The following is a 72,089-nucleotide window of genomic DNA, read 5'->3' as shown; positions in this document are numbered from 1 at the left end:
GTGACCTTGGACAACTCACTTCACTGCATCGGTTTCTTTTTTTTTTTTTTTTATAGAGATATCCCATCTCCTAGAACTGGAAGGGACCTTGAAAGGTCATTGAGTCCAGCCCCCTGCCCTCACTAGCAGGACCAAGTACTGATTTTGCCCCAGATCCTTAAGTGGCCCCCTCAAGGATTGAACTCACAACCCTGGGTTTAGCAGGCCAATGCTCAAACCACTGAGCTATCCCTCCCCTTCTAGCTTTTGTCCGTCTTGTCTATGTAGACCGTAGTCTCTTTGGGACAGAGGCCATCTCTTCCTATGAATTTGTTCAGCACCTGACACAATGGGTCTAATCTCGATGAGGCCTATAGATGTTGTTGCAATATAAATAAAAATAACAGTAATAAATAAATTCATTAGACAGAGGGGAGATTCCTAATGCCCAACCTAAACACACCCCTGCAAAGCAGGGACTTTAAAAAAAAAATTGGGGGTCATAATGGATAGTCAGTTGAACATGAGCTCCAAGAACAATGCTTGGGCCAAAAGAGCTAATGCAATCCCGGGATGCATAAATAGGGGAATCTCAAGTAGGAGAAGGGAGATTATTTTACCTCTTTAGCTGGCACTGGTGCAACCACTACTGTAATACTGTGTGCAGTTGTGGTGTCCATACTTCAAGGAAGAGGTTGAAAAATTAGAGAGGGTTTAAAGAAGAGCCATGAGAAAGATTATAGGATTAGAAAACATGCCTCATAGTGAGAAACTCAAGGAGCTCAATCTATTTAGTTTAACAAACAGGAGGTTAAGGGGTGACTTGATCACAGACTATAAGTACCCAGATGGGGAACATATATATCTTTCTCTGTTAGACTAAAGAGCCATTATTATAACACAATTCAACGGCTGGAAGCTGAGGCTAGATACATTCAGACTGGAAATAAGATGGAGAGTTTTAACAGTGAGAGTAATTAAGCATTAGAACAATTTACCAAGGATTGTGGTGGATCCTCCATCACTGATACATTTTAAATCAAGATTGGATGTTTTTCTAAAATATATGCTCAAGGAATTATTTTGGGGAAGTTCTATGGCCTGTGTTTTACAGGAGGTCAGACTAGATGATCACAACGGTCCCTTCTGGTCTTGGAATCTACGAATTGATAAACCATTATTAAAGTAATTAATAAAAACAAGGATGGAGATTTATAAGAAAGAAATCTATGGACTTGTGAGATTAACAATGATGGGAACATTTTTGGAAGCTATTTGAAAGAATATGTTGGGAAGCCACTAGAAAAACACAATTGACCTAGGACACCCATCGGAGATTCAAGCAAGAAAAATGAACTTGCTGGAGTTTCTCTCATTATTGCCATAGAGAGATGGAGCGTGGAATGGAGAGAATTTGTCTAGAATTTTTTAAAACATTGGCAAGTACACTAGGCTCAAGAGTAGAGTCAAAGGTTGAGATTCTCCCCTGGGACACTTGGGCAGCTTCTTGGTGGCAAATGGGATTGCACTCGTAACTCAGAGCAGAAATTGGCCCCCTGGAGTGGAAGGCAAATATAAGGTGCTGCTAAAAACAACCAGACCAAACAACACCTGATGTAAAAACAGAAGACAAAATGCACCATCAATAGAAACTCTTAGAGTTGGAAACTATTTTGAAAGATGAGAGTGGCTCTCCTAGTGTTAATTACTGGAGGAAAGATAGAATTCCCATGGTGTTCTTAACACAGAACACACACTCTGAATTAGAGCTGGGCAAAAATATTTTCATTAAAACTTTTTTTGGGGGGGCAAAAAATACAGATTTGGGTTAACAGAACATTTTTGAAAATTTGTGTTGAGTTCGCCAAATCGTTTAATTTAAAAAAAAAATCAAAAACATCAAAATGTTTCATTTTGACATTTTCAATGTGAAATGTTTCAGTTTTGAATTGAAACAACTTTTCATTTCACTTCTTACTGCAATTTTATTTTTAAAAGGGTTAAACTCAAAAATGAACAATATGTTTTACTTTGGGTCAAACAAAACCTATTGTTCAATCAGAAACAATTTTTATAAAAAACTTTTTGGGTCACTTAAAACTAATAAAAAAATCATTGTAGGTCAACTCCCAACTTTTATTTTGGGGAATGGAGGAGGGCAAGTTTTCATTTCAACCAGCAAAACAAAAATCAGCTACTCTCACCACTCTACACTGAGTAGTGTCCCAACTTCTTCCCTTCCTTGGGTTCTTCTTTATTGTTAACTTGCACAACATGCAAACCTAAGCTTGATTTTCCTCAGACACTCAAAGAATTTAAGGCCAGAAGAGAACATTTATGTTCATCTAATGTGATCTGCACAACACAAGCCACAGAATTCCACCAAGTTGTTCCTGCATTAAGTCCAGAACTTCTAGTAAGGTCACAGCTTGTCTGCTCCTAGGGTTTCTCTCTCTAGGATCTTATCTGTCCCTACCCCAATATTCCCTCTGCATTGGAGCAGCTCTCAACCTTTTTTATATTTCTGACTGGGAGCTAAGAAGACTCTCCTGGTCTGGCTATCAGCTAGCATGAATCAGCAGAATGGCTCTGCAGCTGTAAGAAGTGTTCTGGCACCTGACAACCTTCCACAATTACAAATTAATGTTCTGTAATGAAAGTATTCTTGTAAAATTCAATTCTTTAAAGCAGGGACTCATTATTTTGGTCCCTACTGTTAAATATTTTTAAAAATAATACCAGCATTACCTGTCAAGGTACAATAAGATTAGATTGCCTTGTTCATGTGAATATAAAATGATTGTGCTTTCCCTAACAACACCTGTCCAGCAGCCACAATGCTGAAATACTGTGTAATCATTTGAAATGAAATTTGCAATCCTTTTCTTAGGGGGTATCCTGAGCCTATTCATTGATGTGGCATCATTTTGAATCAGAGAAAGGATACAGTGACAGGTATACCACTATTTTTGTTTTTGAATAGGCTGTTTTAGAAGATGGAATAATTAAACTGGAAAGCAAAGAAAGAGGAATCATGGCACCTATGATATTTGCTGTAGATGGAAGCCGGATTCCTGAAGGTAAAGACAGTCTCAGAGACCATGCAATGAAGTGAGTCTTTATATAGTAGGATTGGATTGATAATGGGGTATGAGACTTCTCCCCTTTTTTGATCCTGGGTTTGACTCTGGCCCTGGAAAATACTACTGAGTAGAAGTATGTGCTGTTGAAATGCAATGACTTTTTTGTTTTAGTTTTAAGGGCACCAAATATATTTACTATTTCCTGTAGTATGGGCAGGTGTACACTTTATAAAAAAAACCCCACTAGACTTATATCTGTCACATGAGAAAAACTGCTTTACAGATTAGTATACCGCATATCTTGATTTATTGATACAGACCAATGTCATCAACCCATCGTGTGTCTCTGACAATGTAATTTAATTTGCTACAGCTTGGCCTTTTAAAACAGCGGGGGGAAAACTGGGCCTGATGGGGCAATCCCATTGAAATTTGGCAAAATGAACCTAATGGTCTACACATTTGTAATCTTTAGGTTTGTATATCGCTGGACACACTGATGAGATTTCATAAGTAATCAGATACTCATGTCCAAAAAGTTACACTGAGCAACTTTCACAATGTAACTCAACAGAATGAGTTATATTGAACACATAGATAATACAGTGATGGTACTATAGAAATACCAAAAACTGATATTAAACAATATTGCTGTAGCTGTATTGGTCCAAGGCTATTAGAGAGATAAGGTGGGTGAGGTAATATCTTTTATTGGACCAACTTTTTCTTGTGTCCCTCACCAACAGAAGTTGGTCCAGTAAAAGATATTACCTCACTCACCTTGTCTCTAAAATTGATAGATTAGATAGACTAGAACTGCTCTATGAGAACACTCCATTATAGACTCAATGGATGAGTCCATAATTCTAGCCAATGGCATAGTTCATTTCTGCACTTGTACTTCCCTGTATACTTTGCTTGAGCAATGATGTTACTAGTAATGATCTAAAATGATAGTAAATGTCTATTTAAATAATAATATCAGGATTTAGTAGCTGGGCTGGGGAAGTTAAATCTATCTCAGCATGATAAAGGCCAACTTGTTAAAATGTCTGGATCTAGGAAAAAAAAGTAATGGAGTGGTAAAAACCATTAAAACTGTCTTCATAATAAAGGCTACACTCATGTAATGAGGGAAGGATAATGAGATGTTAATTCACTCAAGATTTAATAGATTTATTAGTAAAATTAAGAAGGCTTGACAGCTTGGAGGGTTATTAAAAAGAGACTTGTCAATCTCCAGACAGACATGTAAAAGTCTCTCTGTCTCAGCCTTGGTGCATAAATATACAGTATTTATCACTAGCCTAGAGACATCACCTCATTCTGGGATCTTTTTAGGTATCGCAAGCTAAAGAGGGCTGAGCTGAGATGGTGTTTGAGTGCTTGAAGAAACACTAAGTACTGCAGAAAATGTTGTTGATGTCTTATCTGGGTCAGTATGAAGATGCCTAGCATCTTGGATGGGTATCTCCTGGGGGTGTGTGTGGGTGGGTTAGCCACTCATGTCACTGAGGCTATACTTCGTTTTAGTGCATTAGTTCAATCAGAGCTAGTATGTGTATGTCTCTTCATGTGCTACCTACAGAAACACTGAAGATGTGTTCAGAATGATAAGATGAGAACCATTCAGGTAGATTCAAGAAATCCCAGAGAGGAGAGAGACACACAGGCATAACAGATTCTGGTTGACCATGACAAAAATAGGGGGAAAAATAAGGATGCAGAAAAGGCTTAAGACTTGGGTGGGACTTCAGCAAACAAACAACACCAAGCTCAGAGTGGAATGGAGTGGGCGACCAAAAATAAATGGTCATGCGGAGAGTTAGCAGTGAGGAAGTCAAGGCGGTGGGAATATATTATATACACAAAAAATCTTGCACATTAAGAGACAGAGGCTGGTGGAGTGATAGTTAGAGGGGACATGAAGAGGTAAGGGAAGTGGGATTTTTGTAAGGTAGAGGACTCAGTGATATGTTCAAAAGTAACAAAAGGAGCCTGTTCAGAGAGGTTAAGTGAGAGAGAGGGGAGACTTGATGGAGAGTGTATGGAAGATGAGAAGACAGGAGCAGGCAGAACAACTGAGTATCAGAGGATTAGGGTGACAAAGCAGAGGGCTGAAGTATTTGATATGTGAAGGGGAAGTAGATGGGATGTAGAAGAAAGGAAAAGAGGAGAGCTTCTGGTGGATGATGCCAGGATTTCCTTTGAAGAAACGGACAAGATCTTGGCTGACAGGGAGGATGGAGGAGGAGACAGAGTGTGTTTGAGGAAAGAGTTGAAAGTGGAGAAGAGGGAGTGAGAGTTGTATGTGGACAGGTGAACAGGTAATCTGAAAAAAAAATGGATTGGCTCAAAGTCTTTTGTGTTGGTAATTGTGCAATGTTTTGTTTTGATGTTGACCTTTCTTAAACCTTTTATTTTTAGTATAAATTAACTACAATTTCAAATAGAAAAACAAAAATGGGACATTTTGACAATTTCTAACCTTTTTCATTTTTTTAAAAACATTTTGAATTGGAAGATTCACAGAAACGGACTCTTTCTCGCTGCAACCCTTTCAATTGCTTTTATGTTAATTTTTGGCTCAAACACCAAGATTTGTCAGACTCAGAACTGCAACCAGGGCTCTGGACTGAAACACACGACACCTGGGTTCTGTTCCTGCTCTGCCCTGCACCTGTTGTGTGATCTTGGGCCAGTCATATCATCCTTCTGTGCCTCTGTTTCCCCTCCACCTTTTGCTGTCCTGTTATTTACAATGGAAGCTGTTTGAAACAGGGACTGTCTTTTACCCTGTGTTTGTACACAGCCTATCACAGTGGAGCCCTGATCTTGGTTGGGGCATCTAGGTGCTGCTCTAACAGAGATAAAAGAGAAGAAGAAACTGAGAAAATAACACACACAGCAATTTGCTGAAGTAGATTTCTAAATTCCTTTATGGTTACTGTACTAACATCCTCAATATTTATTACTAACCTTTTCCACTAACCTTCAGAATCATTAGTCGGTTTAACTAGTATTTACAATCCTGGGACAGACCTGAGAGTATGCCAAACACATGATAACATTCTGACCCACTTCTAACTGACAGCTAAACGTGAACAGTAAAAACTGACCAAGCCCATTAATGGACTTCTATAATTGCTGTAATTATATATGAGCTTTAGAATAAAATAGTACCCCTTTTAACCATTGAAAATTCATTGCCAAGCAAAATGAAAAGGAATTATGCAGTAGCTGGATCATCCTCTTCAGACGCTGCTCCTTTTGACTGGAAATTAAAGCAATAGCGATTACAAGGTGGCTACAGTACCTAATTATAACGTGGGTATATTGGTAGTATATAATGATAATGTACTCCATTTATATCCCGCCCGCCCACTGTAGTGTTCCAGGAGCCTTGGAAACACAACATAGTTATTACTCTTAAAAAGTTACTGCTAGTGTAAAGCTAGAGCCGATAAAATGTACTGAAATTCAATCACAGCACTGAGCTAAAAGCTTTGGTGGTGTGTAGATATAAGTACCTTATATAAGTGAGTAGCACCGTGGTCCTTTCAGGTCAAGAAGCAAGATGTTTGGAAGACCTGAGGCTGTAGGGTCATTATAACAAGTAGCCCCTGTTCTGCTCCGACATACCCCTACTGGCTCACAGCCTTGCTCCTTCTGGTCCAAGGGGCCACTGAGTGCTTTGAGCTCAGCAAGATACTTAGGACCTAGTCAAAATTAAAGCTTCTAATATTCAAACTCAAGCGGCACACGAGCAAAATGTCACATGATGACATCCCTCTTCCATGTAGATCTCCCTGGTCAGCCTGCCTCCTCAACCCACTATGTTTAAGACCTACTTTGGCCATAGAGGTGAATGAGTGGCAGCATTGGGCTTTGTTGAGCTGTTGAGTAACACATAATGATTCTATGTCTTTCAATTCAGAATCCATTTAGGCATAGGCAGGACAACACAGTCAAGCCTACTATGCAATTCTGAACTTGGACCAATCCTTGTGGTGCGACTGCCGACAAATCTGTCAAAAAGCATGTCCACATCAAATTGAAGAGGAGATTTCAGATCTCCAACTATCATCTTTAGAGTTTGGTGAATGATTCAAAAAATTGCACAGTTAGCAGGAGAGACCTTGCTAGGTTTAGCATCACATTCGTGCAATTCCCCAATGTGACTGCATTCTATGGGGTAACATCCAGTAATTGAAGTTTGACAGGCATCTGGTGTAAAATTATTTGTATTACTGTAGCGAATAAAGACCTTGACCAAGACTGGGGCTTTAGTGGTTGATGGGCACTATATATACACTTAGTAAGACCTTTCAATCTAAATAAACAAAGGGTGGAAGAAACAGAATATTATCCCCATTTTATGGGGAGGCAATGAAACATGGAGGTTAAGTGACTTGTTCAAGGTCACACAAAAAGTCTGTGACAGAGCTGGGACTCAAACCCACATCTCCTGAGGCCCGGTCCACTGCCTAGCACACAGGAGCATGCCACTTTACAAAAATTATGTGCTATTCTGCTCTATTCTATTCCAGTTCTTATGCTGCAACCATCATAAGAACATAAGAACGGCCATACTGGGTCAGACCAAAGGTCCATCCAGCCTAGTATCCTGTCTACCAACAGTGGCCAATGCCAGGTTCCCCAGAGGGAATGAACCTAACAGGTAATGATCAAGTGATTTCTCTCCTGCCATCCATCTCCATCCTCTGACAGACAGAGGCTAGGGGCACCATTCCTTACTCATCCTGGCTAATAGCCATTAATGGACTTAACCTCCATGAATTTATCTAGTTCTCTTTTAAACCCTGTTATAGTCCTAGCCTTCACAACCTCCTCAGGTAAGGAGTTCCACAGGTTGACTGTGCGCTGTGTGAAGAAGAACTTCCTTTTATTTGTTTTAAACCTGCTGCCCATTAATTTCATTTGGTGGTCCCTAGTTCTTATATTATGGGAACAAGTAAATAACTTCTCCTTATTCACTTTCTCCTCACCACTCATGATTTTCTATACCTCTATCATATCCCCCCTTAGTCTCCTCTTTTCCAAGCTGAAAAGTCTTAGCCTCTTTAATCTCTCCTCATATGGGACCCGTTCCAAACCCCTAATCATTTTAGTTGCCCTTTTCTGAACTTTTTCTAATGCCAGTATATCTTTTTTGAGATGAAGAGACCACAGCTGTACACAGTATTCAAGATGTGGGCGTACCATGGATTTATATAAGGGCAATAAGATATTCTCCCATCTTATTCTCTATCCCTTTTTTAATGATTCCTAACATCCTGTTTGCTTTTTTGACTGCCGCTGCACACTGCGTGGACGTCTTCAGAGAACTATCCACGATGACTCCCAGATCTCTTTCCTGATTAGCTGTAGCTAAATTAGCCCCCATCATATTGTATGTATAGTTGGGGTTATTTTTTCCAATGTGCATTACTTTACATTTATCCACATTAAATTTCATTTGCCATTTTGTTGCCCAATCACTTAGTTTTTTTAGGTCTTTTTGCAGTTCTTCACAGTCTGCTTTGGTCTTAACTATCTTGAGCAGTTTAGTATCATCTGCAGACTTTGCCACCTCACTGTTTACTTTTCTCCAGATCATTTATGAATAAGTTGAATAGGATTGGTCCTAGGACTGACCGTTGGGGAACACCACTAGTTACCCCTCTTCATTCTGAAAATTTACCGTTTATTTACCATCACCCCAGCATCAAAGCTCTCATGATTTCCATGACGGATGATATATGCAACACTAGAAGATTTGACTTTTATGCTTCTCCTACCATGCTCTTGTGCATTTTATTGCATCTCTGGATAGTATATTTGTCAACGCTATCTCCTGTAATTATTTAGTGTGAATTATCATCATAGAACAATGCACAACTCACCCAAGTCATTTCAAGTTTGCTGATGGTAACAGGAGAATTATGTTTGTTTCTTTTATTGCATTCACCTGAAAGTGTCTGCTGAACATTAGAGCGGGGATGCCCTTTTGCTGCCCTATAATTACAATGACACACCGGGGCACAGGAGTCTTCCTTCTGTTTTCTCTTCTCTTTACTTTTTTAAAAGTCTTTAATAGAACAGATATTGATTAAAGTTCTTCCAGCTTCCAGTAGAAAACTATTTATTGCCCCTTGAGTTGAAACAGTGACCTCAACTGATCTACTGAGTCAAAAAGCTTTCATGTAGTCGATAAAGCACATCTAGAGTTTTTGGTCTGGGTCCTTTGCTGTTTCCATAATTATTCCAAGGGTTAAAGGTTTTATCCTATATTGCTTCACCCAACATGTTTTTTTCTGGCACCATTTCACTCTCCATGCTTTTCTTCACTCCTAACCAACTGCAGTACGTTGCTTGCAAGAGAACTGAATGTGATCATTCAGATGACAGCAAGCAAATTACTGTTTTTTGCCAGCCTTTTCTCCATTGTTTGGCCTGACATGCAAGCCTCAAGAAAGATGCAGACATGCTTTCAACCAGCAGTTTTACTTAACTAGTTAATCCCTTCCCATTGGCAATTATCCTTCTTGTGAGGCTGTTCATTTCAGAGGAATCTAGCTTGCGCCTAAGGAATGGGGATTCCTGTCCAGCAGTAGCTAAACACTCTTCCCAGATGGTTGATGGCAGGCATCCTATCTTTCTTATTGCATAGTCCTTCAATACTGTATATCCTTTTACCTATTGTGCATATGCAGTATGCATATGTATGCAAAAATTGTCCATCTATAATTACCACGTGATCGGGGCAGCTCTATGGTTTTTGCCGCCCCAAGCACAGCAATCAGGCGGCTTTCGGCAGCATGCCTATGGGAGGTCCGCCGGTGCCGCGACTTCAGCGTCCCCACCACCCAATTACCGCCGAAGCCATGGGTCCGGCAGACCTCCTGCAGGCATGCCGCCCTCACAGCTTGCTGCCCCAGGCACATGCTTGCTGCACTCGTGCCTGGAGCTGCCCCTGCACGTGATGCTCCTAGCCATGTGGTAAATTACATAGCAATACAATCAATTATTTGAGGCAGTATGTTTCAGTGGACAGAGAAATGGACTGGGACTCAAGACACCAGGATTCTATTCCCAGATCTGTGGCTGAACTGCTGTATGTCCTTGGGCAAGTCAATACACTCCTTTGAGCCTCTGTTCCTCCCCACCCCCACCTTTTGACTAGTTAGCTTGTAAATTTTTCAGAGCAGGGACTGCCTCTTGCTATGTTTGTACACAGAGGGGTAGGCCTCAAACTTCAATGGGGCTTCTAGGTCCTACAGCCTGATAATAATAAGCTGAATTTATCATGCACATTTGACTGCTTCCCATACACTGTGATCACTAGTCCACCAACTCAGTTTAGAAAACTCAGTCTATTTAGCTTATCAAAGAAAAAGTTAAGAAGTGACTTGATCATAGTCTTTAAGTAGCTATAGAGGGAGAAGATTGGTGATAGTATAGGGATCTTTAAACGTAGCTGGCAAAGGCGTAACAAGATCCAATGGCTGGAAGCTAAAGCTAGAATAAATTCAGCGTAGAAATAAAATGCACATTTTTAACAGTTAAAAATGGTCAATTAACCATTAGAACAACCTACTATAGGATGTGATGGATCCCCCATCATCTGAAGTCTTTAAATCTAGCTTGGATGTCTTTCTAAAAGATATGTGATAAGCTGAAACAGGAGGTAAGGGTTTGAAGCAGGAATTACTGGGAATTCTATGTTATGCAGAAGGTCAAACTGGATGTTCAGAGTGGTCCAGTTGGCCTTTAAATGTAGGAATCTCAATGTAAGGGGGTGTACCAGGACTTGACAGCCCCTACTGGAGGCCCTGCTGCATCCCACCCTAGGAAACAGTTCTCTGTGAGGAAAAGAGCAGCCGTGTTGAGAACCAATGAGATCTGGTCCTCAAGGACCCCGAAGGGCTGGGGACCAGCAACAGGCAATCAAGGCCCAGCAGGCCCAAATAAAAGGAACTGCCTGCTATCACCAGATCAGTTCTTGACTGGAGCAAGAGGAATGAGGAAGGATGATCTCAAGGCTACAGCTAAAGGGGACAGGCTGAGCTTGGGCCAGGGCTCACTGTTGGCCACGATCAGTAGCAGAATTCCAGAAGGATCCCTGCTGGTTCAATTCCAGAGAGGGAATTTTGCCCAGAAGGGTAAGAAAGTATTTTGTTTATAATTGGCCCTGAAGGACAAAGAACGGCTTCTATTTTTGGAGTGCCGAACCACAGAATATCTGCAGAGGCAGGGGGGCACTGGGAACCGAAGACAATGGCAGCATGACATCTGCATGGCAAGGGGGTGCTCAAGAGATGAGGGCAACCCACAACACTCCTACATTAATCATTCTAAACCTCTATGGAGTCCCACGCAGCAACCATTTAAAAAAAAAATCCACCCAGAATTCTCCTCGCTCTGCACCAGTTTGGACTGCCCTCCTCTCTCCAAATTACACCATTCCAAGAATCAGGCTGGGCAATATCCCGGTCTGCACCAGTGACAGATTTAAGGTCTGCTTTCTTATGACCCCAGTGAGCTAGAAATTTAAGTGCTATGTGATTATAAAGGGGAGAATGCTAACTGTCCAACAGGCCACACAGCACTTGCTTCTATTCTTGGAAGGTCCCAAGGTATCAGACTTTAAAAAAACTGTGACTTTTTATGTCTAAAAACGCTATTCTTTGTTATTTAAGCATTTTTCTTTCCCTCTTTGGCCTGTAGAGTTGAACTTTTGGAACTAAGACAGTCTCTCTTTTCCGTGGAGGGATAAAAAAAGATTTAAAATGTTAACGTTGTTCAATGTTCCCCAAACCTCTAAAAAGGTATCCTGTATATTACAATAAAACTCTGTAGCATGGTGAGATGCAAAGGCTTAATTTGCATTCATTTGAATTGACCTCCAAACTAAATTACATACGTCATCCCAAACTCATGCTGATAAAACCTTTATTTCATACCACATCTATAAGTACTATGCATAATGAATCATCAGGACAGATTATAGAAATACCTAGCTCCAGTATCTGAGAATCTTGTAGATTTTTCTTTCACTGAATGCTGTCATTTTACTGAGGCATCCCAGCTGAATGTCCTGTCTGGATCAGTACCTGAAGAGAGCTCTGGGTAAGTTTGAAAGCTTGTCTCTTTCATCAACAGAAGTTGGTCCAATAAAAGATATTACCTCACCTCACCTTGTCTCAGTACGATAAGACAGAGGGAGTGCCAATCATAGTACCATTGCTGAAATCAATGGGAGCTTTGGCCTACATTTTGAAAAATGACTAGTGATTTTCCAAAAAGCAGGCCCATGTAAGGTGTCTCACTTTGAGCAAAAAGGATTTGAGGGATCCAGAATCACTTGTCACCTTTGAAAAATGTAGACTTTGACATCAATGAGAGCAGAATTGGGTTGTACATGAAAAAAAACAAACAAACCAAGAGGCAGGCATGGTAAGCTCTACTAGCTTTTAAAAATGTTGTTTTTAAAGCCAATTTTAACTTAAAAGCGATAGAAGTTTTACAAAACTAGTATTAACCTTACAATAGTTTGAATGTCTCCTGCTTTCTTCAATGTTCAAATTATGGACTACTTTTCCTTTGTCCTTATGTACATAATCTGTCAAGATAGCAGCTTTCAATTTGATTGTTAATTATTCTTCATTATATTTAAGCCATTTAGACCATTTTAGCGCTTTATTCTTCTTTGCAATTAGATAGGCTGATTAGAATATCTTTTATATTCTGTTACAATATTTCTTTAACAATGCTCAACTTAATGTACCCGTTCTTGGCTTAAAGCATTTTGTGAGTCTCTAACTCTGTACGGAACATCTCAGGGATATGTCCCTGTTGCTCTTTCTATTCAAGTGTCTCAAACTCATCATTGATGTCTCTTTATCATGTCTCAGCAGACTTTGCATGTGTCTGTGTGCTGCTTAATATTCCTTTCTAATTGCCTCATTTTGGTGTTTTCTCTTTCAGTTTCTGAGCTTTCCCATATGCTCTAATGCGTCATCTGAAATTCAAGTTTTCCATTTTCACTGTTCTAATTATTTTTAATCAGAAAAATGCGAATTGTATTTTTCTTCCATAGCTCTTTGTCTTTTTTTCCTACTCACAGTCCAGCATGTTACTCCATCAATTTTCAACGTCAAAATACTACCCCTTGGAACTGGGAGGATTCTATGATGTTCTTCAGTCGATAATACCTAACATATATACAGTGGAGTACATTGGTTTTCTTCTCAGTAAAACTACAATCAATTTTATTCCTACAATGAGATCATTCTTGTTGCTATTCTAACAAGATTGCAAGTCTAGCTATTACATGGCCTCCATCACTGTAGTCCTTGATTACAGTATTCATCTATAGCCAAATACAACATATCTGGTGTATTGTATTCTAGGCTCAATCCCTAGATCTAAACACCATAAATTTAGAGATGGAGGAGATTCACCATCCAGCCCTGATATGAATTTTTCAGTTGACCTCTTCTTCTATACCAAACCAAATTCCTAGATCAGAACATTCTTGAACTTTAGCGTGCTTGAAAACCAAAATTAGGATCTGGAATCTCAAATTTGTTTCCTGGGCTAAGCCCTGGTACCATGTCTACATGCCCTATTCCCTTGAATACAATTTTGTTTGTTTTTCTGAAAGTGGAACTGAAGTCTAGGGAAAACATTTATTTTAGACGGGGAAGGGTTAGAAAATATTGTGAGGTGTCTGGCTTGATCACACACTAACATGATGATCAGGTTTTCTTCAATCTCAATATTACTACAGAACTTTGTCAAGTATCAGGGGGTAGCCGTGTTAGTCTGTATCTTCAAAAACAACAAGGAGTCTGGTGGCACCTTAAAGACTAACAGATTTATTTGGGCATAAGCTTTCATGAGTAAAAACCTCACTTCTTCTTCAGAGCACTTCTTCAGAGCATCCGAAGAAGTGAGGTTTTTACTCACGAAAGCTTATGCCCAAATAAATCTGTTAGTCTTTAAGGTGCCACCAGACTCCTTGTTGTTTTTTTCTGCAAAGATTGTGACTCATGCAAAAATCAGGTGAATCATTACCAAGAGCAAATATTTCCAGTGCGTTTCCCCAGTTCCCTGAATATTTCATAGGCTTCAACTCCTTCATTCTATTAAATATTGCTCATTTCATCAGAAAAGCCCTTGTCTTGTGGTTCTGTGAGCATCATAGTTGCAGAAGAACCAGACAGAACATAACAAATATATTTAAAACCCACCCACAATGTTCATCTTGTCTTTGCCCTTCTTTTGCTTTACTACAGTATTTGATGCATCATTGGGCCCATCCATAGGCTGGGACCATCGGGCTGAAGAGCTACAGAATACCAGCAATGGGGTGGTGTTAGTCCATTACCAAAAAAGGACAACAGCTGGTGATAATCTGCTTTAGAGAAAACCTAGAATGTGAGATCTGAACTTTTTACCCTCTGGTGAAGCGGTTGGGGGATTTCCTTTCGGATGCTGACCTTGCCACTGTGGTCCATGCTATTGTCACCTCAAGAATAGAGTATTACAATGTGCTGTACACGAGACTGCACCGTATAACCATTCAGAGACTGAAGCTGATGCAGAATTCAGGACGCACTAATTGAGTGGGGCGTCTTGCTGGGTAGCACACGACCCTAGTGCTCCAGGATCTGCGCTGCTGCTTACTGTATGACCTACAAATGCTCTAAAATGGCTTGGGAGTACCCTGCCCAACAGGCTGATGTGCTTCCCGTGCCAGATTGCCACACCTGTGGTCAGAAGGGGGCTGGGTGTGATAAGCTAGATTTCGCTTATTGTAAGAGAGAAGGCAGCTGGCAGGATGTTTTCTGTGAGGACTCAGAGGTTGTGGAGTTCCCTCCCCAACCCTTGGTCCAAAATTTGGTGACCTCCCGGGCATGCTGCAAAAGGCACCTGCTTGAGACGGTTTTTGGAGAGGACTGAAGGTATGCTTCCCATTGCCATAAAGGGTTGGAGAGGAATCTCTACAGGTGTTTGGCTGGCTTGCTGTGTTCCTGTGGAAATTACGGTACTACTTAAATGCAGCTAGGATTGGATTGTGATATTAATCGTGTTAGGGTGGCCAGAGCATTGAATGGGCATCAGTTTTATATTTTTAAATAAAAAAAAATACATAGAGGATATAGAATCATAGGGTTAGAAGGGACAGCAAGGGTCATCTAGTCTAACCCTCTGCCAATTTGTTGAGTCTAAACCATCCAAGACAGATGGCTATCCAGCCTCCTTTTGAAAACCTCCAGTGAAGGTATTTCCACAACCTCCTTAAGAAGTCTGTTCCATGGTCCTAGGGCTAGTCTACACTACTGTGCTACATCGGCTGCTGTAACGCATCTGGTGAAGATGTGCTATGCCAATGGGAGAGCACTCTCCCGTTGGCATAATTACTCCACCTCAACGAGAGGCAGAAGCCATATCAGCGGGAGAGCGTCAGTGTGGACACCCCTTTTAGGTCAATGTAACTTACGTCGCCCAGGGGGGTGGCTTTTTCACACCCCTGAGTGACGTACGTTATATCGACTTACGTGATAGTGTAGAGAAGCCCCTACTGTTCTTACAGTTAGGAAGTTTTTCCTGAGATTCTATTTAAATCTGCTATGCTGTAGTTCGAACCCATTGCCTCTTGTCCTGCCCTCTGTGGCAAGACAGAACAACTTTTCTCCATCTTTTTTATGGCAGTTTTTCAAGTATTTGAAGACTGCTATCATGACCCCTCTTAATCTTCTTTTTTCCAAACTAAACATACCCAGTTCCTTCAGCCTTTGCCCCTATGGCTTGCATTCCATCCCTGTGATCATCTTTGTTGCTCACCTCTGGATCCTTTCTATATATTGGTGACCACAATTGGACAAAGTACTCCAACTGAGGTCTAACCAATGCTGAGTAGAGTGGTACTATCACCTCCTATGACTTGCATGCAATGCCTTTGTTAATACAACCCAAAATTGCATTTGCTTTTTTTTTTTGCAACAGCATCACATTGCTGACTCATGTTGAGGTTGTGATCCACCACAACTCCCAGATCCTTCTCAGCAGTGTTGCTGCCAAGCCAATTATCCCCCATTCTGTATTTCTGCATTTGGGTTTTCCTTATATTTGTCTTTGTTGAATTTCATTTTGTGGTCTATAGCCCAGTTCTCCAATTTATCGAGTTCCCTCTGAATTTTAGCTCTATCGTCTAAAGTGTTGACAACTCTTCTTAGCTTTATATCATCTGCAAATTTGATGAGTAAGCTCGCTATTCCTACATCCAGGTAATTAATAAAGATGTTAAACAACACCGGACCCAGAACAGCTCCCTGTGGAATCCCACTTAAGACCAGCCTACAAGCTGACATCAGTCCATTAATAGTTACTCTTTGTTCATGGTTGCTTAACCAATTATGTACCCATTTAAGGGTAGTTCCACCAAGCCCAATTTCTCCAGCATACTTATCAGAATGTCATGTGGGACTGTCAAACACCTTGCTGAAGTCCAGGTGTATTGTGTCCACTGCATTTCACCCTATCCACCAAACCAGTTACCCTGTCAAAGAAGGAAATCAAGCTGGTTGGCATGATTTGTTCCTGGTAAATCCATGCTGGCTGCTAGTGATTACCTCTTCATCCTCCAGGTATTCGCAAATTCAATGTTTTATACATTTCTCTAGTAACTTCTAGGTATTGAAGTCAGGCTGACAGGCCTATAGCTCCCTGGCTCCTCCTTTCCCCCCTTTTTAAAGGTGGGCACTACATTAACCCTTCTCCAGTCTTCCGGGACCTCTCCTGTCATCCATGAGTTTGCAAATATTATTGCCATTGGCTCCGAGATTTCTTCAGCTAATTCCTTCAGTACTCTTGGGTGAACAATATCAGGCCCTGCTGATTTGAATTCATTCCAGAAGATCTCTGACATGTTCTTTACTTAATCCAATCTGCATCCCTTCCCTTTTATTGTCTATGGTAACTTCACTAGTCATCTGGTCACATGTTATTTTTTGTTTGAAGACTGAAGCAAAGTAGGCATTGAGCAGCTCTGACTTCCTATCATCTTCCTTTACCAGCTCACCTTCTCCACTGAGCAGCATACCATCCAGGATCTCTCTTTTTTGCCTGACATATTTGTAGAACCCTGTCTTGTTGTTTCTAGCATTTCTTGCCAGCTGTAACTCATTCTTTGCCTTGGCTTTCCTGATTTTGTCCCTACATGATCACACTATTCCCATGTATATTTCCTTGGTGACATGCCCCTCCTTCCATTTCCTGTATGTATCCCTTTCATTTTTTAGATAGCTAAAAAGCTCCTGGTTTGGCCACATTAGTCTCCTGTGGCTCTTCTTGACTTTCCTTTGCCTCAGAATAGCTTGATGTTGAGATTCTAGTATTACAAATTAGGAAGAAAAGGAGTTGAAGGGGAGGGCTTCCTAAAAAGATGTCTTTCTATGGGACCTTGCCTACTATTTCTCTGAGTTAGCTGAAATCCACTTTTCTGAAGCCCAGCTGTTCTCATGTCTTCTTTTCCATAGGATCTTGAACTCTGTCAGATCATGATCACTTCTTCCCAAGTTCCTGACTACCTTCACAACTTATTCATCCCTATTGGTCAAAATCAGATCCAAAATGGATGAACCCCTATGAGCAAGATGTCTGAAAGTGACTAATGATCATGGGTGCTCCTGATTTTCAGAAAGAGCTGAGCATTCATCCTCTGAAAATCAGGCCTTTTAAAGAGGTTTTCAAGTTGGGCACAGAGCAGCACCCAAAATCACTAAGCCCTTTTGAAAATCTAGGCCAACCTCTTTTCAATCTGTATTTCCCCAGGCACAGACAGCTTCTGTGTTGTCTTTTCATGTTTGCATGTTTTGTTAATGGGAAGAAATAGGGGAATTCACCAGGGTGTTTATAACTATCTGACCAGACATAAAGAAGTGCTTACTGCTCAGAGGAAGACACCAACAACATTACAGTTTCCTTCACTTTCACCCTAATAAACGGTGAAATCTGTCTCTGTGCAGAACACGTTTTAAGTAAAGGCCATAGTCATTGCTCCACATAAATAACTGAAGATGATTAGGGAAAAGGACTACTAACCTGTATCAATATAAACCAGTTGGTTTATCATTCACTACAAAAGAGAACTACATTGGATCTTTATCTCTGCCTCTACCTAATCTCATTTTTAATATCCAATCCTGCTCATCTTTATCCTCTATATTTCTAAGGAGGCTTTTTCTATAGCATCTAAATACTGACAATAGCTTTTCATGCAGCATGAAAAAGTAGAGCTAGTCAGACTTTATTTTTTTTTTTGTCAAAAATTTCCACATGGGCAGTGGGAAATTAATCACAAAAATTTAGAGGACAGTAGATACTTTCTATGAAAATGTCTGTTTGGTTGAAAAGGCAGTTTTCTTCCAAAAGAGTTATGATAGAAATTTTTCAACCAGTTTCAATTTTAACATCTCCAAAGTGATCATATCTCTCTCCATAGTTCCACATTTCTCTTCCTTTTCCTTCCTTCCATCCTTTCCATGCCCATTGCTATGGTATATCAGAACCTTACAAATTTAATTTATTTTTAAACATCTGATATGTCTTAAAGTATACAGTAAAAATGGCTCTGCCATGGACTTTCCTGTGTGTCTTTGGTGAAGCCACTCAATTCTCACTGTGCCGGGGTTCCCCATCCAGACATTTGTAAAATGTAAATGTCGCTATGGACAAAAGTTTAGCAAGATTCCAAAATGGATTGGAATTTATATGGATAACAATATCCAGAATTTTTAATAGCTAAAGCTAACAAATTTTGAGAGATATTAAATATCAGCTTTTAGGGTTTAAACCAATCTCTAACTATAAAGTATTAGTTGGAGATCTAATGGTAGAGTTGGGGGAAGATTATCACACATCTTCCCTGCTGCAGCGTTCTTGCACTTTCCTCCAAAGTATCTGGTGCTGGCCACTATCAGAGACAGAATACTGGGCTAGATGGACCTGGCGTTTGATCCAGTCTGGCCAGTCCTATGTTCCTATGATAACAGTTCTTTTCTCTCACCATTTCGTCTGTCCTGTCGATTTACCCTGTCAGATCTTTGGGATAAGAACTGGCTCTCTCTGTATGTACAGCACAAAGCACAATGGGGCCATACCGTAATTCAAATATTTATTTATTTAGATTTAAATAATAAAATAAAATCACAAATTAAAAGCAAAGTAAAAAAGTAATAATCTCTTCCTTCACAGGGTTTGAAATCTAAATCAAATCAATGGGTTCCATGTCTTGTTTTGGAGGTAGTGGGACATATGTTCAACACAGTGTGTTCCAGGAGTAAGCACCGCGGTCATGGCCCAGCTGCCATGAAAGCTTGCGTTCTCTCTCATGCTGATCAGTCGCACGCTTGTCATTGATAGTTCTATTTTTCCAGTAGAATGTAGCTGCCACTTATTCCTTCTCTCTCTGATTCTTTGCCTTTCCCTTCTCATCACTGGTCCACAGGAAAGATGCCTTCAAGGGAGGAAAGTCCTTCTCATTCTTCTTTGTTGAATGCAATCAGTTCGGAAGAAGTGAGTCTTCTATTCATTGTGACCTGTTCCCATCATCCCTGAGTTGGCGATAATATACATTAATTCTTTGGATAATTATTTGGAGAACTTCCCTACTCTGCACACTGCAGTGTATTTTTATCTGCAATGAATGCCATTAGCACTCCTGACACCACTAGCTGTCCCCATCACAATCTCGCTTTCTGTGCAAATCTTCATGCTAGTTCTGTATTGCTAGGTGTCCTTTTTGAACTTTTCCTTCCTCTGGCTTTTTTGCATAACTTATTCTGTTCAACCAGTTCTCCCCGCATTTTCTGTTTCAGCTGCTGGGTTTCTTAACTATCAAACATTTTGCTTCATTTCTAGCCAGTGTCCATGCCTGTTATTTCCTTTGTGTTTTACAGACTAACTAGGTATTACTTTAATGAGAGAACATGTCTATAAGATACATCACACAGCATGTCCCATTTTGCCTTTTTGTTGTTCCTGTGACTTTCTAGTATCTCTTCAAACTTTACAAGGCCCTTTCAACAGAACCATTTATCATTTTTTTTGAACAGCGATTCTTTGAAATAACCAACCATAGGGCTACCATTGTCTTTAAATCACCAGGGATCAACATTTCCAGTCTTATGTACTGTTGGAAGAATACGATAAAAACACTGTTGGGATGAAACCAGAGAGGAAATGTATCCAACTACATTCAATTGCTACAATAAATCTTCAATGCCAAATAAATAACAAAATAAAGAAAGGGGATTTATAGGTAGAACCCAATTAACGTTGGCTCAATTGTACCGTGTTAAATAATTATTTCAAAAAATATTTATTTGGCAAGCGAATGATTTAATAACAAACTAACATTCAACCTCTTAATATTTCACATGGAGAGTTATTACAGATATTTCAAATACTATAACTATAATGGTATGCTATTCTTTAGTGCCAAGTTTCTTCTCTATAAATAATCCACTGCTGAAAGGCTCGAATCTCTCAGAGCCAAGTGATTTGATTTAATGGGAAGATAATTATCTGTTGATACTTACTAACTTAAACAGGGAGTTTTGAACAGAAGATAGAAACAGGGGGGTAGGTGGCGGAGTGCATGAAGGTTTCTATATAAATGGCTACATAATAAGAATTAACTACTTAGGTCAGTCACTGAGGAGAGGGTTTTAAATGAATATTTAGAGACAGATTTTGAAAACTGAACCTTCAATTTTAAACTGGCACATTGAAGATACAGACCATTTGCGTTGCAGTTCTGTATCTGCAATGAGTTGTACCTACCACAGGTCACATCAGATCCTGATCCTGCAAAGACATGAACTTGAGTAACTTCATACGAGTAGTCTCATTATGACCAATGGGATTACTCGTAAGTACAGAGTGACTCCAGAAGGAAGTGTTTGCAGGATTGGGAGCTTGGACTTCTAACTACTTGATCTGAAAATGAAATGAAATATTGAGTCTGTTTGGAAGCTAAATCTAATCCAGTAGGAAGATGGCCATTTGACAAGTGGAACATCTTACTGGGAGCACATTAATAGATTCCAAGGCCAGGAGGGAACATTCTAATCATCTAGTCTGACCTCCTGTATAACAGGCCACAGAACTGCCCCCAAATAATTCCTTTTTAATTAGAACATATCTTTAAAAAACAAAAAATCTTGATTTAAAATTTGTCAGTGATAGAGAATCCATCATGACCCTTAATAAATTGTTCCAATAGTTAATTACTCTTACTGTTTAAAACGTATGCCTTATTTCCAGTCTGAACATGTCTAGCTTTAATTTCCAGCCATTGGATCATGTTGTTTCTTTCTTTCTTTTTTTTTTTTGCTAAACTGAAGAGCCCATTATCAAATATTTGTTTGCCATGTAGATATTTATAGGCTGTAATCAAGTCACCCCTTAACCTTCTCTTTGTAAAGCTAAATAGATTTATCTCCTTGAGTCTATCCTATAAGCCTGGTTTCTAATCCTTTAATCATCCTTGGGGCTTTTCTTTGAACCCTCTCCAATTTATCAACATCCTTCTTGAATTGTGGGCACAATATTCCAGCTGTGTTTACACCGGTGTCAAATACAGAGGTAAAATAACTTCTCTACTCTTACTTGAGATTCCCCTCTTTATGCATCCCATGGCATTAACCCTTTGGGCTAGAGCATCATACTGGGAGTTCATATTCAGCTGATTATCCACCATGACCCCCAAATCTTTTTCAGAGTTACTGCTTCACAGGATAGAGTCTTGCATCCTGTAAGTATGGCTTACCTTCTTTTTTCCTAGGAGTATGCATTTACATTTAGCAGTATTAAGACATATTGTTTGCTTGTGCCCAGCTTATGAAGTGATCCAGATCGCTCTGTCCTCTTCATTATTTACAGTTTGGCATCATCTGCAAACTTTATGAGTGATGCTTTTGTTTTCTTCTTGGTCATTGATAAAAGACATTAAATAGTGTAGGGCCATGAACCAATCCCAGTGGGACCGCCCATTGGAGACCCACTTGCCCATTTACATTCACATTTTGAGACCTATCAGTTAGCCAGTTTTTAATCCATTCCTGTTTGCCATGTTAATTTTGTATCACTCTAGTTTTTAAATCATTAATGCCATTTAAATCACAGCATCAACTGAAGCAACTTTTAGAAACATTTGAGATGGGATAGGTAACATGACATAAGAACAGCCATACTGGGTCAAACCAAAGGTCCATCTAGCTCAGTATCCTGTCTTTTGATAGTGGCCAATGCCAGGTGCTTCAGATGGAATGAACAGAACAGGGGTAATCATCAAGTGATCCATCCCACATGAAGTTTCCCCTTTCTTTTCTCATTAAGGATATATCCTCACTGCCTCTGGCACGCGCGCACGCGCGTGTGTGTTTTCATTCTTAACTCAGGTTATTTAACTTTTAACCTGCATTAGAAACTGCATGTGGGGGAGCCTTGTGTTGTACTCGAGCTGCTAACCCAAGTTAAAATCCAAGTTGCATGGCTTCACTGCTATGCCAACTTGGTTTAACTAACCTGTGTGACATAACTTGTTTTTACCCCCAGCAAAGGCCTACTTTTGGATGGGAAACTTGTAACTGTCCATGGTGCTGGATTTCAGGTCTCTGTGGGTATGGCCCACTGCAATATAAGCCCAGGGTTAGTAGAACTTGAGTTAGCAGACCCTGGGTTTGTTAACCTAGGGCTTGAGTGTCTACACTCATTTGTAACCCTAGATTAGGAATTGTTGAACTCTGGGTCTCGACCTGGGGCTCTAGCCTCTACACTGCATTCTGTGGGCCTGACTCCAACCACCCATATCCCAGACTTCCTAGCACACTTTCAAAATGTGGCTGCTCTAGCCCTTTGCTCATGGAAAAACCTGACTGTTCATCAAACTTGACTCTCCAGAGGACAACGAAAATTGGCCTGTGGATTGTGGAATACTTTTGGCAGACTCCCAGAGTACAGGTCCAGTGGGGCTGGTTTACAATGCAAAGCAATAGGGTTTGAACTCTGGGTCTTGGCTTGACTCAGACTCGTATCCTCCACCACTGAGGGGTTGTGGGACCCTGGGTATGAGCCCTGGTTTAGCATGATTTGTGTGTCGCTGGAAGGGGAGTTAGGCCTGAACCTGAGTTTGAACCTTGGGCTTACACTGCAGTGTAGACATAATTGTACAGCCTATCAGTTTTTCTATTAATATACCATTTGCTCATTTTCCTGATGGCACCTCCTGCCTTTCTCTTTTACAGATAATTACCTGTGGTCCTGAAAAATAAACCCAACTTGATATTCAGACAGTCCAGCAGACATGGATAATGTTCTTTCCGCACCACTAGGTAAATGCTGGGTATTTCATTGTAGAACATAATATTCACACTCCTGTTGAAACTGTATACATAACATTTTGATAAATAATCTACTTTATGGATATTTACTTAATACAGCGTTGGCAAGTTAATGCTGTTCCCATAAGAGCTCTTTGCAGTTTATCATGGTTGAGGTTTTCAAAGCAATAGTGGGGAATTTAGCTTTAAAAATGTATGGAAAAGTGGGGACTAAATCCCCAGCCCTGCTGAAAATTTCACCTGTGAGGACTTTTAATCAGGAGATCTGGGCCCTATTCCTGGCTCTGCTACAGACTTCCTAAGTCACCTTGGGTGAATCACTTTGCCTTTCTGACCTTTTCTTTTGCCATCTCTCAAGGGGTAGAATACTTACTCCAATGGGTATTGCAAGGGTATATTCATTAGGATTGGCAAAGTGCTTTGAACTGAGCAAATCCAGTGAGTTTCTTTTGACATCATTGGTGCAAAATATTAGTGACAGAAAAGAGCATTCTCTAAAACTATGTGTAACTCACACCCACTCAGTGAGATGCGTTGTCCCCCTCTGAATAGCCTGCTTTGGGATTTGATCTTTCACCTCAGGCAATAGAGGCTCATGGTTTAACATCCAAAGATCCCAAGTTCAATCCCTGATGATGACGACTGACCAAGGGGAGCCATATTACATACATCACAACCGAGTTCATGACCTCCTTTTCCCAGTCAGCATGAAAATGGGGAGAAAAGACATCTGTACAATATAGACACCAGCAATGTCTGACGAGCAACTAGTGACACAGACTCTATGTACTCTACAATGAACATTGGCCCTTTGCCTGGATGCTGGAGAGTGCAGCATTATGGGTGTGGATTTCTCCATTTGGCTGCAACCAGAGGCCTGACATTTTGTTTTTCTTCTCCCTGCCCTGTTCTGCACTCTGTAGCTGTCCCTTTGCTTTAGCTGTCCCTTCAGGGGTGGGTTGGCTTATCAGTGTATGCTTCCTAGAGCCTGACCACAAAAAGGGACACAGGGAGTGAGAGAGAGGAAGATTTCTTCCCAGACTCTTCAGCATCGCCCCCCTGGGCAGAACAGTGGACCCAGCTTACCTGTCTCATTGTCTGCATAGAGCTGGGTATCAGGCCCACAGCTAGACTTTTGATGAGTCTTTGTTCTCTATGCAGCTTTAAGCATATGACAAAACCGAACAGCCATAACTGAGTTCCAGATGAGTGTGTCTATTAACTATGTACCATGACATCCCCAGGTCTTGAACCCAAGCGTGGGAGTCCCCAGACAGCCACCACATCCTGGCCTCCACCCAACGTTTGCTGAAATCTAGTGGGCGGAGAAGCTACTAGGACTGTTGCCTCAGCCAAGGCACCATCCATGGGGTCCCTGACTGGAGGATGGCCCAGTGCCACTGATTGGTCCAGCCATGCTATTTAAGCCAGAAGGAGGCATAGGAAGCTTGTCTGAGCCACAAGGTGACTGTCTGCTGTGGTTGCATTGGACCCTGCTTGTGCCTGCTTCCTGCACCCAATCCTGGCTCCTGCCTTAACTCTGCCTTCAGTCCTGCTCCCACTGTGCTCCTGCTCCATGCTGGATTCTTGCCTCTACTCCAGTTCCTCCCCTTATACCTGGCTTCCAATCATCAGTTACCTAGCCTGGCTCGGACTCTGACTTCTGATGCTAGCTCGACCCCTGGCTCTGGTAACTGACAATTGACTCTGGTGCTGACCCCTGGCTTTGGTCCCCACCCTGGATGTCTGCTCCACCTACTAGAGCTGACTCTGGCTACTAGACAAGACTGCCTACCACCCAGTCCTTAACATATACATCCATAGGAGGCCAAGCTACGTACGTACCGTTGTTCTGCTGGCTTCTGCAATAGAATGCGACAACATTCCAGCAGATAGGGCTGGGGACCCAGAGATTGCCATGCTGGCCTGGGGGGTGAGGGAGCAGCCCTGTCGAAGAATAGTTCTGGTCTGGTTTTGCAGCCCGTGATCAGGGAGAACAATAGGAGCCAAGGAGAGCAGGGGAAACCTCTGTCAGTATCTCACCGGGCAAGGCTGCTGTTCCCTGGCTACTGCTACATCCTGCCACTTGTCTCCCACTCGGGAAAATGAAACGTGCTGAAATGGAGGCCCAAAGTCAAGGGATATCACAGAGGCTTTACCCTCCCCCCGCCCATGTTCCTTAGGAACATGCTGAGGACTTTGCACATCTCAGTAACAAAAAGGGCACCTTCTGACATGACAACACTTCTAGTGTTCTTGCCCTCAGCTCCAAGTGCCTTGGCTGCCATGAAGTTACACGGGCAGCAGTGGCCTATCCCTCAAGCTATTGCATGATACCACGACACATTAATATAATTAACATTGCTGCTGAATTTGGGGGGTTTCTCCCCCCCCCCCCCCCCGACTCTGTGTCCATTCTGCTACAGAATCCGCAAGGCTTTGGCAATAAGATGCTTCCTGATTTGTTCTTGACCCCAGGAGATATCTGGATAGAGTAATAAATATTATTTTATTTCTTCACTTAGTATTGGTCAGGCTTGTATTGATCTAGGATACTTCCCTACAAGGGTTTCATGAAGAGGCGCTTTAACGGTACAATAGATATTAAAGGCAGTTTGGGCTGCCTGCAATGAACGAGGCCTAGAAACTGGTTTTCTACTACAGGTTTGAGAGCAGATAATCAAAGTGGTCTAATTTGCAAACTGAACATGCAATGGCATCTCCATGGGTGGACTCTGGCCTCTAGGCAAACGTTCCTCTACATCCTCTTCACAGGTCTGGATCCTGGCCCTTGAGAGGACAAAGCTGGCTGGGAGGACAAAGTTTAATACAAACTTTGGCAAGGTTGAATCCAAAGAACTCTACATCCTCAAGTTCTGGTGATGAGATCCGGGAGGAAATATTTTTCTGGAATCTCCACAAAGAATGTAGCGATTCCGATTAATTATTTATGCCCTGCCAACGTATCCCAGAATATCACTGTTGTAAGCAAGACACAAGAAGTAATTCTTCCGCTCTCCTCCACACTAAGGTCTCAGCTGGAGTATTGTGTTCAGTTCTGGGTGCCACATTTCAGGAAACATGTGGACAAATTGGAGAAAGTCCAGAGGCAAGCAACAGCAATGATTAAAGGTCTAGAAAGCATGACCTATGAGGAAAGATTGAAAAAAAAAAAATCTCTTTAGGTCCCTTCCAGTCCTACACTGCTATGATTTGTATTACAGTAGCCATGGCCCTGTTGCCCTAGCCACCGTATACACACACACATAGCAGAGACATTCCCTGCTCCAAAGAGTTTACAATTGAAAGTAGGAGTGTCTTCCTCCTCATTTTCCAGAGCTGGGCTCTCAGAACTCTGGGTTTGTCCTGACTAGCAGCGAGGTCCCTCCTATTCCTTGTGTACCACCGAAACACCAGGGATTGGCTCCGGTAAGCCACAGGCATAGCTACATTGCAATGCAACATTACTACACAAATCCCTAAAGAGTGGTAACCCTCAGTCTACAGACCAAATGGTGATATGCTTATCCACACATTCCTTATGGCAGGCTTGAGCAAGGATGGCTTAAAGTCAGACTCCGATTTCCATCTGAATCATTCATCCAGCCTTACTCCTAACAGATTAACTCCTATTGATGAATGGGCCTTTATTCTCTTTTGGGGGCAGCAACCATGTTGATTGCTCTGAGAGAGGAGACTCCTCAAAACCTTTCTGGTTCATATTTCCAAACTAAGAACTCTCCAAAAACTCAAAAGAAGAGCCATATGGCTGGATTCGCTATTGAACTTCTCTATTGAAACAAGTGTCCCTTGGCATAGGGGGAACTCCTGGATGATGCAAATGTACCAGCTACAGACTCTTGCCTTCTTGCCCCCAGCAGCGTGTTGGGAGTGGGCATGTCTAACCTCCACCGGGACAGCATCCATTAAGATGCTGCAAGCCAATGCCAGATCTTAGAGCTGGGTAAGTGATGTCAGGGCCAAAAGAATTAGGCAGCTAGTTCCACCTCTCTGACGCGCCCTCTCTTCCCCACCCAGATCAAAGCAGAAGAGAGCACCTAGCCCATAGTGTTTGGCAGAAAGACACAAGGTCTTTATTAGATAAAATTAATATAATTCACTTCTAATGACTGTAAACCCCAGCCATTAGTGAAACATTTAATCCTGCAAATAAGAGCGGTGAAGTATGGTGGAGTTTATGATATTAGACCGCATTTCTGTTTTCATGGTTGCACTATTCAGCCTCTGTGTATGTTCACTCTTTCTTTCTGGAGTCCGTTACCCTCAGACCTCCCTGGCTTAAAGCTATTTCCCTTAAATCAAAACAAGTACCATATAATTGACAAGGTTCTGGAGTGTCTTGTTAATCACTCTCTCCAGCAAAGAATAAATGTTGAAAACATATTGATCTTCTCGTCTGGGACCTCGGTTGATCTTGGCTCTAACTCTGAAGTATGATCGAATTGTTTTTAAAGGGACTTCCTTGGATAGCTCAGCAAAGCCATGTTTGATGCAGAGTCGTATTCAGTAAGGACGACTCAGCAAGTCATGTTGCACATCAGTCCACAGGTTCTGCAGGGCATGTTTTCCATTTGACTTGGCCTCATGGGCTTTGCTGTTTTAACTTTTCAACTTCTGGGGGAGAGTTTCTACATTAATATTAATGCCTGTGAAATAAGGATGGGTAAAGATATAAGAACACTTTCTACACATTTATACATACTTGCCAGGGAATCATTCTTAGCATTACCTCTGCCACAGAAGAACAGCGGCGGATTTCAGTGCTTTTCCGCAATGTGAAGACAGTCTCATTTCTTTTTATATATAAATAAAAATCACAGTACTATGTGCCATGTGCCACATGTTGATGGTCATCTTAAGTTATTTATGGTAATTTCCTCAATTTTATTTTGCTTTAGGGTTAAATTATAGATCAGGTAGTTATAGAAATCTTCAGAAGGCAACACAGTCTTTGCTCTATCACTTATTTCATTGTGTAATTTGGCTAGCGTGTATCTCCCTGCTCCCCATCCCGTAGGGAGACCTCTATTGCGGGTTTAACACCTGTGTGATGTAGGCAAGTCACGCTGTATGTCTCCCCCATCTGTAAAATGGGGGATGGGAAGTAACACTCTATTTCACACCTATTTCAAGGAGCTGGTGTGAGAATGAATTGATACTTGTGAAGTGTTCAGATATAATTGTGATGGGGGCTATAAAAAAAGTAGATGCACACAATGGTGAAAAATTAACTAAATGGTGAAGGAAAAAATCTCTCTCGGCTGTAAGGTATCAAAATCCTTAGAAACAGATATTTGGGGAATTACCTGGCTATTTAATATAAATCCCTATAGATTAGTAAATAGATCTACTGCCATGAATGATAAGTGCAAGTTATTTTAAACGACAAATTAAATAATGGGAAATACATCCACTGCATTTACATTAACACAAGTCTGTATAAGTGGTTTTCTAATTATGAAAAATAGGCTTGCCCTTTAAATTCTCAATTCCTATAATTCCCATTGTTTCCTTTTATTAAATAAAATAGGCTGCATAGCACTCTTGAATATTAAAAATAACCCCCTTTGCCAGAAATATAATTCAGTGGCCTCTCTTTTCACATTCAATAACAATCTGTACCAGTGAACGCACTAGGCTTGTAACCTCGTGGTACTGCAGCAGCAGTATTATACTGAAGAATGCTCATTTAATGGAGGCTGGAGTAGGAGCCTATCAGAAAGTGTAATTACTCAGAGCTGACCTTGCAGAATTCTTACAAGGAATGAAATAAATACCTGAATATCAGATTAATAATTGGATTCTGACAAGTTTGCAATTCATAACGGTATATTATCAAAGAGGTGTTTACTCAGCATTGGTGTGAAAAATAGGAAAATTCTTTTGTGCTAGGCATTTTCCAAGTCAGAAAATTGGCTGCGGCCCTGCATCGGGGCTTGTTGGGCTATCTGTAATAAGAGAAATTGTGAGGGGACATCAATATAATTTAAAATTAAGATTACTCGAGAGTGAATGTGCTGCAAGCTAATATATCTTCGATGGGCCGAGGGGCAGGTCATGTTTTATGCTCATTTTCATTGCAAAAAGGGAATTAAATGAATACATTGGAATGAAGAGAGAGATATGGAAGTTCTAGAATCCTGACTCAAGAATGCATCAAATGGTTTAATTTTAAGCATACATTTAAGATTCACTAAATGGGACTTTAGCTTGTGGTAAATCCTTTCTAGATCAGGGCCTAGATACATAACCATTATGGGCTCAGTCCTGCAAGGCCCTTAGCACTTATAGAGAGCAGTGCATACCCTCCACTCCCATTAACATCTGTGGGAATCAGGTGTGCTTAACAACTCACTGGAACTCTCAGCACCTTGCAGGATTGTGGCCTATGCCAGTAATAAGTTCATCTTTGTGTCTCTGGGACTTCCACATCTCCACCTATATCCTAATATAGTCACACACAAAAACAAAGGAAGAATTACATTGGTGCTGTGAGGAACTGTTGGTGGATGATTTATTCTGAATAAGAGCTAACACAAATGTTCTGGTGAATGAGTCATGAGAACATAAGAATAGCCAAACTGGGCCAGAACAATACTCCATCTAGCCCAGTATCCTGTCTTCCAACATTAGCCAATGCCAGATGCTTCAAAGGCAATGAACAGAACAGGGCAATTATCAAGTGATCCATCGTCTGTCATCCAGTCCCAGCATCTGGCAGGCAAAGGCTTAGGGATGCCCGGAGCATAGGGTTGCATCCCTGACAATCTTGGCTAATGGCCACTGATTGACCTATCCTCTATAAATGTATCCCATTCTTTGTCGAACCGAGTTATATTTTTTGGCCTTCACAACATCCCCCGGCAATGAGTTCCAGAGGCTGACTGTGTGTTAGGTGAAGAAATATTTCCTTTAGTTTGTTTTAAACCCGCTACCTATTAATTTCATGGCGTGACCCCTGGTTCTAGTGTTATGTGAAGAGGCAAATAACATTTCCTTATTCACTTTGTCCACACCATCCATGATTTTATCCCCCCGTAGTCATCTCCTTTCAAAGCTGAACAGTCCCAATCTTTTCTCTTCTCATGCAGAAGCTGTTCTATACCCTTAATCATTTTTGTTGCCCTTCTCTGTACCTTTTCCATTTGTAAGAGAGCTATTTTGAGATGAGGTGACCAGAAATGCATGCAGTTTTTAAGGTGGCATACCGTGGATTTGTATGGTGGCATTATGATATTTACTGTCTTATTATCTTTCACTTTCCGAATGGTTCCTAACATTGTTAGCATTTTTGACTGCTGCTGCACATTAAGCGTATGTTTTCAGAAAACTAACCATAATGACCTCAAGATCTTTCTTGAGCTGTAGCAGCTAATTTAGACCCTATCATTTCGTATACATAGTTGGGATTACGTTTTCCCATTTGCATTACTTCGCATTTTATCAACACTGAATATAATCTGCCATTTCGTGGCCCAGTCACCCAGTTTTGGGAGCTCCCTTTGCAGTCTGCTCACGAACCCATCTCTACTTCATTCAAAGGTAATCATCATTCGTAAGTATTTTCCAAGAGTTTGAAAAACATAATTGTCAGGCAACAGGTTTTGTTCTCAGACTGTTCACAGCTAATAAGCAGTGCATGGACAGAGAAGTGGGTCTCTAGAATCAGATGGTAGTATTTCTGCATCCTACTCCGCTCTCTGAAACTTTTTTTAAAAAAAGTATATCAAATAGTGCATAGTGATTAGCGAATACCATGCTTCACGTACTAATTTTGGAGCAAATAAACACTGGTGAAATTGCATTGATTTACAGAGGTGTTCATGGGGACCCGAACTGGACTCTTGTTCACAAAAATATTAATGAATTATTTCTAATTCTAATTGAGGAGTTCTGCCATAAACCTTGGGTTTCTGGGTATACAGCATTTTTACTAAAAACAACAGATGAAGCAAGGAACCAAGCAACCATACAAGCTTATTTCACTATCACCCCCAATGTCCATTACAATCCCTCAAGTCCTGCTTTAACTGAGCACTAAATACTGAAAGCCACTGAGCACTTCCAGTTCTAACTCAATTCAGGTGCTCAGTACACCTTTGCTCAGGATTTATCCCTCAGTACACTCTTCAGAGCATGGATTGTGCCCTGAGCCCCCCTTCCCTGGCTGTGGATGAAGATCTGTCAGAGTAACGCAGGAGGGAGTGATACAAAGGAGGGTATAAGCCATGTGCAACTTACTGGCTTTCCACCAAACTGGTTCCTTTGTACCAGTCCCCAAGGGGTCATCATAGTATCCCAGGATCACAGAGCACAGGGAAGTTACAGGGAAACAGCGTGGCATAAGCGCTACTATGCTAGAATTAAGTCATTGGACAACCCCCCAGCACTGGGGTGATCCTGTTGTAGCCAGCTACAGTGGCATCAGGGCTGGTCCTACAGTGCAATGCTGCTAAATTGCAGCCCAGGTGCACGGCCCATATCTCAGAGGGGTAGCCGTGTTAGTCTGAATCTGTAAAAAGCAACAGAGGGTCCTGTGGCACCTTTAAGCCTAACAGAAGTCTCTTCTGTTAGTCTTAAAGGTGCCACAGGACCCTCTGTTGCTCTTGGCCCATATCTCGTTTGTCTGCAGAATTCCCCCATGCACATTTCTAATAATGTGTAAATAAAAGATAACACTGAGTAATGACAGTAGGCAAGGCTCCCGCAGTTGTGCTGGCTTGGCTATGAAGGTTTGATAGTGCCAATAAAATGATAAAGTCATAATTAGGTTAAAGGCTCTCATGTTATTCATTTTCTAAGCTCCTATGTGATAGTCTGTTAGGCTACATCTTCTGTGATTCCTTCTGGAAAGCAACGTTGCCCTGGTGTTTTTGTAAGCACTCTGTTTTTATGAGGAATAAATACTGTTCTCAGCCCTGAATTTTACAGCAAAGGATCATCACAAAAATCAAGCTATACAATACAATTTCAAATAAAAGCCAAGCCAGGAGCAACAGGATCTTGTACTGTAGGGTAAACATGCTATTTACATGAGGCATAAATAGATGGGAATTGCAGCCACAGAAGGGTTTTTCCTTACTCCATCTATGTATGTAGAGTAAGGGGTCTCTCCATGCACCATTTTCCCCACACGCTTGGTTTGCAAGTGGCAGGGAGGTGGAAGAGGGTTGCACGAGTGATCCCTCTCACATACAGTTGCACATTCCCCCAAAAGGGAGATTCCTCCATGGCTTATAGGAAGAACATAATAACTAGCTGACCTAGTTAATGAGGTGGACCATGGCCCCTAAGATCTCCAAAGGTTATGGGCTGTAAGCTACAAGGAATATCCAACTGCCCTAGCATATTTGCCATAGCCACAATACTAGGTGGTCAGTGAATACCCCACAGCATTCCTTTAGCTGGATCCATATTGCAAGGGACTCATTGGTCTACACCACTGTTCCCTATTACCATACTGGCAGGAAAGGATTTGATCCTTTGCTTCCTAAACCCTGTTGAAGCAATTCTGGTAGAGCACACAGACAAGTGAGTCCAGAAAATATTTCCAAGCTGCAGTTAGTTCCTCTATATGCTACCAGATGAACCTACCTAGCCCAGGGATTGGCAACCTTTGGCACGTGGCCTATCAGGGTAAGCCCCTGGCAGGCCGGGACGGTTTGTTTACCTGCAGAGTTTACAGGTTCGGCCGATCGCGACTCCCACTGGCCTGGAACGGCAAACCGCGGCCAGTGGGAGCCACGATCGACCGAACCTGCGGACACTGCAGGTAAACAAACCATCCTGGACCGCCAGGGGCTTACCCTGATGGGGCCTCATGTCAAAGGTTGCTGATCCCAGACCTAGTCCCTACTGCACCTGGGAATACCTCCTGGGTGCTTAAGGGAAGAGCTAAAAGGACAGCTCTGCTGGAAAGATTGAGCAATGTCTTTGGAAGGTCATTCTCCATGCCTAGGGTGATAGGACTGGGTTGAAACCTATTCTTGGGAGTTCTCTGGTTATACTTTGATTTCTTGCTACATCAGCAATAAAGTAAACTAAAGATTTACACCTTTAGGAAAACAGCTTTCTGACTGCTATTTCATTTATAGTGGTGTTTTTGCCAAGTCATTGGCAACTTACAGTTCTGCTTGGACTAGTCTGCACAACCACATTTTACTGTGTTTAACGTGACTATGAAGTATCAGATCAGCTGACATGGAGCATTGTAATCATTGTAGACCAAGACAAATCATGTTCAGCATTGTGTCTGCCAACTATGATTAAGCTCTCAGGGTTTAATCAATAGCTGACAATTATGGACACCATTTGATCTGGTCTCCAGTGGTCATAAAAATATGGTCAGTATCATGTCAAGTGGTGTGAGAAATGTGCTGGTTGTGCTTTAGAGGATTTTGTGTGAAGATTGTCTTTGGTTTTCATCCAGGCTTTCCTTTGCACAAACCCAAAATCTAAAGTGAATCTTTATTTTTCAACTGAGCTTCACCAGTCCCCAGACCGAGAGTCTAGCATTATGGACCAATTTCTGTGTATGTTGGCCAAACTTATTCAAATCTAGGCTCCCAGCTTCCCAGAAAGATTTTCAAGCATTAGTTGAACTTTTCAGCCATCCATTCCTGAACTTGAACATTTAAGTTCTCCCACATCAGCTGAACTTTCCACCTTTGCAATTTCCCTTATAAGCTTTTCAAAAAGCTCCACTGAAGATGTAGTGCTGGAAGGAACAATGAGTGTTTGCCTTGTAGCTGAAGTTACAGGTGCTGCAACCAGGAGTTGAACTAAATAAAATGGAAACAAATAGAAAATTCGTTCCAATGAAGCATACTTCCCAGTGAACCCACTTCTGCTGTATGCCCTGCAAAATGTCTCTCTAGGGGCCCTCTCCAAGTTGCAATGAACTGCCGGACTCCCATACGGAGCCCAATCAAGAATGTAACAATGATACAGTTAAAAGAATGTTTGAAAGACCTTCTGCTTTCACCCTTCTTTTCAACTCAGTATGGTTGTGTAAAAACAGCAGTAGAAAACAAGATTCAAGTAAGTTCTTCATAGAGTAAGGGCTTATTTAGAGTTATGAGGAAGATCACCTCAGTGAGGGCAAGACTGCTACAAAGGAGAAACAACTTCATTTTTAGTGGCACAGTTTAGGGGACTGGATTGAGAACATCTGCTCTAGCCTGGCCTAGGTTAGCAAAAGATGTTGCCATGTAATGGTTAGTAGTATAATGAATGACCCTACTACCCAGTGTAGTCAGAGAGAGCGAGCGACTGCGCACGAACACGCGCGCCTGGACTTTCACCTCCAAAGGACAGCTTTCCATCACTTAAATTAAGGGAAAAATTATTTTAAGCTAGTAGCCATAGTGGGCTCTTAATTTCTACATGAACCAGCCAGTAGAGGCTGAATAAAACACACTTAGTGTGTTACATTAGCTACAGCAAAGTCAGTAGCAGTGTAAACATCCCCATATTGCCAGTCCTGCTTGCCTCAGTGGTGGCTTAGGAAAAACGTCTTTAGAAGAAAGAGGACACATTTTCACATTAAGGCTCATTCAGTCTGTGGAATCTGTACTGAGACAAAGGTGCCAGTTACAGGTTTATTATAGGGACAAGTCTTCATTAGAACCTCAAGTCAGCAAAGCACATAAGAATATGCTTATTTAGAGGCTGGGAACAGCCCTGAACTGAACCCTGTAGCTCTCTCTGCATAGAATTGAGCTGGTTTTAAAGCAGTGGTTTAGAAATGCAATGTTCCATATCATATTACTAGCAAGTTATACCTCCAGCAACTCACTCCAGTTGATTTGATGTGACAATTTTTGAATTAACACTCTGCTTTTAATGATTCAAACAATGTTCACCCAAATCCCTTAAGAGAACCAACCAAAGAAAACAAGTTGTGTGTGGCAATTCCTATAAGCAATTATTTCATTAGATTGTCTGTTTTCTATAGTGTAGAAAATTAGACTTTACTAACATTTCATAGAGCAGTTTCATAGAGTACATTGATTTTAATAAAATACACATTGATCAAGATAAAATGTCAGTCTTTCTGCTCTGAACATATCTGGCAGTCATTAAGCAATGTTATAATTTTACCAAATCAATTTTACACGCTCCCTTTAATTAAGAAGTGGTTTCATTTAACCTTGTTGGTATTGCTTGAAAGAAGCTTTCCCATGAGTCAGCAAAAAATGAAATTTTTCCAAAAAGCACAAAGTAGTACTATTATGGTATGTCTGATTTCATAAGCAATGTAGTACATAGATCAGTGGAGATTTCCATTCAATAGGAAGAGCTATATTTAAAATTAATAATCTCTGATTCTGCTTGTGCTCTTCAGCATTCTGCAATTTCAGGTCTGTGAAGATATACCACTCCCCTGAGAAATTAGAAAGGGAAAATATAAGTGGAAGTTAGAATACTTACCATGTGGGAGAGCAGAAGGCAGATGCAAAATGGCCACCGTAGAGCTCCAGTGCTGTCGCTCTGATGGTTTGAAAGGACGAGCACCCAGAAAAAGCATTCTGGGGAAAAAAGTTCCTATTGGATGACAAAGTTAACAGGGGAGAATTGTGGCCCAGAAAGTCATCAAGAAAGGCAATCTTAGGGGAATAAAAGGTTGGTTTCTGCATTGTTCCTATTGACAAGTGTGATCTGGGCCTCTAGGGTACAAAAATCCACATTTTAGTTTTGTGGAATTTAGCATGACATTGCATCCCTCCAAAATGCCCCACAAAATTAGTTGTTCATGTTTGCATGGGTATTTATGGCCCTTTTCTCTTCCTGAAGAGACTCGAACCAAAATTTGCTCACATGAATGTCTGCAGAAGGACAATATTCATCATGATGGTTTTTGTTCTAAGTCAATTCCAGATTTTATTCTGGAGTAACTTTTTAAACTCATGCATCTGACGAAGTGGGTATTCACCCACTAAAGCTTATGCTCCAATACATCTGTTAGTCTTAAAGATGCCACAGGACTCTGTTGCTTTTTAAACTCTGTTTGACACCGTATCATTCCACAGCAGCCCAGTGGCTAATCTGGGGATAGAATTAGAGGCACTCTCCAGAGTAACATAATACATGCTGTTGACATTGCCACTACCTTGGCCAACACACCAAGGATTGACCCCAAGATCTCCAGACCTAAACGCTGGCATTGCTATAACTTGAACTAGAAAAGGATTGGTCTGTCATTGGGGGAGGTAGCTACTCATATCCTCCGCAGACAGGCCTAGAGCAAGACCTGTAACCCACTCACCAGTGGATTACATGGTCCCTTAGGACAGCGTTTCTCAAACTTGGGTCTGCGGACCCTACTCCAGGGGGTCATCCCGTTGACCAAATCCTCCCCCTCCCTCCCAGCGCCTACTGCATGCCAGGGAACAGTTGTTCAGAGGCATGCAGGAGGCGGGGACGGGAGGAGGAGGACGGGGCGTGCATGGGGAAGGGGGTGGAAAGAGGAGTGGCAGGGTAGAGCAGGGGTGGGGCCTTGGGAAAAGGGGTGGAGTGGGGGGCAGGGCCTGGGGCTGAACAGCAGGCTTGGGGGGGGGGGGAGGGGGAAGAGGGAGGGGTCTGCAAATTTTTTTTTAATCAAAATGGTGGTCCTCGGGTTGCTAATGTTTGAAAACCACTGCCTTAGGAATCCTATGCATCTGTAGGTAGTATGGCTGCTGTCTGCAAAGAACTAAGCAGTTTGGGTAGTTACTAATCTCTGACTAATTCATGTCTTTTTCCTTTGTTGTCCAGCCCTGGAAATTGCACGCCACACACCCCCACAGTCTTTTCAAGCTTGTGTATTCTGATAGAAGCCATGTGACACCTTCCTTCTCTGACAAAATACCCACTTTGCATTCTTCTATATTATCTAATAATTCAACCATAACATTAGGCTCTTTATTACAGCCTCAGTTATAACGTTCTCAGCTCAATCAGAACTCTGTCCGAAATGCATTTCCTTTCAAGTCTGAATGAGAAAAAGGGAGTATTTTAGCTGAATGACCATGTGAGAGAAGAATTGTATCTTCAGTTTAAGTTAGTTTTGCCTCCCATCAGGAGGCATTTACTTAATCACAAAGAATGAAATTGATCGAGGGACTGGGAGTTGAAATAGGACTTAGGGTAGGACTATTAAAACCCTGTGACTGGCCTGTGCCAGCTCATTTGGGCTCACGGGGCTTGGGCTGCCAGGCTGTTTAATTGCCGTATAGACATTCAGGCTTGGGCTGCAGCCGGGGCTCTGGAACCATCTCAGGGTCCTAAAGCCAGAGCCTGAAGCTCTACACTGAAATTAAATAGCCTCGCAGCCCAGGCCCCACGAGCCCGAATCGGCTAGCACAGGTCAGCCGTAGGTTTTTAATTGCAATGTAGACATACCCAAAGCGACTCAAAACAAGGTTAGCAGGTTTCATTGAGCTGCTCGAGTCCTGGGACAGAAGATGTTGGGCAGAGGTGGGTGGCAGAAAAAGTTAGGGGAATATTACAAGAGTGCCAAGCACATTCCAAACATATCACAAAACCTGTGAATAACTCTGCTTTACAGACTGGCTATATCGATTAATACAGGGGCCTAAATGGCACACTGAGAATCACGTATTGCTTGCTTTAAAAAAAACCACATACTGGTGAGCTCCCCACAGGCCTGGCCCTAGATTTTGCACTGACTTATCCAAAGTCATATTGTCAGCGTTCCATCCCACATGGTATGGACCCTCCCCCTGCCTCAGCACTTCCCCTCCAATTCCTTTTCTTCCCTGCCTGAAACTTCCTCACGCATTTGTGAAGTACTCCAGCCCCCGTGACCGCCAATATGGCCCATTATTAAAAGATTATGTAGCACTCTGACCTTACAGGGCACTTTATACACTGCAAATAGAGTTCTTTCCCTCAAAGACCTTGCAATCTATGACCAACAAGACACAGCTCAAGACTTGGTGGTACAGAAATATCTAAGCTAGAGGGATAGACAGAACCATTCCGGTAAGGGTCAGAAGGATGTGGAGAAATCACTGGGAGAAATTAAGGAAGAGGTCACTAGAAAAATGGATTTGAAAAGGGAGTGCTAGAGGCCAAGAAGTGGGAGACTTCCAAACGCGAGGAGAGGCACGGACTTGAGAGGTGAAGCGGAGAATTGAAGAAAGAATGAGCAGAGAGGATTGGGAGATACTTAGGAAGCAAAAGCCGGTGATTTCTGAAATTTCATCTCTCAGATACAGGGTATTAACATGCATTGAGGAAGACATTGGGGTAAAATAGCTTATTTTTCTGATTTAAAATAGCAAGGATGTGCTGAGTTCAGAAAACTATTGGATTTGTACCCAACTACTCAGCTGAAGAGTATCAGTAATTATAGCTAGGTTAGAAGGGACATAATGACATCTATTACCCTTGATAATCCCCAACTTCATGTTTTTCATTTTCTCAGGACAGACCACTTCGGCTTTGCATCAAGTTCCTTGAAAGTTCTCACCAACCTCACTCAAGAGTTGCCTTATTGTCAAACCTTTTTCTTCCTACCCACAATGGTTTTCATTGAGAAGCCTTCAATTTCACTGGGGGCTAGAAGTGGCTTTATGGAACCAGTCACACCTACACAGAGGCTCTGTTTAGGCAGTGGTGAAGCAGCGAGGTAAGTAGCAACAATTCAGCATCCTGGGTTTATATGACAGCGTTGAATGGCTGTGCTTGAATGAGCTGACTGCTATTGCAGTGTTCAGTAGAATATTTGATGGAGTTACCTTTTGTGTTAAAGCTCCAGAAGAATGACTTTGAGAAAGAGTGAAGCACTTGCATAAGTGGAACTGCGCTGATGAGGTCTGAGTTATCCAACTTCTTTGTGATCAATTTAAATGTAGACTTTTCCCCACAGTTCAAAGTCTGGTTTGCTGCTTTACATACTTAAAAAAAAAAAAAAATCTCACACACCTCCACATGAGACAGCTTGGTGAAAGATTTGCAGGTGCTGAATCTTTTGGTGCTTTGCTGTCCAAGGGACACAAATTCAGCTTTAGAGAATTTTCTTGCCATTTTAAGCAGCTTGCTCCAGAGGTGTGATTGACCTCAGCACATCAGGCAAGTCTCATGCTCTGGACTGGAGGAATGAACAAGGGATGAAAAAAATACATAAAAAAAACCAAAACCTCGCACTGTTTTCCCCATTAGGCAGAAAAAGGAGCAAGAGAAGCACAGGTGACGCATGGCATGGTAATGAGGGTCCATGAATCAGAAGAGAACAGGGAAAGCAGCAGGTCCTGAGCTCCATTGTTAATATTGATATTATAGTAGCACCTAGATAACAGAGACTGTGGCCCCATGGTGCTATGTGCTGTACAAACAGAGTGAGACATTCCCTGCCCCAAAGAATATACCATCTAAATAAACACGCCAGATGGGGATAACAAATTGCTTTCCCCATTTCACAGATAGGGAACCGGGGCATGCCCAAGATCACACATGAAATCTGACAGCTGGGAACTGAACCCTGAATGCCCAGGTCCCAGTCTAATGCCTTATCAAGAGCATCCAATCTGTCTTCTCACTTAGGAAGTCACTCACCTGTCTACCTCAGTTCTCCATCTGGAATACTATTCATTCACCACTCAGCAATTAATTAGTTAATGTTGAGTATGCAATGCAAGTGCTAGATATTACTATGAAGCAGTGACAAAAGAGATCATGTCCATATACATTTCACAATTACGTCTTACCATATGATCTCTTGCACAGTTCCTGTAGAGTGTAATTCCCCTTACATTTATGAGATTGGAACGAGGTTGATCTGAGGGCTCTGCAATTATAGAATTTTTATAAATTTCTATTCAGGGTGCACCTACACTACAGCAACAAGGCTGCAGATGTGCTGCTGTAGTGCCATAGCGCAGATGGAAAAGGCTGTTCAGTGGATGTAGCCAAGCCATGTTGCCAAGAGGTAGTAGCTAGGTCCATGGAATAATTATTCTGCTAACCTAGCTGCATCTACAGTGGGGGTGAAGCTGACCTAACCATGTTGTACAGGGCACAGTTTTTTTCCCCACAGCCCTGAATGATGTAGCTAGGTCAACCTAATTTTTAGATGTAGACTCATGCAAAGTCCTGCTAGCCATTTCCAACTATAGGGGGAAAAAAAATCAATAGAAGTAATCTGCAGTGTAAAATAAACTATTTCTTGGTTTAGTGCAATCCCAAACAAACAACTTAAATCAATGCTGAAAAGTGATTTTTGCATGAAATCAAATTAACACTAAAGATTGAAGATGACAAATGGGACGCTACTTGAATCTCAGTATATTTCAAAATTTGAAGGATGTTTGGTTTGTTTCATATAAAATCATGACTGGTGTGGAGAAAATAAGGAAGTGTTATTTACCCCCCTCTCATAACACAAGAACTGGGGATCACCAAATGAAAGTAATAGGCAGCAGGTTTAAAAACAAACAAAAAGAAGTATTTCTTCACACAACGCACAGTCAACCGGTGGAACTCTTTTCTAGAGGATGTTGTGAAGGCCAAGACTATAACAAGGTTCAAAAAAGAACTAGATAAGTTCATGGATAGGTCCATCAATGGCTATTAGCCAGGATGGTCTGGGATCGTGTCCCTAGGCTCTGTTTGCCAGAAGCTGGGAATGGGTGACAGGGGATGGATCACTTGACGATTACCTGTTCATTCCCTCTGGGGCACCTGGCATTGGCCACTGTCAGAAGACAGGACACTGGGCTAGATGGACCTTTGGTCTGACTTAGAATGGCCGTTCTTATGTTCTATGTAAGTAGTGAGGATTTAGAAGGTGGAATAAAGAGACTGATGAGCTAGGAAGTCCTGAGAGTCCAGGTTCTGAAGCTCCCAGTTCCTTGGCAGCCTAGGCTTCCAGAATCTGGTTCTATGGCATCCCATTTGGTGGACTGTTGTGGGGACAGGAGTACTCCAGCTCCTAGGGTCCTCAGCAGCCTGGCTTCTAGGTCTTCCAGTATCAGGGGGTAGCCGTTTTAGTCTGTATCTACAAAAACAGCAAGGAGTCTGGTGGCACCTTAAAGACCAACAGATTTATTTGGGCATAAGCTTTCGTGGGTAAAAACCTCACTTCTTCAGATGCATGCTTATGCCCAAATAAATCTGTTAGTCTTTAAGGTGCCACCAGACTCCTTGTTGTTTTTGTAGGTCTTCCAGGGTCCACAGGTTGGGGGCAGCCTGCCAGGTGAACCATGCCAGACCAAGGGCTCCCCTCCCCATTCCTCACAGAACTTTGAAATGTTGGGGGTTTCTTCCAAACAAGAACAAAACCAAATATTAAAAAAGTGTCAAAATTCTCAGTGAAACAGAATGACCATCCTCCGCATAGTTTGATCTTCTCTTTCACATAACTGCTGCCTTACTCCATGGTTCCCATCACTGCAGTGTCTGAGCAAACTGCAGATGGAGTTTAGAGTTCCCAATTTACTAAAAAAAAAAAGCCTCCAGAATCTGGGTGAGAGTGACATCAGCATTTTCTGTGGGCCAGCGTAGGGCATCGTATCTTCTCCTAGGTCTTCTGCTAGACAACAGGGTAATGATATCAGCATGGACTTCAACAGACTAGCAACTGGATTATGTACCCAGGCTCCCTAGTGGACCTGTATTCGGGCTGCTACTCAAGTGCAGTCACACTACATCAGTGGTCTCCAAACATTTTAGCATCACATCACCCCTTACTGCTGTCTCTGCCTCCTCCCTCCTGGGCCAGGACCAGGGACACAGCTCATGGGGATGGACAGGGGGTAAGAAGGCCAAGCGTGGGGCTGCAACTAGGGGTGGGGCTGGGAATGGAACCACGGCCAGGGGACAAGCCTGGGGGCGGGGTCGTGGCCAGGCCACAGCTGGGGGCAGGGCTGGAGCAGAGCTGGGAGCTGAGTGGGAGTGGGTGGCACTCCCTGTGCCCCATGGGGACTGGCCGGGGCCCACTGCGCCCCCCCGAATGTTCCTCTATGCTCCTGGGGCAGGGTGCGCCCCACAGTTAGGCTATCACAGGTATGCCTACTCCGCTGCTGTCGTACCCTCAATTGCAAGGTCGACAAACTCTGATCGACTAACACACCCTTCTAGAAAAAGAGGTCAGTTCTCATTCCCGAGCACCCTCACATCCCACACAGATGAGGCAAATGGATCAGCACAGTCGGACACCCATCAATGCCCTTGTGCTCGGTCTGCATACATAGATACACATACCTCTGAGGAGAGCAGGAAGTCGCCACATACTCACTCACATGTAGAGACAGGCCCAAAAATCAGTGACTACAAACCATTAAGGCTGAATGGGTCTAACGACACGAACAATGGAGCCACCTTCATGGGGGCATGCTCCTAGGTGGCCTGGGAAAAGCCAGTCTGAGGCAGCAGAGATTTCATATCTTGGCCCTCTAACAAAAGGCCATTGGGCACCATGGTAAATGGCCCAGCCTCACACCAAGGAGGTAGTGGGGGGCGGGGGGGGCGGAATTCAGAAGGAAAAAAAAACAAAAAAAAACAAAACACCACACTAAACAACTAGCTTCCCTGACAAAGGGAGGAGCAGACACTTTCTAGGGGGTATATTTTGACTGCACAGTTAACAGGTGATCGGCGGGCAGGTTTGCCTAGCCCAGGTGTAAGCATTCCCCCCGCAAAGCCATACTGTGTTATGGAGTCCTCACTGTTTCTACACTCAGCCTTGTGTGTCTGGGGGTATAACCTAGGGCTAGGGCAGATGTTTTTCAGGGTTTAACAACTTCATTTGGGGGGGTTATTTTTTTAGCAATTTGAGTTTTATGCAGTTGACCAAAAATCAGGGTGTGTGTGTGTGTGTGAGGGGGGGGCTCTTTGTATATACACCACCACCCCAATATAATGCTGCCCTCGGGAGCCCCCCCCCCAAAAAAATCATCTTACCGCGTTATAGGTGAAACTACATTATAATCAAACTTGCTTTGAGCTGCCGGAGTGCACAACCCCGCCCCCCTGGAGCACTGCTTTCTATCTGAATTCGTGTGATATCAGGTCGCGTTATATCGGGGTAGAGGTGTACTGTAATAAATAACATACTGCACTGAGTAATCTTTGTCATGTTCCCTAATGTGCTATAACATACTACTATTAAAGTGTACTAGGACAACTAAGTAATCCTTAGTGCTCACCAGCAGGGTCTATATGGACAAATTAATTTCTAAAGCACATTAATGTGCTTTAGAAATCAAACATCCATAGTCGGTATTACTGCGCTGTGTAGGCAAACCTTTAGATCCAAGTTACCATTTTAGTGTTTTTTCCAGTGTTGATTGGATTCAACCCCCCATTTTGTTTTTTAATTGGGGGTGTTTGAGCAGTTGAAACCCAGACCCAGGGTTCTTTGTGCGGACACTCTAGGATTCTTTCCTAGTCAAGTATGGGCAAGCAGGTCTGTGCTTCAGGGGGCACTGTGGGAAGGACATTGGAGAAACGGTCAGCGCTTGAGTGATTTTTGCCTGTGTCCTCAGTGCAAAGTGGGAAGGTCCCAGCCCGAGTTAAAGCAGAACCTGGGCTCTAGTCTGTACCCCCAAGTGGGTAAACTAACCTGCACTTAACATACCTGTGTGGAGGACCGGAGGGTTTAGGCTAAAACCTGATCAAGAGCCCGGGTTAACTTTGCAGTGGAGACATACTAATGGAGTTAAACCACGACCAAGCTCGCTGGTTTCTTAAAAGATTGTAAGCCTGTTCTGCTTCTGTAACTGAAGAGGAAGGTCTGTCTAACTTAGTGTGTAGGGAAATGTAAAATGAGATTAGACTAAACATGCATACCAGATAAAAAAAAAAAACACCTAAACTCCCCCCCCCCCCCAACGCTTTGTTCCAACTGCTAAATAAAATACCTTGTTTTAAGAAGGCTCTTGGTCACTGTCACTGGGCACAGGTTCTTGAAGGGAGTAAATGCAGGCAGGAGCTGGAGGGTTGATAAGATGCGTAGCCTGACCCACATCCTAATCTAAGAATGGAAGGATCATGAGATTATGCCCAGAGATAGGTTAGGGCAACAGGTCCATCCCATGAGCTGGGTGCACTCAGGGGACTGAGGTGAAGCTAGCCCTGTAACTATGGCATCACCACCTGCTAGCTTGGAAATCTCACAGATCAGTGCTGCACCTGTTGCCTATTAACACAGATTAGTGATGATCTACTGTACAGAGAATCAGTGCCATATTTGGGTGTGGGTGTAAATTAGTTTATTTGCATGTTTGCTAATTTACAAAACCTGTTAATCTGATGTTCCTGTCATTAGCTATAGATTAAAATGCATCTGCTGAACGACGAAGATTCTTGGCTCAGTTTTGTTTGCACTCGGGCTGTGGAATACGTAAAAGGCACCCCAGTTTTCTTTACAACATTCATGATTGCAGAGTTAAATTGCAGTGGAAGTTGGCGGTGGCTCTGTTATTACCGCCCTCTGTAAGATGTATGTTATGATATGGTTTATGGAACTGAGCTGGGGGGAGGGGAGGGAACCTTACCCAAGCTAAAAAAAAGTGTCACAAGGATAAATCAATCAGTGAAAGGTTTAGTTTACTTATGAGACAGTAATTTTATAAACAATTTCAGATGAACTGAAGACCTCTGTCAACTACTGACTAAGAAAGACTTATCTAACTTGTTACTGTGTACTGTATTTCTGGAGTGTGAAAGGACCTTAAATTGCCTGTAAGGAACTGATGCTGCCTAAAAGGACATTAGAATAAATGAACCACAACATTCTAAGTGTTATCCTTTCAGAGAGAAAACAAAAACACTTCACAAAATGCATAAGAGCTTAGCTGTTGGAATAGGTCAGTGTTATTGCATGACTCACTTCAAATGTTCAGTGATAATGAATTGTTAACAATGGGCTACATCCTGGAATCCTGCACAGGTAGATGTGCCAGTTAAATCAATGGGGTCCCAATCTGAGAGTCCAGACTAGCTGGGCTTGGTTCAGGAATTGGGGGTGGGGAGAAAGATTTGGAGCATGCCACTTTTGCATTCCCCAGATTCCTGAGGTGGTAAGGGACTTGTCTGGCTCTCAACCTAAGCCAGAATAGCCTCAGGGTTACTCTTATTTATGGACACACTGAAATGGTCCCTAATGGATTTAAAATTTGTATTAAGATGATGTTAAAAAAGTGAACAGAGTCTGAGCATAGAAGTTTCTGGTTATCAGGGAATAACGTACAGATTATCGAGGGTGCAAAGTTTGGTTTAAGATAAGGTGGCATGAGGAATACATAATCTGCAATATCCCCGGATGGGGGTAAAAGGTTGATGGGTCAAAGTACAGGCATTGAGATATGAGGGTATGAAGTTCATAGAGTGGCTATGTTCGGGGGTGGAGTATAATGAGTGGATATGATGATGAGAATGGATTGACCCTCATTTGGTGTAGGGTGACCAGATGTCCCGATTTTATAGGGACAGTCCCGATTTTTGGGTCTTTTTCTTATATAGGTTTCTATTACCCCCCCCCCCACACACACACCACCTGTCCCGATTTTTCACACTTGCTGTCTGGTCACCCTAATTTGGTGAGATTTAATGTTCAGGGAGTTTATGGTTCCAGTTCATATGAGCCAACGGAGAAGGTCACTTGGTCCCTTTCTCATAGTGGGAGAACGATGTCACTCTGGCTCATGGCTCCTGGTACTGTCGGTGGCCGGTGATGTGCTCGATGTAGATGTCCCTGGACCATCGGATGGCGTCTGAGAACATGAGGCGCCGCATGAGCCGTGCGTAGCGTCGACCGATACTACTGCATAGTCCAATCACACCCCTGAACGTTCTCTGGGGGCCACGTGGCTGGAAAGAGCCAGCTGTGACTCCATGTCATATTTTAATTATAAAATATTTAATTACAAAGTAAGAATGCTGAAATGAAAATATTTCATTTCAGTTCATTTCCCCCCCTGAAATTTAATTGCAGGGAAGTCTCAAAAATTTTACTTTTTGGAGCAAATTCTCAACATGTTAGAATTGTCTCTAGAATGGAAATCCTGAATTTGAGAGCTCTATGTACAAATAACTCAAAATAATTTGGTCTTTTTCTACTCAAGCTGATGCATAACATCTCAATTTTAACATGGTTGGGGTGAAGAGAGACAGGATTTAAAAAGTAAAAAGGAAGATAATTGTCAGACAGTGGAACATGTAAATCAATTATTTCTGAAGGCTAGTGACTGCAGTAATCTTTTTGGATAAGTCCCCTTTGGGACACTGAACATGATCCAGATAAAGCTCTGGGGAGAGGGTTAGGGAGAATAACCTATTTCTGCAGCCCAGAAGAAAAGATGAGTGGCTCGGTAAAGCACAATTGGACAGAGATGTGGAAGCACAGGTGTCCTGGAATTCTGCAGCAAGGTCTAGAGAGACTTCTGCAGTCAGCTTGTGCGTGATCGTCAATCATGTCTCCAGCATTTTTCCCCTACAGCCAGTTACTCTTTTGCAACCACAGAATTATTGCTGGCTGCTACCAGAATGATGACAACCTAACGTCAACTATGGTTCCCTGGGATGCTTGGGAACATTTACCAACCAGGGGATTTCAGTCCATCATTAAATTTGAAGAATCCTTGGCATGAAGCAAGCAAAAAACAACAAGCACGCTCCAAACAGCAGATCCTATGTATTGTTTAAAACAAATAAAAATAAAAACACCAAACCAGCCAACACTGTCAGAAATGGAAACGGAATGACAGTGTATCTGTCATGTTTGTGCTCACCTACTGAAGAACTTGAATATACTGCCGTGATCTAAGCCCAAGCTGAAATCAGGGTTTTAAACCATGACCACCAATTCCTTTCTCAGCAAGTCTTTTTAAGGCAGCATCTGAAAGTGACATTGCCTCGTCTGTCACCTGCTGCTCTGATGAGTAATCATTCAGATGGTGGCACAATTCCACCTTCGCCCCCTCTCTTTCCAAGGGAAAAGAAAAAGCTATCAAAAAGAACAGTGCTGGCTTTGTCTTTTTAGTAGAGTGGGTGGATACTGAAATACCAGCTTCACCATGATACTTGAAAAAATTACTCAGGGGTAGTTGTGGGTTACCTGACCCACTTATACATGAAATGGGTATTTGGTACCCAGATACCCACAAAAATGACACACAAATACAGCAACTGAATTTACATGGACAGCCCATAGCCAGATTTCTTCTTTCTCAGAGGGTGTGGGGAGGTATAGACGAAAGGAGAATTGAAATCACAGGCAGCTATGAACAGAGGATGGATTAGCCGTACCCATCCAGTACCACTAATAATAAACCTATTTCATAACTGGCTGGTGATTCATTATCTTTGTTATTACAATAAGCCTTGGAGCCTAAGACCAGGGCCCAACTGTTCTAGGTGCTGTACAGACACACGGTAGCAGACAGTCCTTGCACTGAGAGAGTTACAATTTGCAGACAAAACAGACTGCAGCAATGGAATCCTCATTGTAAAGATGGGCACAGACAGATCAAGTAACTTGCCCAGTATCACATTGTAATTGGTTTGATTATTGTAGCATTTAGAGGACTCTGTCATGGACCATTGTGCTCAGTGCCGTACAAACAGAACGATTTAGGAGAAGATCCATGAACTAAAGGCAGATTTCCTGAGTCCTAGTCCAGTGCCTTAATTAAACCATCCTCTCTCATGAGTTAAATTTTTATTTACAACCTTCACCCCCACCCATGAACTACGTAGCTCTGACAATTTCACAAGAATGCTTGAAACCTGTTCCTATAGGATTTCTAGCCTAGCATTTCTGACTCTAGAGGTCTTAATAAGCATCCCAACACTTAGTAATGTTGCCCCTTTTTGACCCAAGCTAGTCAAGGTTCAGGGCCCTGAGGACATTCTGGCTGGGAGTAGAAATTGATGGAATCGGGTATTTCTTTGATGCAGTTTTGTTTATTTATACAGAATGTACAAAGTCCTGTGTCTCAAAATGCAGGAGCCAAATAGCAGGAAACCGCTTCTTTAGCTTGCAGCAGCAACAGACACTTTTCAGCCTGCACCACAGACCCCAAAACCTCTTCCCATGTTTCTTTTAGGGTCAGCCACCATACTTTCAGCAGCTGCTGACTGTCCATCTCTTTTAGTTTCTAGCCACCTCCCGATCACCACATCCACCAATAGCTCTTGGATTTCTCAATCCAAAACTCCAACCCCCTTTTGTCTTAGGTGAGGGACTTGTGATGAACACATCCTGTTAACTGAAAGGAGAGTTCACAACCAATCTCAAAGAGGCTTGTTATTCAGGCACTCACCAGAACCTCTCAGCATAACTGTATGCTGTTGGTAGGCGAGACATCACACACCATAGGGCCTGATTCTACCACGGTGCGTACTAGTTCCTCCCAGTGCTCTCAGCGTCTTGCAGGATTATTCTATCCTGTAAAGAACCTAGTTTGTTTGGGCATCATCATCAATTGCAAGCACTCTCTGTATGAATGGGGTTCTCTCTCCCCCGCCTTTATAGTGCCCCAGAACATACACAAGAAATTGGCAGCTTGTATCTGCAACTTGTTAATAAATACAGTAGCTGGGCATATCTTGTAGTGGAAAATTAGTACCTAAATAGGCCTAGATGCCAAAAAATGTTCACATAAATGTCTCCTCTTTTACTTACCCCACATTAACCTCAAGATAAGTGGATTTACTGTCAGTGAAGTGAAAAGAAAATTAAGCTTGTAGCAAAAGTTTGATTACTGCACCCAACTGCTTGGTGTACTCAGACCTGGGACACTGAAGAAACCCTCCCCCCCCCCCCCCAACTCTCATTAACCTTTAAAAGCTTCCTGACATGGTGGAATTACAGCAGGGAATTGTAAATGATGTATGAAATGAAGTGTCCCTCTCCACACAAACACGGAGAAAGTGCTTCACAATTACTATTATTGTATGCCATTTGCAGTAAATTCAGATAAACTAAAAAAATAGGCAGAAAGTTTGTTTAGTTAAAAGCTTTTTTGTTCACTTTGTCTCTTCCCGCCTTTTTTGGCTTGCTGTTGGCAGCTGGCTGCCATTTTGGGGCATACAGATGCTGGCTCAGAGATCAAACTTTGCCTACCCCAGCTGCCAACTGCAAACCAAGATGTTTTCCAACATAATGCCATGGGCTAAATCTAATCAAATCGGTGTTCTATACTCGAAACTTCGGGAAAGTTCAGATTTGGCTCTGGAGTTTGAACCTGCAAACTCAAATCTTCAGATCTGGGGGTGTGATTTTTTCCTAGAGAGAGCTGAAGTTTAAAGCCAGATTCAAGGTTCAAATCTGATCCTGGCCTGCTTGCTACATTTCCTTCCACAATTTAAGCTGTTAAACTTAGAACAGCATTTTAATAGCCTTTAAAATAGAGCTGTTCTCAAGTACTACTATCTTGGCTCTTTCCTCTCAGGGAAACTGTTCATTATACAAATTTGCAATAATATGATGAAGATACAGTAGTGTTATTAAAATCCAGATTATTAGCTCAGAGACTTCTACAAGGCTAAGGGCTGCTGTTTAAACTAATTTTCCTGTAAATAATGCTGCTGAGAAATATAGCAGCAATACTGCATCTTTTAAAGAGTCACCTTCGTGAAGAGGGAAGCCACCACCCAAGGTGCATTAATTTCCATTTTGTCACTCTATCTTTAATGAATTAAAAAAAACAAAACAACAAATTAGCCCCCAAGCCCCAACAGCAGCGTGAGATTTTAGTCTTTTCCTAATCCACCCATTTCTATGTATTCTACATACGTTCTTACCACACTTAGCCATAGTATCAGAGGACCTTCCAATGGTGCATTAGTCATGTGACCACGTCTATCACATGTTGTTGGTTCTCTCGTTCTTTCCCCTGGGGAGAATAAGTGTGTGCACAAGTGTTTTGTTTTGGATTTTTAAAAAAAATTCTACATACATGTACACGTGTGCACACTGATGTGTCCATGTTAGACCAGACAAGGCTAAAGAAATGTGTCTTGCACTTGGAGTGGAAGATGGCAAGGTTTCTGATGGTCCTTAATCCCTGAGGGAGTTCATTCCAGTCTTGGGTCGGCCTCCCAGCAATCTTGGTCTTCTGCATATTCTCTCTCTCTCTCTCTCTCTCTCATATCCAAATTCCCCAACGCATTAAGGAGGTATAGTTGGGCAGAGAAAGGTAATTCCGGTTCATAGAGAATTTTGAACCTGGATTTTGTTCTGATTTGGAAGGAAAACCAAAAATGTCAAAATTCTCTATGGAAGGGAATGGAGTCCTTGGTCTGGAGCAGTCCACCTGGGGTCTCCAACTCAGAGGCCATTCAGCAGGTGGGCTACCGAGAAGCAGGGCAGGGAAGCTGGCAGGAAGCCAGGCAGATTTAGGAAACCTGACCATAGGAAGAGGCAGGTTTCAAAGGGGTTCCATCAGAAGTTCATTGAAATCAAGCCATCTTGGTGAAATGTTTCAATTTTGATGACTCACGCAAACTCCAAAACCAAAATGTTGCATTGGAATTTTTCCCAATAGCGCTAACTCAGAGCCAGACACTCAGCTTGATCTGCAGATTTAGGGTTTACCAGCTTTAGCAGGTGGGGGCAGGAAGCCCAGACTGCACGTAGAGAAGCAGCTCCAGACCCTGGTTCCTTCAGAGTCCAGGCTGTAGGAGTAGGGGCTTTTTTGAAATAAAGGTTTCCTTTGTGCCACTTTTCTGGCTCAAGGAAGTAGGTGGAGAACTAATACCATGGCTATGGTTCTGTGTTTGCCTCAGTTTCCCTTTCTTCAGAACTAGTGTGGTAATAGTCACCAGATTCTGGGGTGCTATGAGGCTTCATGATATTTTTTCAAGATCCTTGCAAGAATGGTGCTGCATAAGGGCAATCTGCTATTACTAAACTCTCCCAAGTTCACGTGTCACAGAGATTGGTTCAGGATGGGAGGGGGACTCAAAGATTTGAACAGCTTGGTTAAATTTCCTATGCACGTTGAAACTTTGCCAAGATTATGCAACCACAAATCTGGGTGCCCCGTAGGCCTGCTTTAAGATTTGATTAATTTATTCCAAGAAATATTGTGTGTATGTACTTCCCACTTTTTCCTTCCATTGGTTTATGTAATTTACACACATTGTGTAATGGTTCAGATACCATTGGTGTTTTATGCACAAGGCAGCTGATCTATAAAACATACAGCATTTTGAAATATTGATCTCTTCTGTGCCAGCCAGTAATAGATAGTGTAGCATGGGATTCCATTTGTAACACTGGGATTAAAGGCAGGGAAGTGGAAAATTGGAATAGACCAGAATTCATGTGAAGTGAAAAGTACAGTTGGCAGTACTTCTAAAGCAGAAGAACAACTAATAAGTATTTTTTTTTAAATCTCCTAACAGCCACAAAGGCAGCAGTGGTAAATGTATCCAAATGAATGGTTTATCTTTTAAATTTATCTGGTGATCTATTAGGAATTCAGTGAAATACTAAAATAAGACTAAACTCGGAAGGATCTAGAAGGAACAGGACTCTAACAAGCTCTCTGTTGAGCTGGTACTGTAAGTAGCAATGTACGTGATAAATTAAGAACTGCCCCAAACCTTCACCCAAATCCATGACATGTATGTTTTGGGAGATACCTACTCAATAAAAACAAACAATTGTGAACTGGTCTAATGGCAGCTAGGGTGATTTGACTTCACTAGAGTGAGCCTGATTTACACCAGTGAAGGATTCAATCCTGTATATTCTCCTTTTTGTGTTTTCTGTGTAGAGGGTGCAACACAAAAACCTGTGTGGGAGAAGAGGAGTGACAATGCCTGGTTCCTGCAGTTCATAGATCGAAAGAATGTATGGCCAGGAGAGAGCATTAGATCACATAGTCGGACCTCCTGCATAGCACAGGCCATAGAATTTCATCCAGTTATTCCTGTATTGAGCTCAGCAACTTGTGTTTGGCTAAAGCCCATCCTCCAAAAAGGCATGAAGTCTTCAGATGAAGACTTCAAGAGATGGGGAATCCTGCACTTCGCTGAGTAGTTTGTTCCTCATTACTCATCCTCATCCTCACTGTTAAACTTGTGCCTTATTTCTAATTTGAATGTGTCTGGCTTCAACTTCCAGCCAATGTTTCTTGTTATGCCTTTCTCTGTATAATAAGAGAGTCCAGTATTTTCTCCCTGTGAAGGTACTTAGACTATTATCAAATCACCTTTTGATAAGCTAAACAGCCATGCTCAGTAACAGAACATAAAATATCAACACTGGCCAACACAGTTGATGGGGTTTTCAAGATCATTCAGCATTTGCCTAATTCTGCTCCCATTTAAGTCAATGGAATTTTTACCCTTGACTTCAAAAGGCACAGAGCTAGGCCAATGCTGAACACTTTTGAAAATCCCAACCCTGATTTATTTCTATGCTAAGTACTGTAGGGAACTGTGACAGCTCAGAGACAATTTTGTAGAAGCTGTCAGTCACCATACTGGAAATCTCAAGAGAGATTTTGAAAAGCTCAAAAGCTCTCATGAAATGTCTAACACAAGGGCCTGGTTAAGTTCAATAGAAAGGTTCCCAGTGACTTCAGCAGGCTTTGAATCAGGGCTCAGTTTTGCAGACTTAAGAGTTTTAGATAGTTCAAATTGCTTAACTCAAAAACTAGGTTGCCTAAGTGAACCAAGTCCTCCATCATGACTTTACATCTCACTCAGCCCCTGACATGCTATATCGTCATGCTATAATATGCATCTGCAGCAAGGGGCTCAATGCGTTAGCTCAGGGGTTCCCAAACTTTTTGATAGCATGACCTCATTTTAATTATTTTCTTCCAGGACCCCAGACAGCATGATCTTCCAAACAGCATGACCTCATAGTATGGTGTGAGAGACGTAGGGTTGCCAGTTTTGGTTGGATGTATTCCTGGAAGTTTCATCACATGATAATCTTTAAATTCCTGAAGAGTCCAGAACAATCTTGGAGGGTTGGCAACCCTAGTGCCAGGTGTCACAGTGTGGAGAATGCCATCCTTCATGCATCATGACCTCGCACATACTGTACATGCGAGGTCACACAGGGTGGAGCAAAATAGTGTTTTCCACACAGTAGGGATTGCTGCAACCCCAGCTCCTGAGCATGTAACCCCATTTGGGGTCGTGACCCAGAGTTTGTGAACTACTGCATTAACTATTAGGACCAGAATGCTAATAAATGGCCTCATGACTTATTTGTATTTCTTTTTAGTTCTCTCTCTCTCTGTGCCTCATCCAGGCCACATTTAAGTCAGTGGGGGCACTTCTATTAATTTAAAATGGAGGCATGACTGAGTCCTATAGTACAAATCAATCCTATTTTTTTTTAAATAGAGATGTAGTGAAGGACTTTAAAGGGAGGAGTCAAACTAACATAATGCCTAAGTTTCCACTTAGGAAATCTATGCTAGTTCCATGATATTTGGAATAATTTTCTCAAATTTTGTAATTTAAGTGCACATCATTCACAGTTTGGAGAACAGAGCTTGAATGGTTGGCTAACTACCATGTATGAACAAATGCATCATAACTTGACTAAAAATAGGTCAGATCAAATAAATGACTTATTTCATTGCCTTTAAGGTTAGAGGGCCAGGGTATTTCGTGACCATATCCTACATTTTGAGTTTATTATTAATCAGGTTTATTACGGGTAGTGCTTACGGAGATCATGGCCCCATTGGGCTAGGCACTGCACCAAGAGTATAGACAATCCTTGCCCTGAAGAGCTTACATATCAAAAAGGTAGATTTTATCTGCTTATCTGTTTCTCTCCCTTAATGGAAAAGATTAATCACTACATGTAAAGAAGTGGAAAAAAATTGCACAAACAAGTCACAATATAGACTAACAACCACATATTAAGCAACCCATGTGAGTAATTATCTCTGCAGTGGAAAACAACTTGGAAAAATGCTACTTCCATCTGAATGAATTGTAAAGCCAGGACTTTGCAAGTTGTTGTAGGGGGAGTTCTACTACTTCGTAACGATTGTTAAATTATCCAAAAGCATGTATTAAATAATAATAAGACGACTCATCTTTTAACAACTTGGTTTAGACTTCGAGTGGCAGAGGGTTTAAGTGGAAACTGGGTGTCTTTCTAAAAGATGTGCTCTAGATCAACAGAAATTATTGGCTTGATATAGGAATTACTGAGTGAAATTCTATGGCCTGTATCATGCAGGAGGTCAGACTAGATGGTCATAATGGTTCTGTCTCCTATTGAAATCTGATAGCCTAGGAAACGTTGAAAGTCCCTACTGTGCCATGCAGTCATATGGGATCTGCATTTGGGGCTGATTTTACACTCCATTACATGGCAGCCTCCTCCTGCTGAGAAACATCAGTAGAATAGCAGCTTTCAAATACTAATCACACTATTACTGTAACAGGAGATAATGAAACAATGACAAGTCTATAGGAAGCTATATTTTTTTGGTACTGAATCAGTCCAGTGCTTCAGTATATGCCAACCTTTAAGCATGTACGCAGTTCCACTGAAATCAGAACCTCCAAGCCTCTTGTTTTTACCACATCACTGGTGCAGAACTATAGCTGGGGGTGGGAGGGGAGGGGGGAGAGTCTATATATTTGACTAAAGTCAACAGTGGAACAGAGCGGTTGGGAGGTGGGAATACGGAAGAAGGCCACAGATCTATTCCATTGTACATAGGTCCTTAAGCTACCCTCATCACAGTATATTTGAGCACCTTCCACTCATGCATTAAACAACAAGAAGCTCTTGTATAGCACTTTCCATTAGCAGATCCCAAAGCAGTTTACAAAAGGAGGTCAGTATCGTTATACCCATTTACAGATGGGAAAACTGAGGATAGAGCAGGGACATGGTCACCCAATAGGAGAGCCAGGAATAGAACGCAGGTTTTCCAAGTCCCAGTTCTCTGCCCTAACTACTAGGCAACACAGCTTCCTTTAAGCACAATGCCTCAACATTAAATAAAGTGACTAACATTGTCACACACGGTTTGTTCTCGCCCACCTTTGCCCCGGGGGGGGAATTATGAGGGCAGCAGAGTTTTGTTTTCGTAAGCTTTTGGTTTGGGTGTTTTATTTTTTAAACATTCACGCTGCTCTATGTGGGCGTTAGAGAAATGCATCTGGAACTTGGAGCAGCAGGTTTGCTATGGTCCTTTCCTCCTGTGGGAGTTTGTTCCACAGTCTGAGACTGGCCCTTGAGATAGCCCTGTCGTTTGCACGTAGTCAGAGGTTACATGTTCTTGAATGGAAGGACAAGAGGTCTGAATTTGATGGATGGCACATTCACTTCTCTAGCTCACCAGTCAATGAGTGTGCATGGAGTGACCTGGCTGAAGTGAGGGGTGAGAAAAAATGAGCCACTCAAACGGTGGTGGGGCTGATTCTGGGGAAATGACAAAGCTGAGAAAGATAATTTTGGCAGCAGCAGTTTGAATTCGCTGGTATTAAGGGGCAGGTTAACATGAAAAGGGCCCTTAGAGCAGTAGGCTGCAGTAGTCAAATCAGAGGGTAATTAGGATGTGCATGAATGATTTGGTTGTCAGGACAGGTCTAATCTTAGAGATACTGTGAAAGGAAAAGTGAAAGATTTAGCCATAGTTTAGATCTATGGGGAGAAATCAAAGATGGACCACAGGTTATGGGTCTGATTGACATGGAAGACAGTGAAGATCTCAAACACAGTAGAGAGCAGAGATAGTGGAGTCCAAAAGAGGACCTAATGGATCTATGACTGCATACAACCTGTGCACAGAATGCCACGTAAGGGCATCACACCATTTTCCACATATGTATTATTTTCTATCCCTTTTTAATGGGCCCAAGCCTCTCACACAGCACTGAAATTGCAGATATTAAAAAGCTCTCCGACTATATGCTTAGGGGTAGGATTTTTCTTGTCAGTTTATAAGCCACAACAACCTTTGCCCAGGGCATTTCCTGGGGGATTAATGACCATCTAGGGTTAATAGCCTGCTGTCACATCTGTGGCTGTGAACTCCTTCTAGATGGTCATTAGTTTGCAGTGAAACATCCTGTGTGTTGCGGTTATCGCTTAAGTATACTGAATCTCTTCCATTTTGGAATGTGAAATGAGCTCAACAGTTAATCCCTACTAACAGAGGTAATGCAACAACCTCTCTGCCAGCATAACGCCACTGAAGTTAGTGGATTTACCCCAGCCAGAAGTGACTTTATCCCAATAACTCTGGCACTGAGAAACAAAACAGACAAACAAAGAGAGCCTGCTTTCTTCCAAGAGTTTCCTGACTACTGTAGAGGTGCCTGTTACCCCAGCCCAGGACAGCTTAATGCCACGCCCGGTCTGTTCAGGCTCTTCCTTCAGGGCACATTTTATTTTTCAAAACACACAAGTAACATAAAAAAACCCAACCATCTCCCTGACCAAAGCAAGCCACAGGGGCCTTGGGTATCACTTACCCACTGCTCCAGGAAGCAACCACTTTCCTGCAGTCCCACTTCAATTGATCTCTTTCAGGCATGCACAGGAATCACCTGACCCCTTCCCAGCTGGGGTTGATAATCCTTTCTCCCATAGCCAAACACCTGTTCTTAAAGGAACTCTGTCTCCAATCAGGGCCTGCCCCCTGGCCCTTAAAGGGGCAGACCACGGTGTTACAGGTACCTTTCTAAAGCAATGAGTAAGGAAGACTTGGAAAAGGGCTTTAAATTGGACTTGCCCACTTAAATGTGGTTCTGGGTTGTGGGAAGTGCCCTATACATCAGCAATAGTTGGGGGTTATGATTTTGGTCTCTTTAGAGCTCATTGGACATTTTCTGGCTTCTTTTCCCCTGAGGGAAAATTGGGCTTTTGACCATATGGATTTTTTTTACAAAAAGTATCTGCTTTCTGTGAAAAATGCTGAGTTTTTGTCAAAAACCCCCCCACAAAAATCTGACTGCTAAAAACCATTTGGCTGAAACTTTTGGTTTTTGACAAAAGTCAGAAATTTTCAGTGTGGGGAAAATAAAATCCAGCTAGCCGTGGTTCTCTTCCTTCACCTTCCCCGGTACCTTTTTTAAAGAGAGACCAGGAAAAGTAGGGATCATGAGGAAGAACTTTAAATAACAGCCTAATACAATGGGACTATCACTGTGGTATCAAAGTAAAACAGACACTAGTTGATAGTTCTGCTGCCTATGAAGCATAGATAAGGGACCAAGATGGACAAATTTAATCTGGAGAATAGAGTGTTTTATTTCCATGAATATTCACAGTGTGGCTATCACCATGGTAAAGCAGACGTCAGTTGATATCTCCACTTAGGGGGCAGCAGAATTAACCCTCTTCTCTGAACCATGTGCTGATCATGAACAAAATCAGGAAATTAAGAAAATATGCCCATAGTTTAAACCCTTTCAGAGAATGTCTTGGCCAGAAAGCTTTGCTTACACTATGCTCCTGAAGGTCAAGGGAGTTCCATAACTAAGGACCTTTGCCTGAGAACATCCTACCTCCAGATTACTGAGTGCACTGTCTCTGGGGGATGGGCTGAATGACCCGTAATAGGTCAGTACCATATAATGTCTATGATTCTTTGATGAGGAAGAGATTGTGTATGTATAAGGAGCTGGAAGGGTAAAACTAAGGGAAGACCAGGAGAAGAAATAGAGGAAGAGGAGGAGAGAGTATGTAGAAGGAGAGAGAGGAGGATTGGTTAAGGCATTCAGGTAAGACTCAGGAGAACTGGCTTTGCAATGGACTTCCTATGTGATTTTGGAGGGAATCAAAGGGGAATTTAAACAGCTACTCCCACTGACTTTCAGTCTCCACTCTTCTCTCTTTGGGCTTCAGTGCCCTATTGCTAAAATTGGGAAGTACCTTAAGTACTTATATGGCCCCAATCACCACAGTAGCTGAGCACCTCAGAATCTTTAATTCACGTATCCTCACAACACTCCTGTGAGGTAATCTCCATTTTACAGAGGGGAAACTGAGGCACAGTGCGGCTAAGTGACTTGCCCAAAGTCACACATGAAATCAGTGGCAGAGCAGGGAATTAAATCCAAGACTCCCAAATTCCAGGCTATCCTACCTCACTAATCAGACTTTTTCTCTCCCACTTCTTCTGTTTGTCTACACAGATTGGAAGTCCCTCAGGATAGGGACTGCCTTTCACCATGTGCATTGTTAGCCCACTGGAGCTCTCATCTCAGTTGGGGCCTTTAAGTTTCACCATAATACAAATAATAATGATGAATAATAATCATAGTGGAAGAAAAGGAAAACAAGGAGATAGGGAAAGGGAAAAGAGATTTAAGGAATCAGATCTTAACCTCTCCCATGTAATGTATTGTGACTGGATCCTTCAGCCATCATAATGATTATTTCCCTGTTTGCAAAGAGAATAGATCCTACTTTAACACTGCTGTGCATTTCAACCTTTGGAAAGGTTACAGAATCACACAGCGTAAACCCCAGCCTCTCAGTGGCTTCCCTGCCTGTTAAACTGTTGCATTTTTTCCAGCTTCTCTTGGGAAAGTCTATGCAAACCAGGTTATGGTTTGTGCCGGATGGAACTAAGCAGCACGGCAAACAGCTGGTGCAGAGTGAAGCCATCAGGGGTGGACATTACAGCGCCTAAGTCTCAGTGTGAAGGAGATTTTAATCTTTCCGGCTTGTAGAAATAAGTGCCTTGGAGATGACTCCCTATGCATCCGTGTTCTGTCTTCCCAGGAACAACAGGGGATTAGTTGTGCTGCAATGCAAGCCTCCAGCTCCTCAGTGACTGATGGGCTTGTGCTAAAGTTAGATCATTCTCATCAGATACAGTTCTCATGGCTACCGCACCACTGTGATAATGATCTGAATAGGTAACAAGTTAGGTCCCCTCAACTCATGTGACTAGACTCATGCTGCTTAGTCGGGGAACATTTGGAAGATTTATACTTCCATGAAATCTCTAAGTGAGCAATAATAATGATATTTAAGTATTTACAGGACTCCAGGGCACCCCCATCTCCAATGCACATAGAGCGCTGTACAAACCAGGAGACTACAACCCGTAACAGACAACCATCATCCTAAAGCACAAGTGTATGAAACAAATGAGGACATCCAGCTCAACCAAGGCATGGAAAGGAAAGTAGTAAAAACCATGTCAAGAAGGTCATTATTTTGTTCAGGCCTATTTGAAAAAGCATCACAGTGTTCCTTTCCAAGTGAGGTGTGGGGGAGGAAATAGAGAGCTCATAGCAGGCAGAGGAGAACATGTGCCATGGCACAGCGAGGGTCTCACCGCAGCAAAAGTGTGAATTCCTGCTCTCTTCAGATGCAGCAGTAGAGGGTATATGCCCAGAGCCAGTGGGTGGGAGGTGAGGGTATATGCCCATGAGTATGAGGCTTGAGAAACTGGTTGCAAATGACTATTGGGGCCACTGTGGCTTTCAAGAAAGACTTGCACGTCATCCGTACTATACAGCCAAGTTCCGAGTTGCTGTGCAATCAGGAGGAGGGATAGTTCAGTGGTTTGAGCATTGGCCTGCTAAACCCAGGGTTGTGAGTTCAATCCTTGAGGAGGCTACTTAGGGATCTGGGGTTAAAAAAACAAAACTGTCTGGGGATTTGTCCTGCTTTGAGCAGGGGGTTGGACTAGATGATCTCCTGAGGGCCCTTCCAACCCTGATATTCTATGACATAAGCAAAACATTGGTAGGAGAGGATGAATCAAATTGAGTTTACAGGATTCCAAATCAGCTTAGAGGGCATCTGAGTTGGTCTAATGTATCAGGTGGCTGAGGAATGGAAGATGTAATTTACATTCACTTAAATCAAGATTCACCTCTTTCTAAAAAAGTATGTTATAGCTCAAACTGAAGTATGGGCTTGATGCAGAAATTACTGTTTCTCTTAGTTTTCTGGCCTGTGCTATGCAGAAGTCAGACTAGTTGGTGATAACAGTCCCATCCGGCCATAAAATCTGTGAATTTGCACTCAGCACCCACTCCTAAGCTCACTGGTGTCAATGAATAACTTCTGTTTATTTCAACAGGCTTTGGCTCCAGGGCTTTGGATTCCCATTTGAATGTGGACCTGAATATCTGTAACAGGAAGAAAAGGAGAAATCTGAAATATTCCAAGGAACGCTAAATGACCACCACAAAAGGCTTTCACAAAACTCACTGCTTGAGCTTTTAGGAAAGCCCCATAGTATATGGAAACCTGTTGATATCAAGAGGGGAAGAGAGCAGTGGCAATCACTGATAAATATCCTGGAAACATTGAACAGGCTGAACCATGGTCATCTGTAGCATTCTTCCTGGAGCATGTGGAGATTGGGATGATGAATTCAAGAGGTTTCCAAAGCTACCAGTCACCTGAAAGCTAGCAAAGTGTTATATGACAACCACATTTTACACAATGGTCCCTTGTCTCCTGAGAAAAGGAGTGTGAAATCATTAGCACCTCCTAGAAGTATGAAAAGCGAGGGATCATCATGTAACCACACAAAAACATTTACCTTGAAGAATTAGATCATCTAATGAGTTTTTCACACTGTTGTCTATAACAAGGGAAGGTTTTGCGTTTTTATCTCAAACAGAATCACCGGGGAAGTTGAAAAACATCTGTAAGATCAGCAGGGGTAGATATGCCTTATCTAGGCAGAGAAGACATTTATACTTCAACAAGTCATCACACAATAGCAGATCAGAATCCAATATTAATTAGTGCTTAATTGACTGGACTGGTACATTCAACACTTTGCACCTCCCCTAATTACGAAAGATCCTTTGTGAACCTGTGTTTTCCTTTGAATCTGATTTTTCCCAGTCCATACCTATATTAAGATGATTCAGTGTGTTGTGTTAAAACTGATGGATCAGTTTAAAAATCAGCCCTGGCATCTGTCAGTCATAGAACAACACAAAGACAATAGCCTCTATCAGCCTACAGGATCCCAATGCACTTTACAAAGTAAATAATAATCAGATGACCGTATAATGAAACTATTACAACACAGAAGATACTTATCACTGTAAAAATATATTCAGCATCACACCATTCCTGCCATAGAACTATTACTTGTAAGGGTCTGTTGTAGACAATGATGAAAAAGTTGTCTGATTTCATAGCCCTCGTAATTAGTGGTTCTCTTCCAACTACCTTCACACCTGGCAACCTGTGCTCTCGTTATTCCTGCTGGTCCTCTTTCCAATGATGCTGTGGTGCTGTTCCATTTTAGTTCTGTGTCCATTATGGTCCCTTAGAGCTTGATCTAGTGCCAGCTGAATTCAATGGGAGTCCTTCTATTGACTTCAGTGGTCACTGGCTCAGGGCTTTAGTTAATTCCTGATGTTCCTTTATGTCAGTTTCATCTTCCTATGCAGATGGGGTCATGTTCTAGGACTCTCTCCTTGAGTTGCACATAGGGTAGCTATTCAACTACAGGTGCTTTTTGGATGAGGCCAAGGATCAAGAATTATTGTGTGGTGCAGTAAATCATGCCTGAGTTGTGGATTAGCTGGGATGATGAGAAGCCGCTGCTTTAAAAAAGGGAAGAAGGAGGATCCGGGGAACTACAGGCCAGTCAGCCTCACCTCAGTCCCTGGAAAAATCATGGAGCAGGTCCACAAGGAATCAATTATGAAACATTTAGAGGAGAGGAAATTGATCAGGAACAGTTAGCATGGATTCACGAAGGGGAAGTCGTGCCTGACTAACCTAATTACCTTCTATGATGAGATAACTGGCTCTGTGGATGAGGGGAAAGCAGTGGATGTGTTATTCCTTGACTTTAGCAAAGCTTTTGATATGGTCTCCCACAGTATTCTTGCCGCCAAGTTAAAGAAGTATGGGCTGGATGAATGGACTGTAAGGTGGATAGAAAGCTGGCTAGATCTTCGGGCTCAACGGGTAGTGATCAATGGCTCCATGTCTAGTTGGCAGCCGGTTTCAAGCGGAGTGCCCCAAGGGTCGGTCCTGGGGCCGGTTTTGTTTAATATCTTTATTAATGATCTGGAGGATGGTGTGGACTGCACTCTCAGCAAGTTTGCAGATGACACTAAACTAGGAGGCATGGTAGATACACTAGAGGGTAGGGATCGGATATAGAGCGACTTAGACAAATTAGAGGATTGGGCCAAAAAAAACCTGATGAGGTTCAACAAGGACAAGTGCAGAGTCCTGCACTTAGGGCGGAAGAATCCCATGCACTGCTACAGACTAGGGACCGAATGACTAGGTAGCAGTTCTGCAGAAAAGGACCTAGGGGTCACAGTGGATGAGAAGCTGGATATGAGTCAACAGTGTGCTCTTGTTGCCAAGAAGGCTAACGGCATTTTGGGCTGTATAAGTAGGGGCATTGCCAGCAGATCGAGGAACGTGATCGTTCCCCTTTATTCGACATTGGTGAGGCCTCATCTGGAATACTGTGTCCAGTTTTGGGCCCCACACTACAAGAAGGATGTGGAAAAATTGGAAAGAGTCCAACGGAGGGCAACAAAAATGATTAGGGGTCTGGAGCACATAACTTATGAGGAGAGGCTGAGGGAACTGGGATTGTTTAGTCTCCAGAAGAGAAGAATGAGGGGGGATTTGATAGCAGCCTTCAAATACCTGAAGGGGGGTTCCAAAGAGGATAGAGCTCGGCTGTTTTCAGTGGTGGCAGATGACAGAACAAGGAGCAATGGTCTCAAGTTGCAGTGGGGGAGGTCCACGTTGGATATTAGGAAAAACTATTTCACTAGGAGGGTGGTGAAACACTGGAATGCGTTACCTAGGGAGGTGGTGGAGTCTCCTTCCTTGGAGGTTTTTAAGGCCCATCTTGACAAAGCCCTGGCTGAGATGATTTAGTTGGGAATTGGTCCTGCTTTGAGCAGGGAGTTGGACTAGATGACCTCTTGAGGTCCCTTCCAACCCTGATATTCTATGATTCTATGATTCTTTTATGTTTGATTTAGGATTGCTCTCTAAAAAAAACTCATCAAACAAAGCAGGGAAGGAAACAGAGCAGGCCCAAAACCACCCCGGGAGAGATGGAGTTACACACGGGAATAATTTAGCCCAGCATGTCTGGATGTTGTTCAGTGCTAGAAGAACTGGAGATTTTCTGTTGAACCATGTTACGGTGTTTTTGCATTGGCCCATGCTGGGGGCTATGCAGAGCTGCCTCCAACAGAGGAGCTCAGGGAGGGATTGTGCCCAAGGAGACATGAGCATTCTCTGAGGGCTGATCTATACTAGACTGTTTGGTCAATCTAGCTACGTCGTTCAGGGATGTGAAAAATGCACATCCCCAAAAGAAGTAGTTAAGCTGACCTAAGCTCCAGCATAAACAGTGTTTGGTCAACTGAAGAATTGTTCCGTTAACCTAGCTACCGCCTCGCGGAGAGGTGGATTTACTAGAGTGATGGAAGAACCCCTCTGTCACTGCAATGTCTACACTACAGCGGCACGCTGTAGCGTTTCTAGCATAGATATACCCTGAGCATCCGAGTGCACAGGGAGGCTATGGCTACATGAGAATCACTACAGTGGCTCAATTGCAGTGCTGCAGTTGCACTGCCGCAGTGTAGGCAATTACTTCAGTGATGGAAGGGGTTCTTCCCTCACTATAGTAAGGCCATGTCTCCGAGAGGATGTAGCTAGTTGATGGAACAACTCTTCCGTTGACCAAGCACTGTCTACGTTGGGGTTTAGGTCAGCTTTACTACATTTCTCAGGGGTGTGAATTTTTCACACTCCATAGCAACATAGCTAGGCCGACCCAACTTTCTAGTGTAGACTAATCCAGAGGTTGCACTGCATCCTGCTCCTGCTGGTGTGCCTGGCCGGCTCCACAGCCTGGTGTGGAGAATACTGGCAATTGACATAGCCTTGCTTTCTCTCTGCCCCTCCCTACCCCATCTGTGGCATATTTCCCACAGAGCGCAAGGACTGCAACTGGCCCTTACAGGAGGTGTATGTGTGAAGGTCAGAGTGGATGAGGAAGGAAGAATTCTTGTGAACTTCTCCCATGCACAAGGCCTCTCACAAACTTTCCCGTTATCAATGCGTGTGTGCATGCACACGTATCTCCAGAGAGGATGGCATGAAATGTGTTGATGATCACCACCCAGCATCCTCTGTTGAATAAAAGGAACCTGCCTGTAGATTAGCACTTCTCTGAACTAAAGTGAGAATCAATAGAAGAGGTTGCAGGCGGATCTACCAGAAGAAGGGGAAGTAGAAGTGTCCGCTCTTTCTGCAGAAATGGATCCGATTGCTGAGAAATCAATCCAGGCCAGTCCCAATTTAGTTTTCAATTATTGTTTTATTTTGAAAATGGAGTGAATTTAGTTCTTCAGAAAGGCAGTGACTAGTAACCCTGGCTAGAGCCAGGCAGTGTGGAGGAAAGTCCTATGAAAGCTTCCTCTCCCCTGCTATCCCCAACAAGAGCTGAGCAAATGGATTTTTCCATGTGGATGCCAACACATTTTCTCTAATTTTTTTCATCAATTAGAACAAACAAACAAAAATCATTTCAAATCAACCAAAACCTTTTGAGTTGAATTGAAATGAAGCTTCTCTTCAAGTTTGTCATTATGATTCAGCCATCTTGGGTATTTTTCACCCTTGTTTGTGTGTTTGTTTATTTTGTTTTTAAGTAGAAAACCCCATTTCAAATTGAAAAGTTGAAACTAAATGCTTCAGGGTTATTTTTCCAAACAAAATGTTTTGCCAAGTTTGTTTAGGGCCCCCCAAAACATATTTTTGGTTTAAAAAAATTCACCCAGCTCTATACCCAACAGCCAATGTCTGCTAACGTAATGACCGTTAGTTCTGACCTTCAACAATATTTATTCCTTTCCATAGGGATTGCCAATTGTAGTGCCGTGGTTTTGCATAGTAGACACAAACCTGGGAAGGTCTAAGTGGCAACTATGATGCCATCAAAACACTGGACCTTCTCCTGCATTATTTCCTTGCATACCCACTGAGGTCAATGAGGCTTTTTTGAGTGCACCTAGAATGCAAAATCAGCCTCACAAGGTAAGAGCTCATTGGGTTTCCACCATTTTTTAGTTTAGATTCGTATGCCTTCCTGAAATTGAATGCTACCCTTGAAGGGATAGTACAGCTAGAGCAAAATGCTGGAAGCCAACTCAGAGCTGTGTTGTTCATTAGGAGCATACCACGGTCCAAAGTTTGTGTTCGATTAATGTAAAATTCCAGGTGCAATTTGAGGTGCAGATACTGATCTTTAAATCTCTGCTTGGCTGATCTTTGAGATCCTGAAGAACTGCCTCCTTCCCCATGGACCACCATGTCGGTCTATTCTGAGTCAGGGCATGAAACAGTGACCAAAGCATGAATTTACAGAATCCTTCTAGCCTTGTAAATATGTAAAATATGTAGCTAATAGAAAAGAGATCATAGGGAAGTAAGCAATGTGCAACAGACAGCCTATGTGCGACACGTGAACAGCTTATGGTCTGTGCAGAGATTGTTTCACAGAAACTAATGAACCAATCATACAGTGAATGATACGATGTGCAATAGAGGGCATGTGTGGCAGTCTGTTTTAGAATGTGTCTATAAGCTGATTAATGATTTTGTACTTTGGATGTGTGGTACACCCTACACTAGTGGTGGGCAACCTGCGGCCCGCGGGCTGCATGCAGCCCATCAGGGTAATCCACGGGCCTGCACTCCCAGTGGCTGTGGATCGTCATTCCCGGCCAATGGGAGCTGTGGGAAGCAGCGTGGGCCACAGGGACGTGCTGGCCGCCACTTCCTTCAGCTCCCATTGGCCGGGAACGGCGAAACATGGCCACTGGGAGCTGTGGGCAGCTGTGCCTGCAGATGGTCAATGTAAACAAACTGTCTCACGGCCCGCCAGTGGATTACCCTGATGGGCTGCATGCAGCCCCACAGGCTGCCCACCACTGCCCTACACCCACCCCCTCTTCTTGAGTAGGATCAACTCACTGTAGCTTTGCTGTATGTCAAACAACGGAACCTAAGTGATGAGATTGGAATCAAACTGAGTTCTTGGGCAACCAAGTGGAAGAGGTCTTGGGGGAGCATCATAACAGTTAACACTAACTGATGTCTCAGTTGAATAGTCATCAGATTTGATATGCTAGTGGCTAGTGGCAGGGTCTTCTCAGCATTGGATTCTACACTCAGGATTTTTTTTTTCTCTCCCAACCTGGTCCACTCTTTCTGAACAAATATTCTACGGTGTCAACTCTATTTCTAGAGGGTCAAAACCAAGCCAGCCCAGGGCGGGTTCCTGAGTCAAATCTTCCTTTTCACCCATGTTGACCTATGTTGGAGCTGCAATGTTACGTTAGCCTCACTGAAACCCCCAAGAATAAAAATAGCTGTAATTGAAGGTTTCCCGTTACAGGGCTGTCAAATCCTTGTGTGTATGAGTTTTGGCAAATGCTTCAAATCCTAGAGCAATATATTAAACAGACCATCTGTTAGCCTTCATTAGGCTTTCTCTCATCAAGAGCACCACTAAATATAACTGAGCATGCTAAAAGAAACCTTGACATCTGGGTTTTCAATTGGAACATTGATCAATATTAATAACAAAACTACTTCCCCTGAATTTCTTATGAATAGAAAGTTAAATGCAGCATAAATATGGATGTTTTGCCCTTCTACACACTTTTAATAAGACTAATCTAAATGATATAATGAAACTCAACTTCACTACTACTACTATCCATAATAATAAAGACACCTAAACAGCTCAATGGCCCATGGTGATGTTCTGTCTCCCAAGTTACAGACAAAATAGCTGGGAGCATGCTCAACATGAGGGGGTGTCTAGAATCGCACTGTAGTATGGAAGCTTGGTTACTCTGGGGAGGCATTACATTGCAAAGTGCAGGAGTTCAAAGGTCCTGTGAGGTTCTAGAACAGCCTTCCAATAGGAGCAGGGACAACAACCTAATTTTAAGATGGACCTTAATACATTTATTAATGGGATCACTCGACAAGGTTGCCTGAGATAGTAAGGGACTGGACTCGATGATCCAGGAGGTTCTTTCCAGTCATCTGTTCCTAAATGAATACAGAACTAGAGATGGATCTAACCCGATCACTTTGATCCCCATATTCAGGTGAAGTTGGAATCTGGATTCAAATGTCAATGCTCTTTCTTCATTAATGGCCTGAACCAAAACCCTGAATCTGAGCTACCCTGACCAGTGCTGCAATTTGGATTTGACTCTGAACGTTGCAGATCACGCACATCTCTGTACAGAACATCACCCTGTGATTCTGGGGCACCCATAAGTGTAGCACCAGAGATGAGTTTTGCCTAGTGCACCCGGGACGCTAAGCAGGAGCAAAGCTATTAAACTTAGAAGCAGGAGTGAGATTGATTTCAGTGGGGCCAGGATTTTACCCTAAAACAGGAGACATACTTCTGTGCAGTGCCACCATAAGGAAAGCTGATTAGTGGTTAGAACTGGCGTGCAATTGCCAAAATTCCTGGTGTAACAGGGTCCTTGGTGTTTCCTCCTTCAGGGGTGGGGGAACCTGACCCAGCCCAGTTAGCTACCGTGGGTGGTCACAACCCAGGGACCACTTCCCCACTATTTGCAGGAGGGGTTCTGCCCTTTGTAGGCTTCCTTAAGTCTCTTCAGCTGGGGGGATTAAAAGGAATGTCACAAATGCCCATGTATTCAGGGACACTCCCTCTCTATGGTCCCAGAAAAGAGGGTGGGTGGGTAGCGAGTTGATAGTGCTGCCAATGATCCAGCCCCAGCGCAATGGGTTTGGGGAGATTGGTCGGGCTGGGTCTTAGGGTTGTCCAGTTTTCGACCGGAAAAATGCTGTTAAAAGTCCAGTTGGCGGTGCAGTGGGGCTAAGGCAGGTTCCCTGCCTGCCATGGCTCTGCACAGCTCCTGGAAACAGCGGCATGTCCCCCCTCCATCTCCTACATATAGGGGCAGCCAGGGGGCTCTGCACACTGCCCCCACCCCAAGCGCCGGCTCCGCAGCTCCCATTGGCTGGGAACCACAACCAATGGGAGCTACAGGGGCAGCACCTGTGGATGGGGAAGTGTGCCGAGCCACCTGGCCATGCCTCCGTGTAGGAGCCAGAGTGGGGACATGCCACCTCTTCCGAGCGCTGCTTGAGATAAGCGCTGCCCGGAGCTTGCACACCTGACCCCCTCCTGTGGCCCAACCCCCTGATCCCCCTCCCGCCCTCTGAACCCCTCGATTCCAGCCCAGAGCACCCTCCTGCACCCCAAACCCCTCATCCCCAGCCTCCTTCCTATAATGCATGATTGACAAGGCTGGAAGGTTGGTGCTAGTCCTGCCCCCAGGGCCTCTCCATCCCTTTCCTCATCCACCTGGGGCCTATAAACCCCGTCACGCCTGTATTTTGTATCTTACTCTGCCAATGGCTGTGTGACCTTGGACACAGCCTCTGTGAACCCCCGTTTCCCCTATCTGTATAATGAATAAAACAATATCTACCTTATAGGATATGTGAACATAAACCAATGCTTCTAAGGACTTTGATCTGTTTGCATGAGTCCATCCCAATCCTATAAGATGTGTAGGTTCCAGCTCTTATCATTAGCTTTTGAGAGCAGTTACAGAAATTTGAGATTTGTGTTTTCTTCCCGGAAGACTGATAAATAGGGATGAGTACTGAGATCAGAAACTCACCCACCAAATTGTCACAACCATTGATCAAAACACCGAAAACTAGTTTCAGGAAGGGGTGGCCAATGTTTGTTCTGAGACCGGTCTCAGCACAATAGGATGAGGTAATCTCAGGAAAAAACTTCCTAACTGTAAGAACAGTAGGGCAATGGAATAGATTGCAGAAGGAGGTCGTGGAAGCTCCTTCCCTGGGGAGTTTGAAAAGGAGGCTGGATAGCCATCTGTCTTGGGTGGCTTAGACACAACAAATCCTGCATACTGGCAGGGGGTTAGACTAGATAAACCTTGTGGTCCCTTCCAACCCTATGGTTCTATGATTCTAAGCCATACCTGAGTCATGCTAAAATTTTATACTCATATGTGACATACCAAAGTACCAGTATCCAAAAAAACCACCCAAACCAACCAACCCATTCACTAGGTCCAGGACATTGCCCCGGTTGAGAATTCAAGATGTGTTTTGCACTCTTCTGCTGGACCAGGTTTTTCCTGACAAAAACAAACCCATTGTTTGATACCTTCTTATCAGTGAAACCAACTGTTTTGTGTGTGAGATGTAAGTGATTCACATTTGCTATCAGCAATTGCTGCCTCGTCGTAAGCTTAAACACAATAGGCCAGATCCTGAGCTGGTATAAATCACTGACTTCAATGGAGATATGCCGATTTACATCAACTGAGGAGTTGGCCCCATGTTTTGCCTGATATCCTTAACAGTGCAAACAAATGAAGTGAGTGGTTTCTGTTCAGCTTTTATTTTCCCCAAGTCTTTTGGAACGCTCTCTAAGCATCATTCACGCCTTTGTATTGCAGAACTTATGCAATTCTAATTTGAAGGCAATTTAACCTTGTAAGTAAAGATGGTCGATTTCCTTCCAGCTGTCACAAGAAAATTTAGTACACCTGGGATCAAGGTTTGTTCTTATTTGCAGAGAAAAGATTACTTACGTGGGTTCGTATATTTATAGTAATATTTTCCCAAAGCTTTCTAGTTGTTACGCAATATTTGAGATGAGGCAGCTGAACAAAACAGATTGTAGAAACTGAGTTTGCGTGTGCCTTTGTTCCTTTTCCGTCTCCAGACTCAACAACTTCCAGAGCCATAGCAAAGAGCAATCATGGTAGAGTTGAATCATTGTTGTTCTCTACATCTAAGAACTGTGATTTCCAGAGATTATGGACAGGGCTGGTGCCAGCATTTCTGCTGCCCCAAGCAAAAAAAAAAAAGCCGCGATCGGCAGCGGCAGTTCAGCGGCAGGTCCTTCGCTCCTAGAGGGAGTGAGGGACCTGCCGCCCCCGAATTGCCACAGGTGCCGCCCCTCTCCCTTAGCCGCCCCAAGCACCTGCTTGTTAAGCTGGTGCCTGGAGCCGGCCCTGATTATGGATAAGATCCTCAGCCGATGTAAATCAACATAATTCCATTTCAGGTCAGTAGCATTCACTACTGGGGCTTCTATGGAGGGCCCAATGGATAATAAAAGTGGCATCCTTTAGCAGAAATCCCAGATGAGGGTAGCAGTGGAATCAGGGCCTTCCTGCCCTGGGGTGAATCCCCCACTCAAGTGTAGCAGCATAGAGCACCAATGATCCTGTAGAAGTGGGAGCCAATACAGTCTAGAGAAACTGAATTAAGGAGAGTTAAAATGACTTTTCTAAGTCTACAAAGTGAGTCAGTGGCAGAGTTGGAACAGAGTCCCGACTCTCAGGAGTCCCGACTCTCAGTCCCCTTTCCTAAACATCAGATGATGGTGTCAAAGAGACACCGTGCTACTCTAATTACCTATTTCATCCTTTTGTGAAGTCATTCTCTTCAAAAGCACCTTTTTCATATTGCACAATGAGTCTTATTAAAGTCTTTGTAACTAGGGTTGGCTTGATCTAGATTATTAACAGTTCCAGCGGAGAAAAGAAATGGTGCTGTTCAGAAAGCACTCTCTCAAGTTCTAGATAAAGATGGTTACCTTATACTGGGAGCTATTTAGAGATTTCACTTCCACTGAGGTTTCCTGAGAAGCTCTTTAGATTTTCCACTAGAGGCTTCACTGTCTCTTAACTCAAAGTCAAAGAAACAAAACCCCTTGAATGTAATTAAATCAATTACTAATTGTTTATGTAGCATTTACAGTTTTCATGGATACAAGACATTAAACAGGTGCTGTGGAATCTATTTAGAATGTATTGACCTTCACAGCTTACGAGGCATGGTGTGGCAAGCTCAATGAAGACTGGGACTTTCCCAGATCCACGTTGCTTTTACAGTGAGTTAACTAAATAAAAAGTATTCTTGAAAAGACAAGGTGAAACAGCTGCTACCAGCAAAGAAATCAGGACACATTGAGGGTATTTAGATTGTAGTTAACTTCTGAGAAACAAGGGGGAAGAGATACTGTGTTGCCCATATCTATGCTCTCTTTTAGGGCCAGATGATGATATGCTGATAATATTGTCATAAGCAGAGCTGGTTAAGAATTTTTCAACTACACTTTCTTTCAATTGGAAAATGCCAATTCATTAAAACTGAAACAGGGAATGAACAGGTTTCAATGGTATGATGGGATAGCCTAATTTTGGCATTTAATTGATCTTTGATTATTAGCAGGTAAATATGCCAATGGTCTGTGATGGGATGTTAGATGGGGTGGGATCTGAGTTACTACAGAGAATTCTTTCCTGGGTGCTGGCTGGTGAGTCTTGCCCACATGCTCAGGGTTTAATTGATCGCCATATTTGGGGTCGGGAAGGAATTTTCCTCCAGGGCAGATTGGCAGAGGTTTTTCGCCTTTCTCTGCAGCGTGGGACATGGGTCACTTGCTGGAGGACTCTCTGCACCTTGAGGTCTTTAAACCACGATTTGAGGACTTCAATAACTCAGGCATAGGTTAGGGATTTGTTACAGGAGCGGGTGGGTGAGATTCTGTGGCCTGCGTTGTGCAGGAGGTCAGACTAGATGATCATAATGGTCCCTTCT

The 72,089-nt window shown here is 42.6% G+C and overlaps 1 long non-coding RNA gene across 1 annotated transcript; it reads right to left on the bottom strand.

Moving 5' to 3' along the window:
* Positions 1-27,494: 27,494 nt before the first annotated feature.
* LOC135974235 (uncharacterized) lies at positions 27,495-57,024 on the bottom strand. The gene is made up of 3 exons (XR_010591457.1): positions 56,924-57,024; positions 35,933-36,046; positions 27,495-28,146 (listed from the first exon to the last, which is right to left on the bottom strand). It is a non-coding gene; the product is annotated as an uncharacterized LOC135974235 (long non-coding RNA).
* Between the last annotated feature and the right edge of the window lie 15,065 nt (positions 57,025-72,089).

This window comes from Chrysemys picta, chromosome 11, assembly GCF_011386835.1.
Source record: "Chrysemys picta bellii isolate R12L10 chromosome 11, ASM1138683v2, whole genome shotgun sequence".
Taxonomy (NCBI): domain Eukaryota; kingdom Metazoa; phylum Chordata; order Testudines; family Emydidae; genus Chrysemys; species Chrysemys picta.
The sequence above is the reverse complement of the archived record's forward strand: the minus strand, read 5'-3'. Positions and strand labels throughout refer to the sequence as shown.